Source organism: Schistocerca nitens, chromosome 7 (genome assembly GCF_023898315.1).
Source record: "Schistocerca nitens isolate TAMUIC-IGC-003100 chromosome 7, iqSchNite1.1, whole genome shotgun sequence".
Classification (NCBI taxonomy): domain Eukaryota; kingdom Metazoa; phylum Arthropoda; class Insecta; order Orthoptera; family Acrididae; genus Schistocerca; species Schistocerca nitens.
The window spans coordinates 183,220,336-183,292,424 of NC_064620.1; positions in this window are offsets into that span (position 1 = coordinate 183,220,336).

Sequence of the window (72,089 nt, forward strand, 5' to 3'; positions counted from 1 at the left end):
GGAAGTGAATAATGGTATATTGCTTTTTCTTCTTAATACGTATTTCTCAATTCTTAATAATGGTAATTATATATTTCTGATACTATTGTACGGCGAATGTCTTATGATTAAGCTTCAACATATTGTGCAGCTCTTATGATGTAATTTTAAAAAATACGCTTTAATTTATTCATGAAGTCTCACATTGTTATGGTCATAATGACCGGAATGTAAAGTGATATCCACTAATTATCATAAAACATACGTAAAATTTCCGTCATAGTTAATCAAATTATCTAACTCCTTGACTGTTCCCTGCATATTTCACTTGCGTCACTGCCACAGGAAGCGGACCCAAACTCTCACGTCTGTCAGTTGCGTGTTACTGCATAACTATTTGCACTGTAGGTGTTCAATGGCGTGTGCACATCTGAATTACTAGAAAGGTTTCTTATCTTGTGATACGTAGAAATTGTTACGGCATACCCCTTTTTAACGTCTTTTGAACAGGAGCTTCAACTAACTACTTTACGTATTCTTACTAGATTAGTTCGAAATCGTATTGAAGTGACGGCATTGGAGATTCAGGAACGATTCGTACCCTATTGTAAATTTTTGAGTGTCTGGAAGTTCCACTCACCGTATCGGTCCTCATAAATGAGTGATGCAAACATACATCGTCTAACCAAAAGTTCAGTGTTACATATTCTTCACAAGTTACGGATATTACAAAAGTATTCATAAGGTTCCAGCTCTATCACTCCATAACTGTTAAGGAACTGATCTAAGTTAACACTGAAGTAAGCGAAAACGACATTTTGTAGTCATCGAATGACGAAAGAAAGGTGGTAGGTAGACATATTACACAATTTCTTGAGGGACCTGCACATATCTGCTTTCAGTCATAACAACTTACATAAGCACGTCAGCATTCCGAGATTTCACAAAGACGAATAATATCAATTAATAGACAACAGTAGCTAGAAGTGTGAACATTTAAAATAGAAATTAGTTTGTTCATTGCTGGAAGTTAACAATTTCTTTGTTAATTGTACTTGAATTTTTGTGATCAATTATTCTGGACAATTTCGAGCGATACAGGCCAGTAACGTATTACGTATGGTTGGTAAGGCCCTGTGATATAGTCAGGAGTGCTCGTCGCTCTTTACCTTTGGTCCCAGGCAAATGTGTCAACAATGATACATCGCACATATTGTCTGTGCTTATGTGATTTTTCTTGAGCAGTTCTTTGTGATTTAGTGGTGATACTTGTGCGAGGCAAGCTCATTAACTGAATATGTGACCCGCTTGTCGAGAACAGTCTTCAAGTAGAAGAACGCTCAAGGCCATTGTTGGGTGGAACGCTATACGGAACCGTAAGTGACCAGTGAACATCTTCTCTCAGTCTTCTCGTACCCACACTATCATCCTATGCTGTTGATGTGCTCTGTAAAGTACTTCTGGTAAATACTCTGGCCTCACATGTCAGTCAGACTAATTCAGATTTACTTATTATGTAAGTCTTACCAGCTACATTCTACAGAGCACAAAAACGATCCACTCCAGTGATCCGAGTTTTGGATCATACTACGAAAACATTTTAACAAAATAGGCGAACCCGGTTCTGGATCATAATGTATCATGCCGTATTCTGAGAGTTCAAAAAATGCTGCTGGGGTTATCGTTTGCATTATCGTGCTGATTTATTGGCTGTGTTTTGAAGTTATTCAGCATGTTATTAGCACACTGTGCGACCTGACGTCCTGCATATAGTTTGGACTATCAAGGTTTTTAATTTCGTGCTTAGCCCAAGCAACGAAGACGAAAACAGTTTGCATTGGGGTAAAAATTCGTATAGTTGCATATGTTTGTACATTTAGGAGCGAGGGCAAAGAACATTAGATTTAAAATCCAGACATGTGGGATATCTCACTTGCTGTAAATATGCGAATACAAATTGATTTTGCTGCCATTGCTTTCCTTCCTCGAAAGATATAATCTTCACAGTCCTAATTCTGTCTTGTCTATCAGACATACAAGAACTGCATTTTATGTCTGAGGTCAACTGCAGAATTTTGTGGGCACGGACAAGTGATATGTGTCGTGATATCTCTGTGCCGTCTCACCCTTCACTGCTAAACAACATGAACTGCCTATCTCCCCTCCCCTACTGTTCACTTTTCTACCACACGTCCATGTATCCACTTCTTGAGTAGCGTCAGTACTTTGTTTTAACACGTAGTGTTTGTCTCCTATATATACATCGACACTTCGCAACCCATCTGATGGCGTGTGGAAGAGACACTTTTGGTACCGCAAACGTGATTTTGCTGTCCCTGATACATTCGCAAAAGGTGTGTATAAAGAATGACTGTCGATAAAACTCTACACGAGATCTAATTTCTTGAACTGTTCCGTTTGTGGTCATTTCGTGAGAGGTATGTGGGAGAAATTCAGTACATTTTCGAGCTCTTCTGGGAAAGCACTCTCTCGGAATTAAAGGAGTAAACATGTTTAGGCCACTAAAAAGTGTACTTATACTCAGACTCCACAAGATGATGATATACCGACCTGATCATACTCATAAGTATTCATCACCACCATCACCATAAAACTCATTAAAAAAACGATCGAATGTACCGTTCTGCCCACAGAGACATGTTCTAGTCATCTAACAAATATGGGTATGGATGTAGGTCCACTACTTACTTCTAAAACAGACTTATTATACAACCTTGCGGGCACCTGCCTACAGCTGCTCTCACATATATCCACTTGCATCTTCTTGTATCTTCATTTCGAGACATGTGCTGCTACACACTATTCTTTATGATACTTAAAAAGCGATATTAAATCTGAGAGTGAGATTATAAATTCAGTGCTAACGCTTAGTGGTGAAAGTTGCAAATTTCCTTGTTTATATGTCTTTTACTTTTGTACTGCAGTAATCCTGGGATATTATGTTCGTGGCAGACCAGCCACATATTATGTATCATTGGTAAAGTGCTGTGGTACAATCGGAAGTGATCGTCGGTCTTTAGCTAATGTCCCAGGAGATTTTGTCAACAATGAAATATCGCATAGACAGCTCCCTAGCCTCGTCCACATTGGGTATCGTGTTTCATGAACGTAGCGTCTGTACTTGCCTGATTTTACTTGAGCAGTTCATTGTGCTATAGTGCTTATTCTTGTGCGTGACAAGCTCATTAGCTGAATGTCTGAACTGCTTGTCGAAGCCACTTTTCTGAGAAAAGAACGCACAAAGCCAGCGTTAGGTGGGACGCTGTACGGAACCCTAAGTGACCTGACAGCATCTTCTGTTGGTCTTGTTCTGAGTCTTATTAGCATACTGTAACGTATTACATAAGGCATAAAGTCTACCTTATAAAGGTACTTTATTTTGTTATACGCGACTCACCAGATGTAGATATACGAAATCATTTTGTTTTTGCTAGTTCTGGGCCCTGTGCGTACCCAACTGGAAGAAGAGGGTAGGGGCAGGGAGCTTTCCTCCTTGGAAAGATTTAGCCTCCTATCTCGAAAACCAGAGGAACGTAATAGTTGGTTGCTGACTAGCAGCATGTGTGGTAAACTCCTTACACCATTCCAGACTTCACAGAAAAGCTAATACGAGTTGCCCGCACCCACTGCCCCCATCAACGTATTCTTATCACACATTTGAGGTACTTACTTGTGTGTAGTGTACGTACATGCTGTTTATCACGTTGCGTATGTGTTTTGTAATTGGAATAATTGGAGCATTCAAAATAATAATTATACAGTCGAGGCTTCCACGACCGATTGTCTACACTATCGATGAATTTTACAAGTTGATTGATCGTCGCCATAAAACAGTGAGTTTTGATCCATACGTATTTTGGTTCATTAACGGTGGATCCAGTGATTATAATATATTTTAGTATATGCCAACTAGAAGAGAAATGGAAAGAATTTAACGTAGAGACACAGTAACTATTGTAGATTATGCAAAAGTTGTAGACAAAATGCTTTGTAAGATTATGGATAAAAGAAGCTTCCCAGAGCTTGTAATCATCACTGTTGAAGCTCTTTACAATGATGAAGATTTATAAACGAAGTAGGGGACGACTTGTCTAAATAAATAACAACAAGTCAGGAATGTGGCAGGCCTCCCGATCTTAGGAACCTCTGTATAGATGGCCTAGTTAGGGCTTGCTAAACAACTGACTGGTAAGGTGAAGATTGTGTGGAAATATGTGGGTAGGGCACAAATGTGGCGAGCAACACGACCTCATGAGCACAATAGGTTGCCCTTGCGTTATTATTTGACTTGAAGAACGGAGAAAGAAAGCGAAGAAAAAAGGGAAAGCCTGCATCTTGGGTAACCTATAACGTTGCCTTTTGTTCCATGACTTCAAGTGTACTGTTCATACTACATTTGGAAGTACACAGTGGAATCCTTCACTCCTCACTGTGATGTGTGTAGCATAACGCTAATACGAAAACAGTACGTGTGGCTCTTTTATTCGCCAATATACGACCCGCCACGCCACTGAGCCTTACAAATTCGTTTATTTCTTTAAATAGATTCACCCTGTGTGTATGATTATAAGACCAGAATCATTAGTCTGGTCACAGTTCATAAATTATTTGAGAACTAATATACGTAATCATCGTTTATGGCGTTTCTATTATTTTCATCTGCATACTGTATACAATAAGAAGACTTCGTACGACCCTGGCATATTACCATTCCAAATTTTCAGGAGTGAGCAGCAGTCCACAATGGACACACTGTAATGCTATCAGATTAATCTGAACGTTTAGCTCAACATTTGACGTGACTTTGAATTTTTCTTCGCAGATGTTCCGGAGGCTCTTTGGCGTGTTCTGCCTCCGCCCCGGGAGGGAGTCAGTTGATGACTTCTACGAAGATCTGATAGACGCCGATTTAGTTGGAAAATCAGAGGTGAGAAACACCGAGAAATATTGAAAAAACAACAATCAGTGTTACGAGCAGTCACTCTCTACATAGTAAGACAATTAACCAAATATCACAGATTTCTTAAACGCTTCTTGAATTAGCAAATCAAAGCTAAGTTACTCGTACTTTTAAACAGTACATCGAGGAAAAGCACCTTCTATTGTAAAACTTGCTAGCAGCATCAAACAAAGGAAGAGTCGATTGATTGCCTACACAATAGTTTACTGAAAAATCTTCATACAGGAAGAAATTACTCTTTTAAAGAAAAGGTTACAGCCACAAGTCCATAAGAATCTACAGCAAGTAGGGAAGTGTCCTTAAACAAGTCTCTGATGGTACCAAAGTCGGCAACTGTGTAGCTTACAGCAAGTACAACGCATGCTGTTATAGCGTCTCATCACTGCGGAGGTCCCCTCTAAATTCTAACATACTAGTTGTGGACAAAAAAAATAATGTATACCGTAAATCTATTGAATCGGTACACAAATTGCATCATATTTTTCATCCAGACAGAAGGGAAATTACTTTCTGTATTGTTACCTTATGACCGTCTGGATAATAATCCAACGATGTGCTGCCAAAGCTGAGATCCTTTTCTCCATTTGCTGTATGATCCAAGACTATCGCATTTGCTTACAGAAGAATTTCATCTATTTTTCTTTTATTGCTTGAGTAAATACCTTAAAGATGTTACATTTCAGAATTTGGATAGAAAAAAAGGAACACAAAAATCTATGAATTTTGACGGTGGAAACATATCTCCCACAGAGGATGAGCGCCGCGCGTTGGCGGCTGCGCTCAGACGTGGACGAGTTGGTTCTGCTGGCAGCGCACGCGAAGTCCCGGGCACCGCCTGCTGCTGTTAATGTAGCCTGTAGGAAAGTCATCGGGAAGGTAAGGCTGCTCTGAAGAGACAGCATCAATGATTACTCGCTATTACTGAATGAGTAAGACTGCATGCAACATACCCATTTTTGAGAACGTTATATAGAGGTACAAGTTCAGTTACTGCTGAAAGTTAATATATGTGATCCTTGTCAAAGTGAATGTTTATGTTCGAAGCTTCTTCTCTTTCTTTCTATCAAACAGGAAAGTAGAAAGGTGTTCTTCTTTATGTACGGTCCATGACCATCACACGAGAGAACTTTTGCATCTGCTGTTTCATAATGAAAGTTTAATGTATTTTAAAGTGAAGAACTACTCTTCTGTGCAGGTGAACGATGGCTGGATGATTGTGACGACTACCGAGATCCATGAGCCGGCTGTGGTGGAGTGTGACGAGGACATCCCGCCGATCCCTCGCCGCCGAAGAGGGTGTAGGAGGTGCTGGGCGGAGAGAGTCGGGGCGATGGCCGTTGGGAGCCCTCAGGGTGGCCTGGCACACCGCCTCACTACCCACTAAACGTATTCATGACGAGGACACCCCGCCAGTTTCTCGTCGTCGAAGATGGTGCTGGAGGTGCTGGGTGAAGAAAATCAGCGCTAAGACAGCAGTGAGTGTGTGAAGTGTACGGGGACAAAGACTCACTGACCAATAAATATGTTTGTGAAGAAATGAGAACAGTGGATACGAAGAACATCCCATGAAAACCTGAACGTAGGACTAGGGTACGAATGTGCTGTCCAGAGAAAGTCATCGCTTAGAATCTTGCGTGCCTGCATAGTGGTTGGGCACCCCGCTTACTAACCAGTAAATATATTCGCGTAAATCGAGAACAGTGGACGAGGACAACATCCAATGTCTCGTCGTAAGAGAAGGTGCTGCAGTGGCTGAATTGGGAATTTCAGTGCTAAGACTGTTGTGTTTGTGTCCAAATTGGACATGGTCACAAACTCACTACCCAGTGACAAAATTTATGAGGAACAGAATACTGTGTATAACAAGGACATCATACTATTGATTACTAATTGGAGAGCGTGTTGGAGGTGCTGGACAGACTCTCTAGCGTCTGCGAAGTTGATGGAGACACTGGCATACTAGACGTTACACTTATCCATGAGAAACTGACGCAGTGGATGAGGAGGATATACGATGGTTGTGCAAACGTTGGAGAGGGTGTTGGAGGTTCCACGGTAGCATGGAGAAAGTCTAAGCTGTGACTGTCAAATATAAGCAAAGTGTATGGGGATTGCGGTTCACTAGCCAATGAACAATCCACATGGAAGCAAGTAGAGTGGATGAGAAGAACATACCAATGATTCGTAATCGTCAGAGACGATGCTGGAGATTTTGGCAAAGGAAATTTAGACTAAATCTGTTGTTTCTCTGCAAAGTGAATGGGAACAGCGGCTAACAAGTACTTAATGTGAATAATGACGATACGATGCTGGAGAAGTTATCAGAGAGAATGAAGACTAAATCTGTTGTTTGTGTGCTAAGTAAATAGGAACAGCGGCTACAAATATTTAAACTGAATAATTTACCAAATGAATTAATAAAATATCTTCGAACTTCGGACTTCTTGTCCCCTTGTAAAACAATGTCAATTAAGCTTTAATATCACTCAACCCCAGTTAAAAAAATATTGAAATAAAATGTTTTACTTTTATCAACGGTGTACGATTCTTTCTTTCTCACTCTCTTTGCAAATGTGACTGCATAGAAACAAATCTTTGAAACTGTTATATTTTTAGATATCAGTCTCCATGAGCAAAATTATATATGGATTACCACAATTACCAGAACACTGCATAGCCATTTTCGACACAAAGAAGAAATAATCATTAGTTAGTTTGGTTCACAACTAACAACCATATTGGTTTAAGATATTTTCTCATTTGCCTTAGCATTTTAATGACTTCTTTCCGTTGGTGCTCCGTGCGGTGGCATGTTTTCGTAAACGCCTATGTTTCTGTCATAGCAAAAAAGTAAATAGCCTCATAACATTAAGACACAGCTTTTCCGGAAGATCGAATTTCTAGACCAGAAGTCAAGATGGAGGACGAACAATCTGCAAATCGATTGGAACCTGCAAGGAACTAAATCCTAGCAAATATAAGCCACGAAGTGTCTTGCTCTCCTCTGAACATCAGAGACATGATTCTTGACGTAAATAAAATTAGCAGTCCTCAAAAAATAATTAATAGCCACAAGAATCACTTTTCTCATTCGTGTAGAATATCATTTATGACACAAAATATGGAGATACCTATACACTGTTAAACACTCTTGACTAAACGTTGATGAGTGTAGTTTCTGGTTTAAAAGTGTGGAGTCAGACTGCCAATGCTACTCACGGTTAATCACACTCACTCTGCATTATAGTGTTCATTTACACCCGAATATGGTATATGAAAAATCTAAATCGCTACACGTAGTAATTAGCAATGTAGCATGTGGTGTGTTTGTAGTGTCCCTATTTAGACATTGGTAAAACAGTCACGCTCCTTACTTGACACTATGTGTTGACGTACAAAATAATGGTGCTACAGACAAAATGAAGGCGTTACGTATAAGTAGCAATGCTATAGTAAGTACTTCAATGTACTTAATGCATCTAACTGTATTACTGAACACAGAAAGTGAACCATCCCCAACTCTCTTGTGGTTCCCTTTTTAGGTACTTCACGTCGACGTCAGCTCATAGATACGTATCGTCGGTAGGTTTTCCGACTTCACTTCCCGACGTGACAGCGGCGACTCGCCGATGAGGTGCGGGCCTTGTGTTTTGCTATTAATGCGAGTCTTGTAAATATCGCTTTTATTTAGTAATTTTCCCAACTAAAACTCTCCCCTTTTGTGATTAAGACAGCCTGCGCCACCTTTCGGAGGGAGTGGGGACGTCGAAGAGTCACAAAAGTTCATATTAAGCAGTCCGTAAAACACGTAAACGTTCACTTCAGTTAGCGTGTTAGTTAATGCCTACGCTTTCCGCTAGATGGTGCTGACTTACTGCTGAATAGCTTTGGTTCCGTACAACCTTCACTGATTAGTACTAGGTAAATGAAATAAGTACAACACTCTTGTATTTCACTTTCACTCTATATTCAAGGATTAAGATGGCGATGGATGATGGTCTATTTAACAGGTTCCTAGCCTGGAGGAATTTTAATAGTCGGCCGGCCGCGGTGGTCTAGCAGTTCTAGGCGCTCAGTTCGGAACCGCGCGACTGCTACAGTCGCAGGTTCGAATCCTGCCTCGGGCATGGATGTGTGTGATGTCTTTAGGTTAGTTAGGTTTAAGTAGTTCTAAGTTCTAGGTTACTGATGACCACAGATGTTAAGTCCCCTAGTGCTCAGAGCCATTTGAACCATTTCTTAATAGTCCGCAAATGCCGATATGGACGCGCTCTACGTCCAGATTCGCAACTAACGGCATGCGACGCTTTCAAAAGTCCACACGTTAATATCTGAATACCGGTACCTCTGAATCCACTCGTATCAGCAGATAATTTGAGTTTCTGTCGTCTATATGTCCGTAAAGTTCCAATGTAGCACAAAAGTATTAAAATCTCCTTAATACTCCGTTGCTACCAACAGTCAGAGATCGTACTCTACATCACTTTTCACCTCCGTAATATTCTAACAGTTTATCGTGAATCATAACACGATGATGTCCAATCTAATTATTGTCTCACTGACTGGCACGGGTTGCCCGCCCTTTAACGAAACAATCAAGGAAAAAAGGCGGCAATAATGACGAACAGGCATTTTTACAGGTTTTTCATCATAAGAGTTTACCGTCACTACCTTCTCCATGACGGAGCTTCCGTGCCTTTCTGTACTTAGACGTTAAACTACTTGCTGATATACTATAATTTTGATCTGCAATTACCGAACTCTGATTCTACACTATTTTCCCCTCTAAAAATTCTATTACTAATTTTAAATTATTCTTTCTATAGCTTTTATCACTGTAAACTGAACCGAGGTGTTACAAAAAGCATAAGATAAGTGTATACACACAAAAAAATTTACTTTTATGACAAACTTTTAAACAGTGCGCTACCATCATAAATAAGTACGTAAAGCCGGTAACACAATTAGAGAGAACCATGGCTTGGTCAATATGATCACCTGTATAGATTCACTGTCTCTTCCACAGCACTGATTTGATTACCATTAAGGAGTACTAAGAGACCCTTTACTTGCTCCTTACTAGGCACTATTTCTTCAGTCCCTACCTATCGGATTATTCTGTGTCTATTGCCCTTCGGAACTTCCCATTGGAAGATTAGATATGGAGCGATTTCATCGTTCTCACAGCTTTGTCTACACTTTGGGGCCTGCCTTTCTACACCAATCGTTTGTAGGTGTTTCTTAATGTTCTCACTGACAGCCATGAGTTCTACCACGAATTTAATCTGTTACCTATTAAAGTTTAGTATTACAGAACTTCTCTTGAAGAGTAGCATTGGCATCATTAGCTTTCCATGATTTTGGTTTTGGATCGTAGTTCAATATTCTAAATTCAGCCTTCATATCCTTAGGACAGGTTTTGGCCTAATATATAGATCCGTCGTGTCTGTCCTGGCTAGTCTATGAGCTTCTTCATTTTTACTAATACATAGCCTTGTTGTGCTCATAAGAGTCCTTTTTGCCTCCAAATACATTTCTTTTGTGTGAGAGGCCCATGAAAGTTTCGCCTGAGGTTCCTGTATATCTGCTGGATTGACTTTCTCATCAATGGTATTCCATTACTGTTCTTGTTATTGAACTTTAGATCTTGTTTTCTGCACCAGTATTCTGAAAGTGTGGTACACATTGCCCCGTAGTTCTAAAAATACTAGTAATTTTGCCAAGTATGACTGCGACTAAATCGTCTGTATATTCTTGGAAAAAGTAAGCTCTCGTATTTAGCTCTTATGTGATGAGTTCATTCACCAATAGGTTCCACGGTAACACGGAGAAAACACCTCCTTGTGAGCTCCATCCTGTTGCTGTAGATCGCTATTTTCTCATTCATCATAGTGAATTTTAGATATCTCCGTCTTTGCTTGGTCTTAATCATCAGCTTGTGGCGTTCTCAGTGCTGTGCTCTTCTGCAGCTCTAACCATGGATTCCAGGGGCGTATCCCGAAAAGCCAGTTCGATATCCACGAGGATCAGAGCGCTGATTGTTGAAAGTGTAGAGCTTTCTCCACCTTCCAAAAAAAGTTGGTGAAGTGTCGTATCACTTTGTGTACTTGTTTGTTACGTCTGTTGGTTTGCATGTAGAGGAACGTCAGTTATCCTCTTCGCCCTAGTTTTTCTAATGGCTTTAGAAGAAGAATGGTTCAAATAGCTCTGAGTACTATGGGACTTAACATCTGTGGTCATCAGTCCCCTAGATCTTAGAACTACTTAAACCTAACTAACCTAAGGACAACACACACGTCCATGCACGAGGCAGGATTCGAACCAGCGACCGTAGCAGTCACGCGGTTCAGGATTGAGCGCCTAGAACCGCTAGACCACCGCGGCCGGCCTTTAGAAGAAGAAAAGACAGACTGACCGTTTTCATAACCTTATGCGTGTACGACATTTCTCCCTGACTTCGGAATGAAAACTACCCTCACTATCCTCCAAGCATTAGGAATGATCCCTATTGTGAGGCTGGACATAAACACTCTACATAGGGCTCTATGATAACCCCGAAAACAAGTGCCTCTCAGTTAGGGCGCACTGGAGAAAATGAATCTTGAGGAGCACATCCGGCGTTTTAAATGCTGCGCTTGTATACACCACCCCCCTCCCCCCTCTTTTCACCTTTTCTCCTTCCATAGTATACTTCCTCTGTTATCTGGTATTCCAGTGAGGATTTTTGAAGTCTAGCGAAAGCAGCTGTATCTTTCACATCCTCATACAATAACTTCGAGGATTATAGTGCCGCTTGTTTCATAGTAAGGCAGTATTTGACAGGGGTGGTCCCGATATTTTGACCAATGTGCTTTCCTCTTTGCAAGCGTGAAGTGTCTTCGTATCTGCTTCTTTGCTCTATCTAATTGTTCTCCCACCAGTTTATATTTCTGTCTGTGCACTTTTTAGTGATTTGGCAGTTTTGCCACTATGAGGCTGTAATGGCAGATGTCACAGCATCAGCCATTTCCTCGAAGTCTACTGGCTTCCTCATAGAGGTGCTGATATCAGATAAGCGTGGGTTTGGATCTTCGCTATCTCAGCTCCATTCTATTTTTCCGGGAGTCCTGCGTGTCGTGGTCTACTTAAAAAATATTCTAAACTGAACCCGCCGCGAGGGATTAGCCGAGCGCTCTAACGAGCTGCCGTCATGCACTGTGCGGCTGGTCCCCCCGGAGGTTCGAGTCCTACCTCGGGCATGATTGTGTATGTATGTCCTTAGGGTAATTTAGGTTAAGCAGTGTGTGAGCTTAGGGACTGATGACCTTAGCAGTTAAGTCCCATAAGATTTCACACACATTTGAACATTTCTTCTAAACTGAACTCATTTTTCGTAGTCCGCATTATCAAGGAACTGGGGGGATGGGTACCTTTCGCCCACCATATAAAAAATAGAAAAAGCCAAATTCCTTAACTGTTGATAACTTAATCCAAATTTTGCTTTTTGAATAGGTCGTGCGCGGTAAGTAGGATCCAGAAATTGAAGATGTTTTTTACCATACACTTAGTAATCCTAACACACTTTCTATAAAGTGTACTGTTGACAAAGTGTGTACTTTAGGACCACTTAATATTGAGCTTTTACCACAACAAACTTTTTATAACATTGTTTATGCATAAATAACATTCTTAACGTGAAAATATTGAGTGCAACGTTCAATGGGGAAGTGATATCTAAGTTTATCTGCTGTTTAGCTGAAAAATTTAAAACGATAATGAATTGTGGTAGAAGAATTCACCAAAAATAATAAATAGCTATTTCAGAATTTTAAAATACAAAGTAAATGACTACATCATAATATTTTAAAAGAGTGAGCACAAAAATTATTCAGGGATATCACCTGGTTTACCCATCGTACCCTTGATGACACGTCTTCACATGTGTCGAACGCGCATCTGCACAGGTCTCCTCGCAACTTGCGTTGGGTATCTACGGAATAGGGGTAGGACTGCGGGATTGGATATGAGTGAGGCTAGGGGCTTTGGAACACTCTGCTTGTGGTTCGTCCGCTGAACCTGTACGGCGTGCGACACACTGCCAGTAATGTTGCCGTAGCTGTCATAGCTCTAAGCTTCATGAAAACACGTCGGCTGCTCCCACCGTCTGAGCGGTAATAAGTTCGACAAAGTGTTGTCCCCACGAGATATTCCAGAGACTAAAGACATGAAGTGCCAGTAACAGGCGTGAAGTCAAGAAGTTAAGCAAGGATTGTCGGACTGTTTAGATAACGCGGAGGATTAAATCTCTCTTCATTAATTTATGTCTTATGTTTATCAGCTATCTTCAGTAAACTAACAAAATGAAACTCTATTTAGTATGCACTGTACTAACTCAAATGAATTACACCTTATCATGATGACTCATCGCAATAAGTCGTATTTAAGGAAACAAAGTAGCCCATATTGTGAGGAATTACACCTTCAAAACGGTCTGTGTCTATATTCTGCCCACTGTCATACAGAAAGAGCCTTACAGTAAGGACTTCCACGAAAGGACGCAACTACAGTACTTTGGAGGAGAATTTGTCTTAAGATCCCTTTACATACACTCGATCTGACTACTAATGGTTCTTTCACAGTTGAGGTACAAATAATATCTCCATCCAGATTAGTACCGAAAGATAAGGAGGCCTTCCCCTTGCAGGGCGAACACTTTATAAGAAGGTAGAACACAGCTGAAACAGTCAGAGCTCTCTGGTTCTCCTGATCATGGTTAAGAGGGAGCCCTCACAAGATATGTATGGCGATGAATGCTGAAGGTTCTGTTGGAACGAGCCTTCTGGCCTCAAAAAATAAGTTCGTTACTATCGCATCATCCGAGTGAGAATCGTTCGGAATATTCCATTTAGGATGCAGAACATCTATCACATAGAAACACAAATTGTAGGTCAATGTACCACTCATTTGAAACGCGATCATCCTCAAAGGAGTTTCATAAGCTGCGAAGGCCGTATAGTTCGAAATCGTAGATAAACAGCGGAAGAAAATCTTTCACATAGACTGAAAAATAGAACTGAAGAGCAACGAAGACAATCAAAAAGTGAATAATGCAACGCAGGTGAGCATATAACAATATGATATGGGAAGCAGTTGTGATGAAACTGAGAAACAAGGAAAAAGGTGCCGACAGCGCCCTACATATTTCATTATTAAGCAAAACTGTCGTTCATTCTGTTTAAGGTAAAGCGACAAAATTATCGGTAGTTGTAGCAACATTTTCTAGAAAAAGTGAAACCACTTGTTTAATCATCTTTTTAACTTTCAGACAATACAGAGAGGAAACAAAACAACAAGAAGAGGTTACACCAGGAGTGCATGGGACGGAATTTCTATCAGTACCACGCAGTTTGCTTAATTGGCTAATAGTATATTCCCAGTAGTTTCAGTAGTAGTCACATAAACAGAGAAAATGCAGAAGGACATGTAGACATGTATACCAGTCACCTTACTGCATCGCCGTGTAATACCACGAAAAAGCCGGCCGGAGTGGCCGTGCGGTTCTAGGCGCTACAGTCTGGAGCCGAATGACCGCTACGGTCGCAGGTTCCAATCCTGCCTCGGGGATGAATGTGTGTGATGTCCTTAGGTTAGTTAGGTTTAATTAGTTCTGAGTTCTAGGCGACTGATGACCTCAGAAGTTAAGTCGCATAGTGCTCAGAACCATTTAAACCATTTGAACCACGAAAAAGTCAAACATTCTTAAGCAGCGAATTAAGTGTAGCATGGTGATAGAGAATGACTAGAGATGAAATGTAAGTTCTACTACAGATTGAAAATAGCTGAATGTGTTGTTGGTAAACAAAAGTTGAACGACGCCAAATGGGAGATAGCAAGAGAATGAGAAACGCGTTGAAAGAATTCAAAAGTAAAATTTCAGTCACTGATTTGTTCTGATGGTAAGTAGATCGATCAAAAATTTTTATTCATTTTGTCATAACGCAAATGGCAGCGGAACGGAATACTGAATCTGGTGTACCGAAGTAATTTCCCGTCAAAATATCGTAATACGTTCCCTCCTTCGATCTAGGCACGAATTCCATAGAGACAGACATTTAAAAAAGTGAACAGGGAACAGAAAATCATCTTAACTCGTTCATCAGAGGTAGGTATCTGCAGAATATGGGGCACATTTCAACTCTATAGTGATTACCCAAAGAACAATGTTTCCCTGCCAGCAGTTGTAATCGTAGGTTGCTTAAGCTTTAAAGCAGAATCGTTTGAAAGATGCAGCAAACAAAATTACTATATCATCAGTGTAATTAAGTTGCAGAACTAATGGAATGTCTTTCCCGACACACACTCGTATATTCCAGGTGCCAACCGGAAAGGAAGTTACCACGCACTAGGAGGACAACGGGTAAACGAAACCTGGAAAAAGTTGGCATTTGCGGGGGCCCTTGAGACAGAAGAGGTGTTTGGTTTGATGCTTGCAGTATAACGCAACACAGATAAATGAGTCGCACGATAAGCAAACTTTTGTCAACGGTTCGGCGGAGGCAATACCGAACTTCAATAAATTTCATAGGTGGCAAAATACACCGTTATATGTATTACGTGTCTGCGGAATATTTTGATTTGGTAGTACCGGAAGATGCCTGTGTATTTGACAGTTTCATGCTGAAACTAAGTGTAACTAAATTACTCCCCAAAAATTCCGAATACAAATTGACATCTAGACTCTGCTTAGCTACCCTACTTACGAACGTGAACTAATTTACGCGAATTACTTTTCTAGAACAATGTTTTGAATTTATATGATATGCATCGGATTGTGTGTAATTTAGAAGGCATAAAGCAATGATTCACAAGAATACTCAGAATGACTGCCCTACTTCAAAAACACATCTGCTGAATTTACGTGGAAGTTCACTAATTGGAAATTGAGCCTAATATTCTCCGAAAACTGTTTAATTAGGCCCTACAACAAATCCTTCCCTTGCGACGGGTAACATGACTCTGATCTGGCCTCATTGAAAATACAATCTGCATTAATCTAGAGAGCTTTAGTGTGCTCTTCATTCTAATTTTATTTAACAAATTGCTTTAGTAAATTAGTTTTGGTTTCCTTCTGAAATTTATTCATTATTGCAACGCAAACGTGCAAGGTGTGACAATGCAAAATTTAACGAATATTTTTCTTTGAATAATGGTTATTCGCTTCGTGAAATATGATATGCTCAGTCGTTTTAATGACAAAATACTAAATTACAACTAATATAAATATTCCCATCCTTTCTCTCCGCATTGTCATACTACAAAAAAATTCTATTAAAAATGTGTTTCCTTGTCTCACTAAAACAATGTCATCTAACAAGTGTTAATGCTCTTTACATGACTGATAGTTCTCCCTGATTACCACATATTGTTGGACACACTGAAATCCCTGCACTGCAATAATTTTTGCATTCGTGATTTCTGGTAACAAAAACAAAATAAGTTACCTATTTCTCAGATCCTGTATCTTTATACATTCGTCTTAAAAATCATTCTTCATATTAAAGTCAAACATCATCCGACATCTCAAACAGAAATCAACGTGCGGCACCTCCGCCATAAAAATTGCTCATTCCGCAAAGCTACAAAACACGACACCACTACTGCTACTGGCTAAGTCTGCGACACTACTTAACTGTTTGTTTGGTCGCGCATCCATCAATAAGGCGACCTCTGTAAACCAGAGACTGTGTTCCGCTCGATCAGAACACAAGGGTATTTTAAAGTGGCAATATTACGTTAAACAGGTATTTTTCGTGATATTTGCATTCAATGATGCACCAAGTGGTAATATACCGAACTAAATATTATTTACTAGTATTTCACTTACTATATAAATCTTTCAGTGCCAGTAGTGCAGCTGGCGAGGGGCAGCGGGTATAAAATAGACCTTTACCCTACAGGTCCCCGGTTCGTTCTGACAGAAGGGCGATAATTTTCATCGTTCGTCTCTCCAGCACGGCACAGAATGCAATCAGCCTGCTGTCACATCGGTAGTCGAACCTTCAGACTGAGGTCAACTGACTCTTCCACGCATCGTCAACTTCAGCTGTGGTACTGCCTGAAGATGGCATAAGCCTAGGCCGAAACTAGTCATTTTAATAAAATAGCCATCGTCATCAAGACTGTTTTTTCACTGATTTTATATAGGTTACTAGATCGCTGCGATGGGCTCACCTGTTTCCTCTCCTACTGCTTCAAGAAGCGTTGCACTTCACTGGCAGCTAGGTCAATAACCGGGTGTCAGACTCGTGCCACAGACTTTAGCTTACTTTACGTGTGGTAGGAGCAGCGCTCTAGTTGTAGTTGCTCCGACTAGTACAGAAAATCGTCTTGGTTCTGTCGCAGCCACTGCTGTCATTTGAATAAAAATCAGAAAAGGTGAACAAGCACTTTCGGCGTAAGGAGTCATCCTCGGTCTTTCAACGGACTTGTCAAATGGTATAGAGATGTCGAATGTGACTCAGGGCACCTTCTTGCCCTAGGAGTGTTAAAGTGCATCTAAGGGGTGCGAGGATGCAGTAGGCAATGGCAAGCACAGCATTATAAACACCTTATGTGGCCCGTAGTTTAAGCCGTGCCGTAATGATGTATCAATTAACAAAAGATTCTAGATTGGCCCTCCAACCGGATGCTTGAACTTAGTAGGAAAGGTAGAAAATCGGAAAAGATAAATGCAAAAGGCTCAATCTAGGTACAGTCGTGGACAAAACGAGCGAGACCCCTCGCCTTTTCGTTATGCTGATCCGCACGGCTTTAAAGTCTGCTACACAGCATAACAGGCAAGGCGACGAAGTGCTACCAACATACTATGCGCAGGCGTGAAATTGAAAAACTATCTGAACTTTTTTAGACTGTATTCCATAATTTGTAAGACTATATTAATGCTGATTAGTGTGTTAAATACAACACGTAAATATAAGACAGAACTGAAAGAACAAACGCTAATTGGTATGAACTGGACAAATAAAAATGAATTTCAACTTATCGAGATGACTTAACTGTTTCAGTAAGACAAAGAACCCCAGATCGTTACGAAGTAGCAAAATATTATCCGCATTCGGCCGCGAAACGGTCTGTGTCAACGTTCAGACCAGTCATACTGGATTACCGTTGCTGACCTACCATGAAAGTGTGCAAATTTAGCAATGCGTGAAGATTCATAACGAAATTCAGTTAAAAATCATTCAGTGCCACGCTTAAGTCAATTCCATTATTGACAGAAGCGGAAAAAGTAGGCAGTAACATGTATGAAATTCGACAAGAGTGTCATATTGACATGCACAGGGCGCCAGTACAGAATAAAGGTAGCGATAAAACGTATTGGGTGCGCGAGAATTTCTTAAAATTGCTTTACTGATATTCTACCTGCCTCCATAGAGATTAGAACCGAAAACAAACCAGACCTTCCTTTCACTATGCTAGCAGACAACCTAGGCAAACAGCCCTCTATTATTACCCCAGACATGAACAAGCAGGCAATTTCGAAATGAAAATCTTCAGTTTCTGTTGCATAGAGCTTTCTGGACTCAAAAACATGAATTTTCTTCCTTTATGTCACCACTTATGTGACAATCATTCGGGATGATTATCGAAATAACAAATTACTGTTATTAGAGAGTAAATTTTGTAGGATAATTCTGCACCACCCCAGGAAATAAACGGCTACATAGCTGCCAAACGTATTCTGCATTGTTTCGAATTCTCCACTAGACTCGCCACAGCCAGAAAACGTTCATTAGCAGAAGTGTTTCTTAAGCTAGCTAGCAATGAGAATGTTCGTACTTCTAAAACGCGGTGGCATTAATACTGGGATGTGAATTACCACGTGTATAGGCAAATACATTCTATTTGCATTCCTGTAAACGTGATTTGGATCGAAAACATAGCTACGACTAATATGCTTATGTATCGACAGCAACTAGAACATTTCGAATAAAGAGTAGCGGGTGTTATTTATGCGGCCCTCATCTTCAGTGTTTTCGTTGTTAGGATTTCGTCACCTAAACCGGTAAAAACGGAACCCTACTAGTCTCACTTTCTTGACCGTCTATCGGTCTACCCAACCCTTAAAACCCGTTTACCTCCAGAACGGGTGGACATAATAAGCGGAAATGTATCGCACTTCTTGCTGTAACCGGTCCCATGCTGGTGTAAAAAAGTGAGCTTCTATGTCAACGCAATCAAAAGATACGACAGTTTATGTAAAGAAAATTTACGCGAAAGGTCAAAAAATGGCTTCAAGAACTATGCGACCTAACTGCTTAGGTCATCAGCCCCTAGACCTAGAACTACTTAAACCTAGCTAGCCTAAGGGCATCACAGACATCTATGCCCGAGGTAGAATTCCAACCTGCGACTGAAGCAGCCGTGCGGTTCGTCACTGAAGCGCCTGGACTCGCAGTCGAGCAGCCGACCCGAGCGGAACGCTGCTCTCTGCACCTGGCGTAGCTGCCCGCTGATAGCTCCTCGGAGTGGTCTCAAATAAGCTGCTACTGGCGTAGCTGCCAGTGACGCTCTACTGAGCGGCACGAACCCGCGCAAGCCGCTTAACGCTTTCGGGCGCTAAGTGGCAAGAGTTTCGGCTCAACTCCCTGCAACTTCGGTTGCAAACCTCCCCAGCGGGACTCTCCCGTTCTTTGGTAGGGTAATCTCAGTGTCAGGGGCCCGTTCACGTCGGATAACCCCGCGCACTGTAGGCCGCTCTCTTCATCCCGCGCTCTCTTGCGCCGCGCATTGCACTCCGCGCAGATAGGACGTAGGGATACCCCTCTTCTGTAGGAACACGATACACAGCGCTTTCGCTAAAAAGCAAATTTTGTCTTCTCGTGAAAAGAGCAAATTGTCGTGCATCCATCCCTCCCTATCCAATAAAAACTCCTGTAACAGCAAAGATGTCCGATCTTTCCTGTTCTTCCCCACCACTTACCCGCAGCAAAGCTGCAGCACAAGAGGCGGAAATGCCGGCTACTCCCGCCGCCATTTCCGTCCCACTGTCCACCTTCCAAGAGCAGGTAGCCTTGAAGGACAGACAGATCGCGGAACAGCAGGAGCTGATCGCAGAGCTGTTGGGCAGTGTAAACACACAAACAGAAACACCCACACCACACACACAGGCACCTGCTGAACAACAGAAGGATATGCCCCCTACTTCACCTCTGGCGGCCCAGGCACCGACGGAACCGGAGCCAGAGCCGACAGAGGACACAACAAATACAGATGAAGACGGGCCGTGGCAGCAGGTCGGCCCAAGGCGCAAACAGCAGCCAAATACGCAGACAAGTGAGCCCACAAACTCACGAGGCAACGGCCGAGCGCTGCTGCCAACACCATCTACACCGAGAACAGACAACAATAACGCAGGGACCAACACAAACAACCCTGCGACTGCAGCAACCACAAATATACAAGCAGCTACGCAGAACACTAACAACACCGCGACCGGCTTCCCACCGGTCATCATTCACAACTACGGAGACCTAAGTCTCCTAAACAAAGAATTTAACAACAAGCACAGCCCCACAACATACTACTCTAAGCTCACCGGGGAACACGCCGCACTGTACGTGGCGAACAAGGCAGACTACACGAATCTACTGGACTTTCTCAAAGAAAGGAAGGTAGAACACTTCACGTACAGGACAGTCTTGGAAAAGACACAGCAGTACGTGATAAAGGGGATAGACTCACGAACCCCAACCGAAACGGTACACAATGAACTCTCTGCTCTCGGGTGGGAGTGCATTCGGGTAAACCGAATGTCAGAGTTCGGCACAGCGAGACCGTCTCACAACTACATGGCGGAGTTGGCCGACACGGCCAAATCCCGCGACCTGCTGAAGATAAAGCTATTTCTTCACATGGTCGTCAATGTGGAGGTGTACAACACGCCGCGCACCCCCCAACAATGCCACAACTGCCAGCGCTATGCGCACGCGGGTATCAGATGCGGTCTCGCACCCCGCTGCCGCATTTGCGCTGGCGGTCACACAACCCAACGCTGCAAACTCCCCCATACAGCACCTCGCAAGTGCGCCAACTGTGGTGCTGCCCATCCGGCAAACTACAGAGGGTGCATTGCTTACAAAGCAGCTCTGAGGCGCAAAATCGCGAAACATGCGAAACCTACCGCCATAACAGTCCCAAAGCCGCCCCCGCGCCCAGTAAGAAGTGGAATATCCTTCGCTGGAGTGGTCGCTGGCAGCCCCAGCAGCGCGGGACGGTCAGAGGAGCCCCAGAGCTCAGAACACGCTCACCAAACACCCCCAGCAACAGACACACAACAGACAGGCACAACACCTGACACCACACCCGCACCGGGCACACCACACGAAACAAGCAACAACAACACACTACCCCCTGAGATCGCGAACTGCAGCCCACCACAGGCTACAGAAAACGCACCTACACAGGGACAACCCCAGCGCCAGAGGAGGAGGAGAAGGAGAAACAGCCGTAGCACGAGGAACACGACCGCACCACAACAAGTAAACAGGCAACAGAACACCAACACCCACGAACACATCCCGGACACCAACTCAACAACCCACATAACACACCCACTCACCACAGAAAGCACACAGGCGCCAACAACTGCCACACGAACAACCGACTCGCAGGCCAGCCCTCACCAAACGCCAACACTGGAACAAGCGGCCGCTAACACGACCAATAACTCGCAGGCCGACATGACCAACATCACTACAACATTCCAGAGAATAATGGAAACATTATTCCCCGGACGCACGACCACCGAAATAGTCACGAAGATTATGGGGTGTGTCTCACAACTCTTCATGCAGTTCATGTCGGGTACGCTCAACTGGACTAGCGCCAAAGCCACTATCACACCGCTTTTTACACTACTACATGGATAATACACCACACCAGCCCCGAAACGCAGACTTAAACACTATCACACAGATCCTGTTTTGGAATGCCAACGGGATCGCAAGCAAAAAAGCCGAGATGGCCGCGTTCATGGAGCGAAAGGGTATCCGAATCGCTCTTGTGAACGAAACACTGCTTACGCCTCGCAAACAACTAAACTTCCCAGGTTATTGCGTCTATCGTACCGACCGAGCGGATGGCAGGAGGGGGGGCGGCACGGCAATCATCATACACAGAGACATCGACCACACGAACATCGAGCTCCCAGCACTTGAAAGACTAGAGGCTACGGCCGTCAGGGTCAAGTTCAACGGAGCCAACACCACACTGGTATCGCTATACAATCCTCCTAAAAACATAGTAACACGCGATATCAGCACAGTACTCAACATAGCACCGCGGGTAATAGCCGCTGGAGACCTCAACGCAAAACACCCCGATTGGAACTCACGAATACGAACCTCCAACGGCAAGAAACTGTACGAACACGCACTAGGCCGAAACTACATTATACTTGGACCGGACGTTCCCACGTTCGTGCCCACACAGGCCCGACATAGGCCAGACGTGTTAGACATAGCCCTCATAAAGGGCATCACATGCACACTCAACCTAACGGTTGAAAACGATCTGGACTCAGACCACATGCCTGTAATACTGCACATGGAAGAGACACTGCAGGACATCGTACCGCGCAGGATGCTTAACTACAAGCGTGCGAATTGGACACTGTTCAAGGAAACGCTTGATAGTCGCATTCCTAACACCCACGAAATTAATAACACACAGCAAATCGATGAGGCTGTGGAGGCTCTCACAACTGCCGTCCTAGACGCAATGACTGACGCCATTCCATTTACAACACCAAGACAACACTCGACGGCCCTGCCCCAGGAAATCCTGGGCCTTATCTCAATGAGGAACCGCCTCAGGAGATACTGGCAGCGTACCAGGCGCCCGTTCTATAAACTGCACGTCAACAGACTCCAGGGCATAATACGAAATAAAATTCAAACATTCAGAAACGAACAATGGGGACAGAAACTCGCAGGGCTGGATACCACACGTCCTGGCGTGTGGCAGCTGGCCAGACACTTCACCAGGGAGAAACATTACATTCCCACGTTACAAGGACCAGACGGCCCAGCCTACTCCGCGACGGAGAAGGCAGAGCTTATGGCCTCAACACTTGCAGCGTCTTTCATGCCGAATCTGGTTCCTTCAGACCCAGCATTCACACTTGAAACGGACCAGGAGGTTACACGACTTGTAGCCCAGCCCTCGCGCAACGAAATAAGACGTACTAGCACAAATGAAGTTACATGGGCTATCAAGCACACCACCGCTAGAAAAGCCCCTGGGCCTGATGGCATTCAAAACCGTGTCCTCCAGGAGTTCACGGATAAAGCCGTAGAATACCTCGCACACATAACGAATGCCATCCTGACACACCAACACTTCCCTGACTTTTGGAAGGCGGCCAAGGTCCTGATGTTCAGGAAGCCAGGGAAAGACCACTCCCTCCCACAAAATTACCGACCCATCAGTCTGCTGTGCTCGCTCAGCAAGATTGTTGAGAAGGTAATACTAAAACGTATCACTAGGCATTGCATCGCCAACGACACCCTAAGACCGGAGCAATTCGGCTTTAGGAAACACCACTCGTCAACACAACAACTCCTCCGCGTAGTCGAACATATAACACACGGCTACAACATGAACAAAGCCACAGGGGCCGTGTTCCTAGACATCGAAAAGGCTTTCGATCGTCTCTGGCACAACGGACTCATACGCAAACTAAGCGAAGATGGTTTCCTGGACGGACTCGTACGTCTCATACACTCATATCTCACGAACAGATGTTTCAACACTAACGTGCAGGATAAACAATCAACACAACACGGTATCCAAGCTGGAGTACCCCAAGGAAGCATCCTAGGGCCCATCTTGTTTAACCTGTACATTAATGACTTCCCAGCGACACGAAACACGACGTTAGCCGTCTACGCGGATGACACAGCCATCCTCGCGCAAGACTGGAAACCGTCGAACATCAACTCACGAATACAGACAGCACTCAGAACAGCTGAGCCTTGGCTGGAGCGATGGCGTATTAAAGTAAACGTCGACAAGTGCGAAGCAGTTCTGTTCACACGCAGACCGAAACTACTGCGCAAACACCAACACTGTAGACCGATAACACTACATACACGCCCAATACGTTTCCGAGAGAAAGTCAGATACCTTGGTGTCTGGCTGGACCGGAAACTTACATGGGGGGACCACATTGAATACGTTGCCAACCGAGCGCACGCGAGGCTCAAACACCTCTACCCAATGCTCAACAGGGAAAGCACACTGAATAGGAGGGTGTCGAGGTCCTTATACACGACACTGATTAGACCTCTGATGACGTACGCAGCTCCCGTCTGGGGATATGCAGCTCCCACACGACTGCGCCGCCTGCAGATCATACAGAACAAGGTGCTACGAATCATTAGCAATGCTCCACGCTACACACGCACCGTGGATCTTCACCGTGAATACCGCCTTGATACCCTCAAGGAAGTATTCAAGAAACACGCCACACGACTATACAGGAACTCGAGACACTCGAACAATCCGTTCATCCTCACTCTGGGAAACTACGATCACAACCACAGGTGGAAACACAAGCGGCCAAAGACACTGCTTGCTAGGGCATAACCACCTATGGTAAACTAACATACGCAAACAGCGACAAACGTCGGTAAGCCCCTGCATATCAGCAACACTGACTGGCAACTACCAGCTGCTATTAGAGCCGACCAACAGGCCACAGCAGGGACACCGACGAGCTCGCCCACAGACGCACGAACAATCTCCCAACACTCCCTCACACTGTGCCTCCGGTATATGACCATCGGACACGAGACCGATAACAAAACTAACTGTTGCAGGTTGCAGGACGCTGAACGAGGACTCTGTACCAGCACCAGCCGCCGAGCAGCACAAACGCACGACATCAAGGTATCGACATGCATGATACCCACTACTAACAAAGCCTATCCTTGTACAACCTATCGCAGGCAGCAAGACAACCGCTACTGCTCTTGCCGCCCGACCTAACTTTCGCAGAGGTTTTTTTCCCTTGGCTCTTGCCTTGGCACTTTTTTTCCTCTGCCCTTCAAACCGCTACCCTTCGTCAGACTTCGACCAATCTATCTCCAGATGAGCGCGTATTAATGGTTAATCCTAACCAGACGTACGCAAACATCGCAGTACCCACATCCTGCGACACCTCACTTTAGTGAATACTAACCCTTATGCAGAGATGGCCGTAGACCTTTTGTGTTGGCCATCATGCCGGTGTGGGCGTGGAGGGGCTCCACCTCTAAAAAAAAAAAAAAAAAAAAAAAAAAAAAAGCGCCTGGAACCGCTCGGCCACCGCAACGCGGCGAAACCCTACTCACCTCATGTATAATGATAATATATACTGTCTAGTGAGGATAAACTGTATTCGCCAGCAACTCAGATCGTTTGCTCACGGAACTTTTACGAAGCTACATTCAAACTTTGTCGAAGTCGTCTGCAATATCCATTACAAACACCCTAGGAACTTCGTATGCGATATCCACTTCTGAAGACGCTGGCAGATACTGCAGTACTATAACAAGTAGGTGGGAATTTATTGTTATTGGTCCACGCATGACACTTTATTTCAATATCAATTTAACGCGCCTAGGTGTTTGTATATGCCTGAAACTATTGAACAAAATGTAAATAAACAACAAACGAGCCGGCCGCGGTGGTCTCGCGGTTCTAGGCGCGCAGTCCGGAACCGTGCGACTGCTACGGTCGCTGGTTCGAATCCTGCCTGGGGCATGGATGTGTGTGATGTCCTTAGGTTAGTTAGGTTTAAGTAGTTCTAAGTTCTAGGGGACTTATGACCACAGCAGTTGAGTCCCATAGTGCTCAGAGGCATTTGAACCATTTTGAAACAGCAAACAACTTCGATGTTTAAATCAAATGAAAGTCACATGTCGTAATTAAAACATAATTTCGTCGTTACATCTACATGACTACATCAACAGGATTTCTTGGCAATCCGGACTTACGTGCCTGGCAGAAGGTTAGGGTTATTTCTCTACCGTCCCACTCATTAACAGTGTGCGGGAAAAAGGACCACTTAAATCTTTTCTTGCGAGCCTTGAATTACATTATTACTATGGTTTCTTCCTGTGTTCCCGAGGAAATACCCCGATCTTGCTGAAACTTCGCTCAGTGAAAGCGGGGACAAAATAAGCGAACACTTGTCTCGGCTTATCTGCTTACACTCTACCGCTTCTGAGAAAACGACGGTCAAAGTTTTCAATGCGCTGTTACTATAGTGTAGACACCTCTTAGCGGGTAAGCATTCAACTGGAGCGGTGGCTCTGCGGCTACCATAGCGATTTCTGAACTTTGCGCTGCGAGTTCGAAACCCGGTTTTTCCTTTTTTTTCCCCTCACTCTCTGAATTATCTACGAATGTTTATTCCAATTTATGTTGAAACACTGTTGTCGTTATTCGTCAGTTAATTTACTGTGTAAAGAAATAAGTTAAAAAGGGAACACACAGTGCGTAGTGGGGCGATCACTCTGTTGTAGAAATAATTCAGAAGCCAAGATCGCTTAAATATTGTTTACTGGATAACCGGTTTCAACACACTAAAGGTGCCATCATCGGATCTGAATGTAGATTAACATTTATAAAATATTTGGTTATAACGATACATGAGGCAGCCCAGATGATGTTAGATCAGCTTGTCTCATTCGTTTATTACTTTTTAATTCATTAATTACACATAAAGTTAATTGGCGAATAATGACAACATTATTTCAACATAACTTAGAAAAAAACATTCGTAGATAATTCTGATAGAGAGGCAGGAAAATAAAATAATTAAAAAACCCAATGTGGTATCGAACACGGGAATCAGTGTTAAGAAGGAACGACGGTAGCCACCGCTTCAATTGCGTTCTCGGCTGCAGAAGGTATCTACACTAGAGCAACAGCGCGTTGATAACTTTGACCGTCGTTTTCTCGGAAACGGTCGAGTGTCTGCAGATAAGCCGAAACACATGTTCGCTTATTTTGTCCTCTCCTTCACTGAGCAAAGTTTCGGGACAATCAGCCTATGACATTTGGCGAGTTCCCCTCGCTCGTCGAGTCGCTTCTTACGCCCGGCGAGAATTATGTATGCCTCCGAGTAAACTGCGCCACCTGGAAACACGGCGAGCGGGGATAAACACGTTTTCCTTCTTATAAGGCAACCTTCTACAGATAATATTCACGAAGTGTTCTTCAGGTTGCCTCAGATATTTCAGAAATGTTTCTTGCCTCAGGCCTGCCGCATATGCAAAACGTAAACATTTCATTTCATGTAATATTTATCAGGATAAGACATGACAAGAGTGGACCAGTCACTTCTGAGAAAAATTAGAGATTCTAAGTTGCTCCACTATGTAATGACACGGGCACGGGCTTGCGATCTGTCTTTTATGCCATCGATTTCCGTGTTACACATACTTGGCCACTGCGTTGCGGCTGCCATCTTGGAGGAGGCAGTCTGTTTCCTGCCAGCGCTGTTTCCGCAGCCAATATTAACCGCGACGAATCATTCAGTCAACGCTAAATGGCCCATCTGGCTGAGGCAGACAAGGGCGCTATAATACTCCATGCAGAGGGATCTTCAAATGCCGACATAGCGAGAACTATGGGTCTTCACAAGTCGACGGTAGCCAGGTGGATCAGACGAAAGGAAGAGAGTGGTAACTTGAATGGGAGGCCTCATGGCCGTCGCCGCAAAACAACGCAAGCTCAGGATCAGTAGATACGCCGTTTCAGTGAGAACCACCCATTTGTCAACGCACGACAAATCAGCAAATTCATGAAGCTTGGAATGAGTTACTTGAATCTCCTAGTTCTGTGGCTCGAGTTGTGGGCTCAATGCCCAACAGACTTCCAGCTGTTGTGGAAGCCAAAGGAGGCTATACGCGATTTTTTTTTACAGACTTATGTTTTATATAATTTCAAGGAAACGCAATAATTGGAATGGGGACAAACAAATTAATTCACAGCAAGATATGTAATATTTAATTTGATAAGAGAAGAAATACTCACCTTATATATTCATTCAGTCTCTATAAAATACGTGACACACATGTGTATGCAAGAAGGGTACAAAACAGTTCAGCACAAAATAAAAATGTTGAGGAGAAGCTCCCCGATGAAGACGTAATTGCAGAACAAAGGTTGGGCTAGAAGGAGAGGTAAGGAGGCCCGAAAAAGCAGAACAAAATCAAATACCCAATAGACTTTGAGTAGTTGTCGCAGCAAAGGGCGGTTGGTATATGCGATTCGGAGCAACTGTACAAGAATAGTTTTATTTACTGATTTTTGAGGCTTTATTTTGTGACGGCTAAACAGTGCTGCATCATGAGACCCGCTATTTTTCCACATGTGGCTAAACATCAGAGCTGAAAAAATTTTGAGAGGTACCGAAGTTCTCTGGAAGAGTAAAGTGTTTTAGACAAGAAGATGATTTTTAGTTCATTTCATTTTAACCATTCACACTATGCTTCGACATTCTAATCTTTGATTTCATTTTATTATTACGTATCTTTCCTTCAGTGAAAGTCAACGGTAGTAAGTTTCAAGATATGAAGAATAACTGGAAGTTTTTAATTTGTGGAATAGCGTATTTAACAGTTCATATTTTCAACAAATCTTTAGTTATAGGACATATTAAGAAGCAAGTAAAAATGGCACTGTGGAAAGATCAGGTTGGCCTCTAAAGGGTAACGACGGTAAAATAGCAAATACTAAACAATGGGTAACAACTATTGTTGATGGTGAGTAGCCGTAATCGATATGTCACTTTTCCGTAATTGTATTTCTGACGTTTATCGTCAATCCTAGGACTGACATCGATACTCTGTTTTACGTAAAGAATACAACCTTCAAAATTTATTTAGCAGCGCAGAATATTAAATCACAGTTTATAGATCAGGAACCTAATCCAACTGCCTTTAATTTTATTCTCACGGATGACTTTGGGACAGTAAATAACAAGAGAAATAACAAAACTCTCAGAATCAATATATAGAATTCAAATGTCCAGTGGATTCAAAAGTTTGCTATAATAGCGATTAATTGCTTTTACAGACTCCTTCATGCCTACATTTTCTATCAGACAATGTTTGAAACTAGGACTAAGAAGGTAAACAATTTTTCCACAAATTGTCAAATTGGAAGTCGGAGAGACAGTTACACAAATTACGATGACAACAAACGTTTTTCAAGTAAACTGATCACAGGAGGCATCCAACGCATTTATTGTGAGTTACATGCACAGTATGTAAACTGGCAACGCCACCAACACACAATACCACTAACAAGGGAACATCCCCATCGCACCGCCCTCAGATTTAGTTATAAGTTGATACAGGGGATAGGCCTTGAAAAACTGAACACAGATCAATCGAGAAAACAGGAAGAAGTTGTGTGGAAGTATGAAAAAAATAAGCAAAATATACAAACTGAGTAGTCCTTGCGCAAGATAGGCAACATCAAGGATAGGGTGAGCTCAGGAGCGCCGTGATCCCGTGGTTAGCGCACGCAGCTGCGGAACGAGAGGTCCTTCCGTCAAATTTTCCCAGGAGTGAAAAGTTTAATTTTTATTTTCAGACAATTATTATCTGTCCGTCCGTCTGTCCGATGCGAGGTAACCGCGCCGTAGTATGATGACGCTACACCTAAAAAACATCGAAAGACATGACGTCAGTCGACTATAGCGCACGGAAGAGAGAGTATTCCTGCTAATGAGGCTCCCTGGCTGGCAGTTAACTGTTCGCTACTTTGGACGAGAGTGCATTAAATACGTGCGATGCATTGCGTGGGCAATATGAATCCAGCAAATATAGCTCGTGACTCCAATAACAATGTCAATGAATATTTTCCGAACTGTAAGGCATCGGAAAGTTCCTTAAGGGATCGAACGATTGTCGAACATTTGTATGATTATTTCCTACATTTGTTGAATAACAGTACGTGTGGTGATGATTGTCTGAAAATTAAAAAAATCAAACAACTAACCCGAGGGAAGACTTAAACCAACGACCTCTCGTTCTGCAGCTCCTCACGCTAACCACGCGACCACTGCGCTCCCGTGCTCAAGCTATCCTTGATGTTGCTTATCATGCACACGGACTACTCAGTTTGTTTGGTTTGAATATTTTTTTCATAGGTCCACACAACTTCTTCCTGTTTTTCGAATGATCTGTGTTCAGTTTTCAAGGCCTATCCACTGTGTCAACTTATAACTAAATCTGAGGAGGGTGCGATGGGAAGGTTCCCTTGTTAGCTATGAAACAACTGTAGCAAAACGGAGCATCCTCGTTATCCATGTGATGGATAAGACGACTAATTCGCAACATAAATGTCAGTGTAAGCATCAGTTTCTGTTGGAACGTGCTTCCCGGACCAAATAACATACATTTCCTACGTCTTCAATGCGAATCATGTAGCAAATGTAATTTAAAGGACATAAAAATATCGAGTGAATTTACTAAAATAATTATGAACCACTTGAATTTGCATTCAACAGGCAATGTTCAGAAGTCTGGTGTAGGAGTACTGCATGCTCTAATTCGAAACAACAAAAATCAACAGAGTAACTATTATTGAACGTCATCAGGTCACTCATCGAGCATTCCTATGCAGTACTGTTACTGGTGACGTGTTATGATGCCTTTATCGTTAACTTCCTAAGAAGAAATGAAAGGCTGAGCCCCACCAAAAGACGTAAACTCGAGGAGAGAGTTGCGTGAACATATTATTTTACATCTGATAAATCCAAAAGTGTGTTTTGGGCTACGAATTCTGCCCCCAGGGTGTGTGCAACACAGCTGGAATTTGTTGCCAACAACTGAGTCACCTTTCGGTCACAGTGTAAGAAAATCGAGCAACAAAAATACATCACCTGTGCTACTGCATGATAACGCACTATGTTGATTTGAGAAACAAAACTATCCAGGAGATTGATAGGAAAGTCGTCTCTCAGGCACATTTGTATTGATAGGGAAGTCCTCTCTCAAGCACTTGTCCCTCTCGTCATATATTTGTAAAATTTTACCTTTCCCACTCTAGATCGATCAACCGTCAAGGCAATTCATTTCTAGACGAAAATACTTTTAAAACTACTCTGGTTTATTGACATCGTTAGAACAAGTAGGTTTCTACAGGCGTAGAATTTGTAAACAACTTTACCATTGTCATATCGTTTTAGATATCGTGAAAGAAAATTCTGCTGCTAATTAATTTCTCTTTGATAATTACTGTTGCGTTTAGTAAACTAATGGAAAATGCAATTAAAATATTCACTGTACTAATACAAACTAAAGTCAGCTTAATACAGAAACATCACGACGGCAGTCTATCTTAATAAAGCATTAAGTTTCTGTGAGACAATTGGGCTTATTTTAACACGAATTAGTAGGATATTACAGACTTTACACTTAGAAAAGATCTGTATTTATTTCATTTCCTGTACCATTCGTAAGTGTTATGAAAATGGGGCTTTTCATAGATAAAATTATGTATTCACAACAACAAAAAAATGTCGGCAGAAAACAAAAGTGGCATTATGAATCTGGCAGTACCGTAAGGTTTTCACTCTGACACTAAGAGTTACTGAAAGTAGCAAGAAGAATTTTGCTCGAGCGTTGTCTTACGATTCCCTTATTAAGTTTTTATCTGCCTGCTTGTAGCTGTGCTACAAAAGAATTAAAAATCTGGCTTTCAGCAAGTCTCGAAAGGCGAACAAAAGCAGCTTGCACCTGGTTACTAAGCATGTTACCTGGGGACTGGTTTTTTCTTAAAGCGGGAAGACATCCTTTTGTGGTTCAATTGGCAAATGTCAGTCAGACGTGTGACGTTAGTCTAAGCGTTTCGGTGTGTTGAATTTGTACCAATGATTTTTCTACACGTTTTTTCTGTCCCAAATAGAGTTGAAGTCTCCCATTAGTATTTTCACGTCATCTTGGTGAATTTTGCTCATGGTATTTTCGAGTGTGTTCCAGAATTTTTCAACATTGTCGGTGTTTTTCTTATTTTCGATGTTGGTGGGTTCAAATGGTTCAAATGGCTCTGAGCACTATGGGACTTAACTGCTGTGGTCATCAGTCCCCTAGAACTTAGAACTAGTTAAACCTAACTAACCTAAGGACATCGCACACATCCATGCCCGAGGCAGGATGCGAACCTGCGACCGTAGCGGTCGCGCGGTTCCAGACTGTAGCGCCTAGAACCTCTCGAACACTCCGGCCGTCGATGTTGGTGGGGACACGTGCATTGATGAGTGTATATGTTTTACTGGGGCTCTGAATGACCATAGTCATAAGTCGCTTGTTGACGGGCCAGCCGCGGCGGCCGAGCGGTTCTTGGCTCTTCAGTCTGGAACCGCGCGACTGCTACGGTCGCAGGTTCGAATCCAGCCTTGGGCATGAATTTGTGTGATGTCCTTAGATTAGCTAGGTATAAGTAGTTCTAAGTTCTAGGAGACTGATGACCTCCACTGTTAAGTTCCATAGTGCTCAGAGCCATTGGAACCTTTTGATTGTCGATCGGTGTGAATTCTTTGGCAGAGTTGATAGATCGGTGTTCAAGAAATGCAATGCCGAAGATTGGTACGCCTTTCGTTACCTTTTGTTGTATTCTGCTCTTGAAGATGCAATGGTTTCCCTAATACACGGTTTCATTGTCAGTTAGTCGTGGTTCTTGAAGTGCAAGGATGAGAATTTTTTGTCGGTCCATTTCTTTTGTGAAATTATTTAGTTTTCGTGTTTGGATCAAGGTATCGATGTTTACTTTTAAATGCATGTTTTTTGCTTGTAGGGAAATTTACCAGAGATCTTCGATATTCTCTGTCGTGCTAACCTGGACTCCCCAGAATCCGAAAATCCAACTGCCGCCTGTCGACAGCCGGGTTGTGTACCACCTGGGATAAAGTTGACTTTGCTTGCATAGTTTACGTTTGCTTGTGTTTCATTGGTTGTGCTTGGGTGATACCAGGACCGGACAGGACCAGAGGGTGTTGAAGCCTTTGAAAGCAAATATTTTCAGCCAAGCTCATTGAGCTAACACGGTGACCAGAGTAACGGTGATTTTCACTCAGACGTGTCTGGATTTTGCGTTCAACGGATTGAGTAGCCGTTCAGGATTGTGTTAGTATTTGGTTCACCCCTAGTATTTGATTTCCTCGGTACCACCCATATGGGGGAGGGTTTCCACTATCCGCCACACGCGATTATTATTATTATTATTATTATTATTATTATTATTATTATTATTGTCATTATGTCTCAGCAAATCCCATATGGTGTATCTTCCCACCACTGAAATAGATGTGTATTGTTCGATTCAGTATTTCCATCACATAAATGTGGTTTATAATTACGTTACATTGCTACTAGTAGACATATTTCTCACTTTTTCTTAGACAGTTGCTACCTGTTACTCCATCATAGGAATTTATGTGCGAAGCATTGTTGAAATACAGACGTTCAAATTATCCGATTTCTGTAATTTCATTTCGATACCAGATCGTTCTAATCGGATTCAGCCAGGTAGTCTTAATGTGGATATCCGACCACGACTGTCATCATATGATAGACTGTGTAAACCACATTCTTTATCGGACTGTTGAATATAGATCACTTATCTATGACAGGACCTGAATTCTTAAACACTGTGGAAAATAATTATCCGATGTGCTTATTACAAATACGTTATTCCAATATAAATATGTGAACTAACGAGATAACAGTTTATTTACAGGAGCAGAACTAATGTTCAAATGTTCAAATGTGTGTGAAATCGTATGGGACTTAACTGCTAAGGTCATCAGTACCTAAGCTTACACACTACTTAACCTAAATCATCCTAAGGACAAACACACACACCCATGCCCGAGGGAGGACTCGAACCTCCGCCGGGATCAGCCACGCAGCTCATGACTGCAGCGCCCCTGACCGCTCGGCTAATCCCGCGCGGCTACTAAAAGTATACTCGTCCACAAAACCCATGTGGACAATTATCTGATAATCGGTCAAGCTTTGCTTTGTCGCAGCTCTTTAGGATACAAGTCCATTTACTTTCAGGCTCTTACATACAATTCTTGCAATGCAAGGTAATTGAAAAAACTCATCCACTCGACGCCAACTGAGGAACTGACTGGTGCATGTGTTGTTCAACACACAGTAGTTGTCACCCTCACTGGAATCAATGAGTGTGTGCGTGTGTGTGTGTGTGTGTGTGTGTGTGTGTGTGTGTGTGTGTGTGTGAGTGAGTTTTCGTGTTAATGCACAATCTGAATCAATACTATTAACATCAGACAGACATCCGGGCATCAAATATGACTGTAAAGTATGTTAATGCGATGGGAAGTTACAAACTGAATTTTCACCTAACCCACGTCCTGCATATTACGTTAAGTAAGATGTATTAACTCCATAGTATCGTTAGCAGAGAGTGCGCTCTTGTTGTCGAGGCCTGCGACAAGCGCAGCGATCAGCACTGCCCAATGCCGCCGCGATTTGTTTATGTTGGCTGAGCGTGGACACTGCAGCAGACGCTTCGCCATAAACAGAAAGAAATCACCTTGGCTCTGACTGCAGTGAGCGGATATCACTGCCTGCGTGTTCTTATAGTAACCAACGTGAGACTCTACTCACAGGTGCCATGGAGCAATTGCAACGGGTATCATGTCATTAGACATGAGAATATTAACCAGTGATGAAATGTCCACTCTATTTGAATCCTAGGGAAATAGGAACCTTCTCACAAAGGAATGTGAGGTGATATCAAAATTTATCCAACATACAAAAATTAACTGCAGGGCTTTCATGTATGCAGTAGTAGCACACAAGGAAATAATATGTCTTGGAAGCGTATATTTCATTTCCTCTTCTCATATTAACGTCCTTGTTTTAGAATGAAGTGAGAAAATTAACGCGAAAAACTTAAGTTCCTGAGAAGCATATAAGTCATTTCCTCGTCTCATATCATAGCTTTTGTTTTAGTATGAGGTGAAAAAGTAAACAGTTTACGGCTCTGAAACATAATATGACACCAGATTCTTATCGTAGGCGCTATCGGAAACGCAAAAAGCAGGGAGCTGTCCATTCTTTTGTCCTAAAGAGCTGCGACAAAGCAAAGCTTGACCGATTATCAGATAATTGTCCACATGGGTTTTGTGGACGAGTATACTTTTAGTAGCCGCGCGGGATTAGCCGAGCGGTCAGGGGCGCTGCAGTCATGAGCTGCGTGGCTGATCCCGGCGGAGGTTCGAGTCCTCCCTCGGGCATGGGTGTGTGTGTTTGTCCTTAGGATGATTTAGGTTAAGTAGTGTGTAAGCTTAGGTACTGATGACCTTAGCAGTTAAGTCCCATACGATTTCACACACATTTGAACATTTGAACATTAGTTCTGCTCCTGTAAATAAACTGTTATCTCGTTAGTTCACATATTTATATTGGAATAACGTATTTGTAATAAGCACATCGGATAATTATTTTCCACAGTGTTTAAGAATTCAGGTCCTGTCATAGATAAGTGATCTATATTCAACAGTCCGATAAAGAATGTGGTTTACACAGTCTATCATATGATGACAGTCGTGGTCGGATATCCACATTAAGACTACCTGGCTGAATCCGATTAGAACGATCTGGTATCGAAATGAAATTACAGAAATCGGATAATTTGAACGTCTGTATTTCAACAATGCTTCGCACATAAATTCCTATGATGGAGTAACAGGTAGCAACTGTCTAAGAAAAAGTGAGAAATATGTCTACTAGTAGCAATGTAACGTAATTATAAACCACATTTATGTGATGGAAATACTGAATCGAACAATACACATCTATTTCAGTGGTGGGAAGATACACCATATGGGATTTGCTGAGACATAATGACAATAATAATAATAATAATAATAATAATAATAATAATAATAATAATCGCGTGTGGCGGATAGTGGAAACCCTCCCCCATATGGGTCGTACCGAGGAAATCAAATACTAGGGGTGAACCAAATACTAACACAATCCTGAACGGCTACTCAATCCGTTGAACGCAAAATCCAGACACGTCTGAGTGAAAATCACCGTTACTCTGGTCACCGTGTTAGCTCAATGAGCTTGGCTGAAAATATTTGCTTTCAAAGGCTTCAACACCCTCTGGTCCTGTCCGGTCCTGGTATCACCCAAGCACAACCAATGAAACACAAGCAAACGTAAACTATGCAAGCAAAGTCAACTTTATCCCAGGTGGTACACAACCCGGCTGTCGACAGGCGGCAGTTGGATTTTCGGATTCTGGGGAGTCCAGGTTAGCACGACAGAGAATATCGAAGATCTCTGGTAAATTTCCCTACAAGCAAAAAACATGCATTTAAAAGTAAACATCGATACCTTGATCCAAACACGAAAACTAAATAATCTCACAAAAGAAATGGACCGACAAAAAATTCTCATCCTTGCACTTCAAGAACCACGACTAACTGACAATGAAACCGTGCATTAGGGAAACCATTGCATCTTCAAGAGCAGAATACAACAAAAGGTAACGAAAGGCGTACCAATCTTCGGCATTGCATTTCTCGAACACCGATCTATCAACTCTGTCAAAGAAATCACACCGATCGACAATCAAAAGGTTCCAATGGCTCTGAGCACTATGGAACTTAACAGTGGAGGTCATCAGTCTCCTAGAACTTAGAACTACTTATACCTAGCTAATCTAAGGACATCACACAAATTCATGCCCAAGGCTGGATTCGAACCTGCGACCGTAGCAGTCGCGCGGTTCCGGACTGAAGAGCCAAGAACCGCTCGGCCACCGCGGCTGGTCCGTCAACAAGCGACTTATGACTATGGTCATTCAGAGCCCCAGTAAAACATATACACTCATCAATGCACGTGTCCCCACCAACATCGACGGCCGGAGTGTTCGAGAGGTTCTAGGCGCTACAGTCTGGAACCGCGCGACCGCTACGGTCGCAGGTTCGCATCCTGCCTCGGGCATGGATGTGTGCGATGTCCTTAGGTTAGTTAGGTTTAACTAGGTCTAAGTTCTAGGGGACTGATGACCACAGCAGTTAAGTCCCATAGTGCTCAGAGCCATTTGAACCATTTGAACCCACCAACATCGAAAATAAGAAAAACACCGACAATGTTGAAAAATTCTGGAACACACTCGAAAATACCATGAGCAAAATTCACCAAGATGACGTGAAAATACTAATGGGAGACTTCAACTCTATTTGGGACAGAAAAAACGTGTAGAAAAATCATTGGTACAAATTCAACACACCGAAACGCTTAGACTAACGTCACACGTCTGACTGACATTTGCCAATTGAACCACAAAAGGATGTCTTCCCGCTTTAAGAAAAAACCAGTCCCCAGGTAACATGCTTAGTAACCAGGTGCAAGCTGCTTTTGTTCGCCTTTCGAGACTTGCTGAAAGCCAGATTTTTAATTCTTTTGTAGCACAGCTACAAGCAGGCAGATAAAAACTTAATAAGGGAATCGTAAGACAACGCTCGAGCAAAATTCTTCTTGCTACTTTCAGTAACTCTTAGTGTCAGAGTGAAAACCTTACGGTACTGCCAGATTCATAATGCCACTTTTGTTTTCTGCCGACATTTTTTTGTTGTTGTGAATACATAATTTTATCTATGAAAAGCCCCATTTTCATAACACTTACGAATGGTACAGGAAATGAAATAAATACAGATCTTTTCTAAGTGTAAAGTCTGTAATATCCTACTAATTCGTGTTAAAATAAGCCCAATTGTCTCACAGAAACTTAATGCTTTATTAAGATAGACTGCCGTCGTGATGTTTCTGTATTAAGCTGACTTTAGTTTGTATTAGTACAGTGAATATTTTAATTGCATTTTCCATTAGTTTACTAAACGCAACAGTAATTATCAAAGAGAAATTAATTAGCAGCAGAATTTTCTTTCACGATATCTAAAACGATATGACAATGGTAAAGTTGTTTACAAATTCTACGCCTGTAGAAACCTACTTGTTCTAACGATGTCAATAAACCGGAGTAGTTTTAAAAGTATTTTCGTCTAGAAATGAATTGCCTTGACGGTTGATCGATCTAGAGTGGGAAAGGTAAAATTTTACAAATATATGACGAGAGGGACAAGTGCTTGAGAGAGGACTTCCCTATCAATACAAATGTGCCTGAGAGACGACTTTCCTATCAATCTCCTGGATAGTTTTGTTTCTCAAATCAACATAGTGCGTTATCATGCAGTAGCACAGGTGATGTATTTTTGTTGCTCGATTTTCTTACACTGTGACCGAAAGGTGTCTCAGTTGTTGGCAACAAATTCCAGCTGTGTTGCACACACCCTGGGGGCAGAATTCGTAGCCCAAAACACACTTTTGGATTTATCAGATGTAAAATAATATGTTCACGCAACTCTTTCCTCGAGTTTACGTCTTTTGGTGGGGCTCAGCCTTTCATTTCTTCTTAGGAAGTTAACGATAAAGGCATCATAACACGTCACCAGTAACAGTACTGCATAGGAATGCTCGATGAGTGACCTGATGACGTTCAATAATAGTTACTCTGTTGATTTTTGTTGTTTCGAATTAGAGCATGCAGTACTCCTACACCAGACTTCTGAACATTGCCTGTTGAATGCAAATTCAAGTGGTTCATAATTATTTTAGTAAATTCACTCGATATTTTTATGTCCTTTAAATTACATTTGCTACATGATTCGCATTGAAGACGTAGGAAATGTATGTTATTTGGTCCGGGAAGCACGTTCCAACAGAAACTGATGCTTACACTGACATTTATGTTGCGAATTAGTCGTCTTATCCATCACATGGATAACGAGGATGCTCCGTTTTGCTACAGTTGTTTCATAGCTAACAAGGGAACCTTCCCATCGCACCCTCCTCAGATTTAGTTATAAGTTGACACAGTGGATAGGCCTTGAAAACTGAACACAGATCATTCGAAAAACAGGAAGAAGTTGTGTGGACCTATGAAAAAAATATTCAAACCAAACAAACTGAGTAGTCCGTGTGCATGATAAGCAACATCAAGGATAGCTTGAGCACGGGAGCGCAGTGGTCGCGTGGTTAGCGTGAGGAGCTGCAGAACGAGAGGTCGTTGGTTTAAGGCTTCCCTCGGGTTAGTTGTTTGATTTTTTTAATTTTCAGACAATCATCACCACACGTACTGTTATTCAACAAATGTAGGAAATAATCATACAAATGTTCGACAATCGTTCGATCCCTTAAGGAACTTTCCGATGCCTTACAGTTCGGAAAATATTCATTGACATTGTTATTGGAGTCACGAGCTATATTTGCTGGATTCATATTGCCCACGCAATGCATCGCACGTATTTAATGCACTCTCGTCCAAAGTAGCGAACAGTTAACTGCCAGCCAGGGAGCCTCATTAGCAGGAATACTCTCTCTTCCGTGCGCTATAGTCGACTGACGTCATGTCTTTCGATGTTTTTTTAGGTGTAGCGTCATCATACTACGGCGCGGTTACCTCGCATCGGACGGACGGACGGACAGATAATAATTGTCTGAAAATAAAAATTAAACTTTTCACTCCTGGGAAAATTTGACGGAAGGACCTCTCGTTCCGCAGCTGCGTGCGCTAACCACGGGATCACGGCGCTCCTGAGCTCACCCTATCCTTGATGTTGCCTATCTTGCTCATGGACTACTCAGTTTGTATATTTTGCTTATTTTTTTCATACTTCCACACAACTTCTTCCTGTTTTCTCGATTGATCTGTGTTCAGTTTTTCAAGGCCTATCCCCTGTATCAACTTATAACTAAATCTGAGGGCGGTGCGATGGGGATGTTCCCTTGTTAGTGGTATTGTGTGTTGGTGGCGTTGCCAGTTTACATACTGTGCATGTAACTCACAATAAATGCGTTGGATGCCTCCTGTGATCAGTTTACTTGAAAAACGTTTGTTGTCATCGTAATTTATGTAACTGGCTCTCCGACTTCCAATTTGACAATTTGTGGAAAAATTGTTTACCTCGTTAGTCCTAGTTTCAAACATTGTCTGTCTGACGGAAAACGTAGGCATGAAGGGGTCTGTAAAAAGCAATTAATCGCTATTATAGCAAACTTTTGAATTCACATGATACTTGAATTCTCTATATTGATTCTGAGAGTTTTCCTATTTCTCTTGTTATTTACTGTCTCAATGTCATCCGTGAAAATAAAATTAAAGGCAGTTGGATTAGGTTCCTGATCTATAAACTGTGATTTAATATTCTGCGCTGCTAAATAAATTTTGAAGGTTGTATTCTTTACGTAAAACAGAGTATCGGTGTCAGTCCTAGGATTGACGATAAACTTCAGAAATACAATTACGGAAAAGTGACATATCGATTATGGCTCCTCACCATCAACAATAGTTGTTACCCATAGTTTCATATTTGCTATTTTATCGTCGTTACCCTTTAGAGACCAACCTGATCATTCCACAATGCCATTTTTGACTCGCTTCTTAATATGTCCTATAACTACAGATTTGTCGAAAATATTAACTGTTAAATACGCTTTCCACAAATTAGAAACTTCCAGTTATTCTTCATATCTTGAAACTTACTACCGTTGACTTTCACTGGAGAAAAGATACATAATAATAAAATGAAATCAAAGATTAGAATGTCAAATCATAGTGTGAATGGTTAAAATGAAATGAACTAAAAATCATCTCCTTGTCTAAAAGACGTTATTCTTCCAGAGAACTTCGGCACCTCAAAATTTTTTACACCTCTGATGTTCAGCCACATGTGGACAAATAGCGGGTCCCATGATGCAGCACTGTTTAGCCGTCACAAAATGAAGCCTCAAAAATCAGTCCACATTCCATTTACTGCGTTTCCTTGAAATTATATAAAATATACGTCTGTAAGTAAAAAAAAAAAAAAAAGACGAAGAAGAAAGAAACAAAGCTTGAAACAGCTGATTGGTGAAGCCTCCTTTGGCTTCCACAACAGCTCGAAGTCTGTTGGGCATTGAGCCCACAACTCGAGCCACATAACTAGGAGATTCAAGTAACTCATTCCAAGCGTCATGAATCACATCAGAAAGCTGTCGGCGAGTCGACGGTGACTGCCCTTTTCTCGTATTACTCTGACCATTTCTGCCCAGATATTCTCAATGGGATTCGTGTCAGCTCCTTTAGGTGGCCATTCCGTTACAGTAATGTTACTATGGTCGTCGACCCGCCTCTTAACCACACGTGCCATATGAATAGACGAGCGATCTTGTTGGAACATGGTCTGATCATCGCCAAATCTTGCTGCCACAGCAGGCAACATCACGTTCTCCAGAATTGATATGTAATTGCGCGCATCGAATCTTCCTTCCACTTCCCACAGGAGCCCACACCCTTCGGCCGATATCCACGCCCATACCGTTACCGACTACAAATGGCTCTGAGCACTGTGGGACTTAACATCTGTGGTCATCAGTCCCCTAGAACGTAGAACTACTTAAACCTAACTAACCTAAGGACATCACACACATCCATGCGCGAGGCAGGATTCGAACCTGCGACCGTAGCGGTCACGCGGTTCCAGACTGAAGCGCCTCGAACCGCACGGCCACACCGGCCGGCACCGACAACCTGCCACTCCTTCGGCAACTGTAAACATATTTTCGATTATACCTAGCACATTTAGGCCGGTAAACTAGTACTTTTCCGGATGATGCCGTAGAGAAAACTTTTTGGTGCGTGAAAATCACTCGCCTCCAAAACTGGAGAGGTTTGTCGCCATTTTCAGTAGCAAAAGCAAGGCAAGCTTCTCTTTGGGAAACAGTCAATGTCTCTTTCACAGCAGCGCTTCTTGCTCTCAGTCCACCTTCCCTTACACGAGGAGTGACGGTCTTACTGCTAACATTGAGACCCAAAGTTTGCTGAATTTGTCGTGCGTTGACAAATGGGTGGTTCTCACTGAAACGGCGTATCTGCTGATCCTGAGCTGCTGTTGTTTTGCGGCGACGGCCATGAGGCCTCCCATTCAAGTTACCACTCTCTTCCTTTCGTCTGATCCACCTGGCTACCGTCGACTTGTGAAGACCCATAGTTCTTGCTATGTCGGCATTTGAAGATCCCTCTGCATGGAGTTCTATTATAGCGCCCTTGTCTGCCTCAGCCAGATGGGCCATTTAGCGTTGACTGAATGATTCGTCGCGGTTAATATTGGCTGCGGAAACAGCGCTGGCAGGAAACAGACTGCCTCCTCCACGATGGCAGCCACAACGCAGTGGCCAAGTATGTGTAACACGGAAATCGATGGCATAAAAGAGAGATCGCAAGCCCATACCCGTGTCATTACATAGTGGAGCAACTTAAAATCTCTAATTTTTCTCCTTAAAATCTCTAATTTTTCTCAGAAGGGACTGGTCCACTCTTGTCATGTCTTATCCTGATAAATATTACATGAAATGAAATGTTTACGTTTTGCATATGCGGCAGGCCTGACGCAAGAAACATTTCTGAAATATCTGAGGCAACCTGAAGAACACTTCATGAATTTTATCTGTAGAGGGTTGCCTTATAAGAAGGAAAACGTGTTTATCCCCGCTCGCCGTGTTTCCAGGTGGCGCAGTTTACTCGGAGGCATACATAATTCTCGCCGGGCGTAAGAAGCGACTCGACGAGCGAGGGGAACTCGCCAAGTGTCATAGGCTGATTGTCCCGAAACTTTGCTCACAAGGGGAGGCCGCCAAATGTGAAATTCAGATTCGATTCATACTGCGCATAATAAAAGCTCATGGCCAGAGGTGTAATGTGGCAAAGCACCAAGATGCACTTCTCAGCTGTTGTCGAGAAAATCGACAGTTAGAAGAAACCGTTGCGGTGAAATACTCTCTACGATTAATAATTTTCTACAGCGTCGTGGCGCAGCGGTAAGCGCTCGAGTTCGTAATCCGAAGGTCGCCGGATCGAATCTCACGCCATGCAACATTTTTTTATTATTATTATTTTTTTGTAATTCAAATATATATATATATATATATATATATATATATATATATATATATATATATATATAAACTATTAATGAATTGCTTATGCATGTTGGTGAAGGCGGATCGCTCTCCAATTGTACTGCCTCCATTTTACCGTTTGTTTAACAGGGTGTACCAAAGCTCTCACGCCCGCACTGATTTTCGACGGTGTTATAAGTTGTGCTAGGGACCGCATCTACCTTCTTTCGAAGTTAGCAGGCAACTACGATGTTATGCGGCGGCTCGTTTCGGCCCATTCAACATCTGTCCTTCAAGTGTAACGAGCGATTAACGGAGTTTATATTTCATACCTGCCACAGCAAATTTGTGTTCGTGGGGTTTCTATTCTAATTCGAACGTTTGACTTACGCTATACGTATTCGTTTCGGAATATCGTTTCTACGTCTTCCGCTAACTATACGTGGTTAACATTATGAAGACAATTAATAACATTTGTGAAATACAAATTTGTTTGCGGAAAACATAATGATGTTCGAAGTCGCCAGTTTTTCCACGACAAACGACTTTCAACAACTTATTATATGCATAATTGTTGCAACCTGTTGCCGGGAATTATATATATATATATATATATATATATATATATATATATATATATATATATATATATGTGTGTGTGTGTGTGTGTGTGTGTGTTTATACACACATTTGAATTACAAAAAACAAATACTAAAAAAAAAAAAAGTTGCATGGAGCGAGATTCGATCCGCCGACCTTCGGATTACGAACTCGAGCGCTTACCGCTGCGCCACGACGCTGTAGAAAAGTATGAATCGTAGAGAGTATTTCACCGCAGCGGTTTCTTCTAACTCGATTTTCTCGACAACGGCTGAGAAGTGCATCTTGGTGCTTTGCCACATTACACCTCTGGCCATGAGCTTTTATTATGCGCAGTATGAATCGAATCTGAATTTCACAATTGGCGGCCTCCCCTTGTCAGTGAAGGAGAGGACAAAATAAGCGAACTTGTGTTTCGGCTTATCTGCAGACACTCGACCGTTTCCGAGAAAACGACGGCCAAAGTTATCAACGCGCTGTTGCTCTAGTGTAGATACCTTCTGCAGCCGAGAACGCAATTGAAGCGGTGGCTCAGTGGCTACCGTCGTTCCTTCTTAGCATTGATTCCCGTGTTCGAGACCATATTGGGTTTTTTAATTATTTTATTTTCCTGCCTCTCTATCATAATTATCTTCGAATGTTTTTTTTCTAATTTATGTTGAAATAATGTTGTCATTACTCGACAATTAACTTTATGTGTAATTAATGAATTAAAAAAATAATAAACGAATGAGACAAGCTGATATAAAATCATCTCGTCTGCCTCATGTATCGTTATATCCAAATGGTTTATCAATGTTAATCTACATTTAGATCCGATAATGGCACCTTTAGTGTGTTGAAACCGGTTATCCAGTAGACAGTATTTAAGCGATCTTGGCTTCTGAATTATTTCTACAACAGAGTGATCGCCCCACTACGCACTGTGTGTTCCCTTTTTAACTTATTTCTTTACACAGTAAATTAACTGACGAATAACGACAACAGTGTTTCATCATAAATTGGAATAAACATTCGTAGATAATTCAGAGAGTGAGGGGGGAAAAAAGGAAAAACCGGGTTTCGAACTCGCAGCGCAAAGTTCCGAAGTCGCTATGGTAGCCGCAGAGCCACCGCTTCAGTTGAATCCTTAACCGCTAAGCGGTATCTACACTATAGCAACAACGCATTGAACACTTTGACCGTCGTTTTCTCAGAAGCGGTAGAGTTTAAGCTTATTTTGTCCCCTCTTTCAATGAGCGTAGTTAAAAGCAAGATCGGGGTCTGACACTTGGCGTGCCCCCTCGTAAATTGCGTGCGTTGGGATTCAGTAGACAGAATGCGTCCACTTTCCTCGACTACTCATTGACATGTTTGGAAACTTTCTTTGTTGTAGTTGCACTTTGCATTATGAGGGCTGGTTTTCCTGATGAGGATCTACTTATGGACTTTGCTCCTAATTTACGTTACTGTGTAGTAGACCTACTGCAACTACTTAAACCGGAAACGTTTGTTTGTTTGGATACTCCGCTTCTTAGTTGCTACATTTCGCTAAAATATTTTCCTTTTTTTCAAAACGGCAAGTTAAGATGACCACTGCAACATGGTAAGATCAGTAACAATTTAATACTTTGAAACAGTTATGTGTGGTGTACGAGGAGTCTACTGTTGTTGACTGAGGAATACATTAAACACGAAAGCTGCGTCCAATAACAATAATTAACTTTCGGTTACATGACAAAACACAAGTCGAAGCACTGTCAGTTCATCTCAGTACCCAGTAAAACTTAAACTGGAAAGATCGAAAACATACTTTTGTGGGGAAGGCAAACGAATGACTGCGTTTTATTGGCCGCACACTAAGAACACGCAACAGGCCAACTGAAAACACTGCCTACACTACGTTTGTCCGTCCACTGCTATAATATCCTTGACAGACGTGATTGACTGTGCACGCAAAAACGCCCAAGGAACGGTAGCACGCTTTGTAATGTCACGAAATAGGGGAGAGAGGATCCCAGATTTGATAATCGAGTTGGGGTAACATTCATGAAAACATATGCGTTTTTCGTTGCCACGAGATCTTTTCACGAAATTTCAATCACCACCATATGTTCTGAATGCCAAAACATTATTTCCTAGGGTACTTACACAAGAAGAAACCATAGTAATAATGTAATTCAAGGCTCGCAAGAAAAGATTTAAGTAGTCCCTTTTCCCGCACACTGTTAATGAGTGGGACGGTAGAGAAATAATCCGAACCTTCTGCCAGGCACGTAAGTCCGGATTGCAAAGAAATCCTGTTGATGTAGTCATGTAGATGTAACAACGAAATTATGTTGTAATTACGACATGTGACTTTCACTTGATCTGAACATCGAAGTTGTTTACTGTTTATTTACTTTTTGTTCATTAATTTCAGCCATATACGAACACCTAGGCGCGTTAAAGTGATATTGAAATAAAGTGTCATGCATGGACCAATAACAATAAGTTCCCACCTACTTGTTATAGTACTGCATTATCTGCCAGCGTATTCAGAAGTGGATATCGCATACGAAGTTCCTAGGGTGTTTGTAATGGATATTGCAGACGACTTCGACAAAGTTTGAATGTAGCTTCGTAAAAGTTCCGTGATCAAACGATCTGAGTTGCTGGAGAATACAGTTTATCCTCACTAGACAGTATATATTATCATTATACAAGAGGTGAGTAGGGTTTCGCCGCGTTGCGGTGGCCGAGCGGTTCCAGGCGCTTCAGTGACGAACCGCACGGCTGCTTCAGTCGCAGGTTGGAATTCTACCTCGGGCATAGATGTCTGTGATGCCCTTAGGCTAGCTAGGTTTAAGTAGTTCTAGGTCTAGGGGCTGATGACCTAAGCAGTTAGGTCGCATAGTTCTTGAAGCCATTTTTTGACCTTTCGCGTAAATTTTCTTTACATAAACCGTCGTATCTTTTGATTGCATTGACATAGAAGCTCACTTTTTTACACCAGCAAGGGACCGGTTACAGCAAGAAGTGCGATACATTTCCGCTTATTATGTCCACCCGTTCTGGAGGTAAACGGGTTTTAAGGGTTGGGTAGACCGATAGACGGTCAAGAAAGTGAGACTAGTAGGGTTCCGTTTTTACCGGTTTAGGTGACGAAATACTAACAACGAAAACACTGAAGATGAGGGCCGCATAAATAACACCCGCTACTCTTTATTCGAAATGTTCTAGTTGCTGTCGATACATAAGCATATTAGTCGTAGCTACGTTTTCGATCCAAATCACGTTTACAGGAATGCAAATAGAATGTATTTGCCTATACACGTGGTAATTCACATCCCAGTATTAATGCCACCGCGTTTTAGAAGTACGAACATTCTCATTGCTAGCTAGCTTAAGAAACACTTCTGCTAATGAACGTTTTCTGGCTGTGGCGAGTCTAGTGGAGAATTCGAAACAATGCAGAATACGTTTGGCAGCTATGTAGCCGTTTATTTCCTGGGGTGGTGCAGAATTATCCTACAAAATTTACTCTCTAATAACAGTAATTTGTTATTTCGATAATCATCCCGAATGATTGTCGCATAAGTGGTGACATAAAGGAAGAAAATTCATGTTTTTGAGTCCAGAAAGCTCTATGCAACAGAAACTGCAGATTTTTATTGCGAAATTGCCGGCTTGTTCATGTCTGGGGTAATAATAGAGGGCTGTTTGCCTAGGTTGTCTGCTAGCATAGTGAAAGGAAGGTCTGGTTTGTTTTCGGTTCTAATCTCTATGGAAGCAGGTAGAATATCAGTAAAGCAATTTTAAGAAATTCTCGCGCACCCAATACGATTTATCGCTACCTTTATTCTGTACTGGCGCTCTGTGGATGTCAATATGACACTCTTGTAGAATTTCATACATGATACTGCCTCCTTTTTCCGCTTCTGTCAATAATGGAATTGACTTAAGTGTGGCACTGAATGATGTTTAAGTGAATTTCGTTATGAATCTTCACGCATTGCTAAATTTGCACACTTTCATGGTAGGTCAGCAATGGTAATCCAGTTTGACTGGTCTGAACGTTGACACAGACCGTTTCGCGGCCGAATGCGGATAATATTTTGCTAATTCGTAACGGTCTGGGGTTCTTTGTCTGTTATCTGGATAAGCTGAAATTCATTTTTATTCGTCCGTTTCATACAAATTAGCGTTTCTTCTTTCAGTTCTGTCCTATGTTTACGTGTTGTATTTAACACACTAATCAGCATTAATATAGTCTTAGAAATTATGGAATACAGTCTAAAAAAGTTCAGATAGTTTGTCAATTTCACGCCTGCGCATAGTATGTTGGTAGCACTTCGTCGCCTTGCCTGTTATGCTGTGTAGCAGACTTTAAAGCCGTGCGGATCAGCATAACGAAAAGGCGAGGGGTCTCGCTCGTTTTGTCCACGACTGTACAGTGCGGATCCGTGAAGTGAAATGCTAAGAAAGTGACTTCTGGTCAGACGAATATTGGAGAGCAGAAAATGGTATTCATTATTCGTAGGAAGGTGGGACAGAGAGTGATTACTTTGAACAATTCTTAGGATCAACTGCAAACCGTTGCTAACAACAATAGTTCAGGTATATGTGCCAACCTCACTTGCAGAACACGAAGGGGTGGAGATACTGAATGTGTAATTCAGTACGTAAAGAGAAATGATAATCTAATTACTATGGGCGTCTGGGACGCGCTAATTGTGGAAGCAGTATATGACAGTTTTGCTGGAGAACATGGGAAGGTAGTAGGATAATTTTCTGTATGAATTCCAGTTTCCGTCTTTCTCTACAGCTCCCTCTAGTACTATGGAACTTCGTTTTTTTTTCCTCACACTTCTACTGCTAATACTTCCACATTTGTTTTTATCATTTCATACTGACCTTCGATGTGGAGGTCGTCTTCCATTGCTTCAACCTTAAATCCATTTTGAAGCATAGTGACAAACTCATCTGCCTTGTCATTCTTCTTCACTCTCTCTACGCCAATATTTTTACTGCCATGCTCTCTCGGCCGTTTAGGTTTGTTATTAATGTTCGTTGCTGTACCTCTATCATGACTTAATTGTCTTCTACGCCAGCTTCGGAACCACTTACGATTTTTACATTCAAACACTGTTTTAATACCTTGGTTTACCACGATATGCTCTAACTGATTCATTGTTCTAAAATCTGACGATATTCAAGTTGCCTTCCTAGTTAAACAATTGCTCATAACCCATATGTTGGCAGTATTTGCACAACTGTGTGTTCTCACTCCAGTATCCTTATATTCGGCTTTTAGTCCATGATGTTCCCTGCCAAATGCTCTCCCTGCCGATTTTAGCAATGGAGTCTATAATAATGGTTTTATTTCATATCCTGGTGTCTTAATAATTACTTCTATAAATACTTTACCTCAGTAACATAGCTACCATCGGTGTGGTGAAGCAACTTGCATCACTTCATATAGGAAAGTCTTCCGGCCCGCATTGCCTCCGAGTTTGCTTTGCTTCCATACTTGGTCGACTAAATATGTGTATTTAAACATTCTAAAATCGCACAGTTCACATCAATACTCAAGAACAGAGATAGAATCAGTCCTCTAAATTACAGAACAACGTAATTGACAATGATTTGCACCAGAATTTTGGAACATATTCTGTGTTCAAACTTGATGGATTACCACGAATGCAACGATTAATTGACAGGCATCTAGCAGGATTTTACAAAATTTTGTTATTGTGGAACACGACAACCTCAGTAATCAGAAGCGGTAATGAGTGCCTGTTGACACCGTATCGCAAATTAGTTTCATATTTCTAGACTTCAATAAGTTTTTTAACACTATTAATCACAAACAACTTCCAGTCACATTGCATGACTAAGACTATCGTATCAGTTCTGCGACTAAATCCGTGATTTTCTTTCAGAATGGTTACATGTCGTAGTAACTGACGGATAATTATCGAGTAAAACGGAATTGATTTCAGTCGTTTCCCCCGTAAGCAATACTGACTCTCTGCATATCCTAATTTATACAAACGATTTGGGAGACTGGACAGCCCTGTAAAATTGTTTGCAAATGACACTTTCGCTTATGCCTAATCAGTTCATCATAAGACCAATATGAACTGATAAATGAGTTACATAAAAAACCCATATAGTTCGAAAAGTGGTATTTCAGTCTATATTCCGAAAAGATTATGAACATACATATGATTACTAAAAGGAATTCGTTAAATTTCGATGGCACCACACAAATCTAAAGGCTGTAAAACCATTCAATACATAAGGATTAAAATTACAAACAACTTATACTGAAGTGGTCACATGGATAATAAAGTGGGGAATGAGAGGCAAAGACTGTCTTATTCGCAGAACACTTAGAAGATGAAACGGGTCTACTAAAGTTTGCCCACACTATGCTTGTCCGTCCGTTTCTGGCGAACTGCTGTGAAGTGAAGTTTGAACTGACGGAAGATGTCGAAAAATTACACAGAATGGCAGTTTATTTCGTATATTCGCCAAACAGGGGAGACAGTATCACGGATATGAGATGCGAGTTGCTGTGGCTGCCATTAAAACAAGGGCGCTTTTTTTAGCGGCGTGATTTTTTCACGGAAATTCAATCTTCAGTTATCTCCTCCGAATCCGAAAATATTTCACTGACGCTATCGTATACAAGGAGAAATGTTCATCGCGATAAAATAAGAGCAATCAGATTTCACCCGGAAAGATTAAAGCGTTAGTATTATCTGCAGAGGTAGAGAAATAATCTGAACGCTCTTCCAGGAACTTAGTCGTTAATTGCAGTGAACACATGTAGATACAAGTTTAGACGAGTCAGGACGTGTAGTGAGCGCTCGCCATATTCCAGTAAATCGTAAACGATGGAACAAATTGAGCAGCGGTATTGCATCAAATTTTGCAAAAGACTTCACGATACCAGACTGAAGGCAGTTCCCAAGATTCAACAGGCATTCGAGGGCGATGCCATGAGCACATAGAGGATAAAGATGTTGCTCAACTGCTTCCAAGAAGGCCACATATCAGTGGACAGCGAACTGCTGTCGGGAAGACCCTCAATGAATAAATTCCGCATTTCGTGATGGAAGACCATCGTATAACAGTACGATCGCTTGGGACAGCGATAGCGGTACGAATTTTATCGGTATATTAAATTCTAATCCATAGTGTACGCATAGCGAGAGTGTACAAGAAATGTGTAACGAAGCTGCTGACAACAGAGCACACGCAACGCCGTCTGGAAATTCTACAGAAAGTCGGTTTCTACGTACGAATTACCAGGCAAGATGTAGTCGTCAGAGTGGAAATATACGAAATGCCAGAGTGAGAAAGAATTTTAAAAAACTGCCATGAGGTCCTCAGTTGTCTTGGGGAGGCTGCGCGGTGCGAACGATCGCAGTAGTTGTGGGCAATAAAAACTTGGCATCACCATCATGATATCGCATGCCTCTACTTTGAGCATCTGATTCATATTTCTCTTATTACGAAATTTTCCTGTGGTTAGTCATGGCAACGAATGGCTTACGTCTACATACAAGGGACCCATGGCCTAGCAGCTTGGGCCTTAACCCCCACCCCTCTTGAAACATACCAACCAACCATCTACTTTCAAAGCTGAAAATACCCGTGTAAAGACAACTATTTGAGTGAGAAAAAGCCATCATGGGGACAGTCACTCCAAAGGACACCAGAAGCATTCCCAACAATAGCAACTGAAGTGTGTGGGTTATGAAGGAGACTGCGTTGAAGCGGATTATAGTTCTGTAGCTCCAAATCAACAAAAGTAATCCTGCCAAATAAATTTACGAAACTTTTTTAGAACTTCTCATAACTTTCTTAGTGAAATTTACAGACTGAAACGTGATAGCATTTGTCCGTTAATCTAAATTAAATTTCTCTTACAATAAAATGTAGGAGATGAAAAGCATGCCAATGTTGAACGAAAATAATCGAAGTCTATCACTTATCCCACTGGATAGATATTTTGCAGACTTCCAGGCTGGAACATAATGACTGCTGAGTGGAGAAAAGCTTCACCTTTCAGAAGATTACCTGCAGCTAAGGGCTAGTCTGGTAACTAATGGTGTTAACTATTGTGCCGCAGCCCAAGTGAATAATAGTATACTGCGTTTCCTCTGAATAACTATTTCTGGATTCTGAATTTTGATAATTAAAAGTTCGGATACTGTTGTACGGCTAATGTCTTATGATTAAGCTTAAACAAATTCTGTAGCTCTTATGACGTCATTTTCATAAATAAGCTTTCATATATCCGTGGCGTCTCACTTTGTAACGGGCATAGAGACAGGAACGTAACGTACATTTCCACTAACTTTCATGAAACTTATATAAAATTTTCCGTCACAGTTAATGAAATTATCTAGCTCTTTGACTATTACTTGAATAATTCACTTGCGACAATGACCTAGGAAGTGGACACAAACTCTCACGCTTGTCAGTTGCGTATTACCACATAGTGTTATGCATTGTAAGTGTTCGATTGCGTGTGCTCATATGGTTTACTAGGAGGGTAAATTATCTAGTTGTACATAATATTTATTACCGCATATACATTTTGAACCTCTTATGAACCGGGGTTTCAACAACTCTATGAGTTCCTACTAAATTAACTCTCGATCGTATTGGAAGTGTCGACATTGGGGACTCCCGAACGATTCCTACTCTATTGTAATTTTTTCAGCATGTGGAAGATCGGCTCATCGCATCGCTGCACAAATCTAAAGAAATTCGTAGAAAATAAGTGAAGCAAACATATATCGTCTAACTAAAACCTCAGCGGTATCTAATCCTTACAAGATATGGATATTACAAATTTATTCACATTGATAAGTTGTCAGCAATATCACTCCATAAATCTTTACAAAATGATTTGAGTTAACAGTGCGATAAGTCAAAGCGACGTGTTTTAGTAATCGAAACATAAAAGAAAGGCGGTAAGTCGATTTGTTACACGATTCTACAGGGACCTGCACATATCTGCCTTCAATTATAACAATTTACACAAGGAGGCCAACCGACACTTTACAAGGATAATTTATTTATACAATACTACTTAAGAGAAAACTAGTAAATGTGAGTGTTAATTTTTAAAATCGATACTAGCTAGATCTCTACAGGAAGTTAAAAGTTTCTTTGTTAATTGTACTTGTACTTTTGTAATCAATTATTCTGGACAATTACGAACGATATAGGCTAGTATCGTATTACGTATGGTTGGTAAGGCCTTGTGGTACAGACAGAAGTGATCGTCGCTCTTTGCCTTTGGTCCCAGGCGAATTTGTCAACAATGATTTATTGCACATCAAGAAGCGGGCAGTTGCGTGGCAACATTGCGATTGCAAATCGTATTGCGTAAACATATTGTCTGTGCTTACGTGATTTTTCTTGAGCAGTTCTTGGTGCTTTAGTGGTGATACTTGTGCGAGACAACCTCGTTAACTAAATATCTGACCTGCTTGTCGTGAATAGTCTTCGAGTAGAAGACCGCGCAAGGCCATTTGGGTGGAACGCTGTACGGAACCGTAAGTGACCATTGAACATCTTCTTTCAGTCTTTTCTTATCCACACTAACATCCTTTGCTGTTGATGTGCTCTGTAAAGTACATGAGCTAAGTACTCTGGCCACACATGTCAGTCAGACGTATTTAGATTTATTTATTATGTGAGTTGTACCAAATACATTCTACCGAACAGAAAAACGATCCTTTCCAGTGATCCGAGTTTTGGATCAAACTACGAAAACTTTTTTACAATTTCGTTGGACACAGTTTTGAATTTTGACCTACCATGCTGTGTTCTTAGAGTTAGATAAATGCTGTTGGAGTTTTCGTTTGCATTATCGTGCTGATTTATTGGCTGTGCTTTTACGTTATCCAGCATGGCATTAGAAAACTATAACCTTACGTTCTACATACTGTGATTTAGGATCGAGGGCTAAGAACATTAGATTTAAAATCCAGACACCTGGGATGTCAACTAGACAGTGTGGGGGGTTTTCCTAGATAATTAAAAATCGGAGGCTTCAGAGAAAGATGTCTCCTGCAATCAAAATTTATTAAATTTCCTACAAAAAGTGTCCCATTCGTTTTTCTGGAAGACAAATATTCTTATGTGGGAGGAAGCAAGTATGTTTTTCAACTCTTTTTGGAAAGTACTCTCCTAATTCGAGTAGTAAACCCACATGTGTTTCACAACCCCTCACTCGTACAGTGTGTTATTAGTCTTTGTTGAGCGTCTACGTAACGCTCTCGCACCAACAAAACGATCGTGTGAAAAAGCATACAACTCTGCTATTATTCCTGAGTGTTAAGTTTCCCAGCATGAAGATCAGCAATCCATAATCTATCGCAAAATGTTTTGTAAGCCTCTTCTTTCGTCGGCGAGCTAAATTTGATTAAGAATCGCCCTAAGAATCTTAGTCGGAAGTTCCTTACTATTTGTTTCACGTGGTCATTCCAATCAGGGTTAACGGTTACCTATTAAGCAAAGTAAGGCGATCGAGTGCTGGTAGAAATCGTTACACATGAGAGCAACAACAACGAGGTGCCCGCAAAAGTGTCTAATAACTTTAAAGGCAAGAAGTCGCCGTGTATCCTTATCCACAATTTGTTGACGACTGTAAAACGCGTATTAGGTCAGAGCGGTATCTTATATCATTTTTAATGAGCAGTGAACTGAAAAATAATGATGAATATGTACACACTAGAATCATCCACATCTTGTGAAGTTTGATAACACAGAGCGTTTAATTGGAACAAACACGTAATTTTAGCGTCCGCAGTGTAGTTGTAAAATAATGTATTTCATCTTGCAGTTGTATTATGGTCAACTGCTAGGCCCTGTACCATTTATTAATCCTCTGCAGGTTCTTTCGCCATTCGATACAGCCTTCTTGAAGATAGCAGCATCATCTGCGGAATATATTAATGTAATTACAATAAACGGAACATTCAGTTTTATGATCATATAATGAAACCTGCCACGACGAAACGTCTTTGCTGGTGGTGAATATTCCTGGTAGTATTGCCGTGGTTTATAAAACTCTCTTGTTCCCAGCGACTCATCCAGTGATGTTTGGACAACGTCAGTGTTGCTCCTGATTCTGCTGAGTCAAGGCGACACAAGAGGTCAGTCGGCAAGCCTTGGCGGAACAAGGAACATCTTTGAATATTTGTGATGCATCACCAGAAAAACCGTACTTTTTACCACCTTTTTATTAGATCGCTTTCTAGCTCTCCCTCTCTCTCTCTCTTATTCGCACTTCCTCTCTCTCTCTCTCTCTCTCTCTCTCTCTCTCTCTCTGTCTGTCCGCTGTGTCTTTCAGACAGGTAAACACGTACAGTTGGAGAATGCCAACTTCATGGTGGATCTTGTACATTCTTCAGACATCTGCTAATACAGCAAGATATTTATTTAACCAATAAGAGCCTTGTCGACAAAGACATACATCGGGGTTTCATAAGACTGCAGATTACAGCTTTAACATGTTAGCAATTTCAGGTTCGTAAACTTGGTTTTACACATACATAGTGCTTGTAGCTCTATCATGAGGCGGAGGTCCGATGAACTAGACGAGGTTCTGCCCTACGTTAAAGCGTCTCTGTATGTGCCGATGTAAATTATCGGCGCAAACGAGAACAGCAACACAAGAGATGGATTCGACAAAGTTTCCTAATTGTGGCTGAATATTTCCAAGAAAACATGAAACTTTCAGGGTCCAATCGTTCACATCACGTAGCTCCAGTAGAATTCGCACATAAAACCGTGTCACTGAAATTTTTTCATGTTTTCAGAATATTGTGGAAAACATTGTAGATGATTTAATTCAGAATATTTTTAAGTAGGACTGTGCTGACCTACATATGTCTCTATTGAGCTTTTTATTGCCGTACAAAAGGGAAGGGACAGGCGTGGAAGAAAATAAATCATTGTGTCTTCTACAGTATTTATCTGCTGAGTGTCAGTGGATACGATATACATTTTATTGGTTCTTTCCTCTAAATAAGTATTTTTAGATCACAAATGTTGATAATTACATCTTTGGATACTGCTGAATGGCTACTGTCTTGTGATCTGGCTTCCATAAATTGTGAAGCTCTTCTGACGTTATGTTCGGTACTATGATCTATTCGTTATGTCTCACTTTAGGGTGCATGAATAGTATCGGAAATTTTCCATCAATTGTGATAGAAAATATCCTCGTTGGATACAATAAATTTGTAACACAGAATTTTTCGAATATTTCACGTACGACACTAAACTAGGAACTGTGTGCGCAGTATCACTTCTGTAACGCTTTCGTAAGGTAACAAAATGTTTCACGTTCATACACGTGTGTACACCGTCATTAGTAATGAAATAAAAATGCCTGGGGATTCTAGTATTTACTAGCGCTTACCCTGTTCGATAGTGTCCTACAATACAGGTTCACCTCCTGAAATTATGTCGCCATCGTACTGGATGTATGGTCGACGTGAACTAAGAGGCCCTTTGAACCATTTCTCGATTTCTTTGCCCCTTTCGACGCTCACTTTGTTGGAACCCCATTTTAATTTTGTTCGAGATGTGAGAAGGCACATTTTCACGTCCCAACGAACCACAGACCCCCTCAGTGCATGAACTCACGAATTTCAAAAAGTCTTTTTAAATGTATGGTGCACACATATTTAGTCCAACCAAAAGTTTATTTTTAATCAAAATTCGCCAGATGCTGATGTTTTGAATCCATTCATATTCATAATTAGTCATCTACACCACCACACGGCTCGTTAAAAATCAATTATTATGGAAAATTACGAGCGATACAGGCCAGTAACGTATTACGTATGATCGATAAAGCCCGTGTGATACAGTCAGAAGTGATCGTCGTCTCTACCTTTGTTCCCAGGCGAATTTGTCAACAATGATACATCGCACATCAAGATGCGGGCAGTTGCGCGGCAACATTGCGATTGCGAATCGTGTTGCATAAACATATTGTCTGTGCTTACGTGATTTTTCTTGAGCAGTTCTTTGTGCTGTAGTGGTGATACTTGTGTGAGGCAAGCTCATTAACTGAATATCTGACCTGCTTGTTGAGAACAGTCTACAAGTAGAAGAACGCACAAGGCCTGCGTTGGGTGGAACGCTATACGGAACCGTAAGTGACCAGCGAATATCTCCCCTCAGTCTTCTCTTAGACATACTAACATCCTTTGCTGTTGATGGGCTCTGTAAAGTACTTGAGCTAAATACCCTGGCCTCACATGTCAGTCAGACGTATTTAGATTTTTTTATTACGTAAGTCGTACCACCTACATTTTACCTAACAGAAAAACGATCCTATCCAGTGATCCGAGTTTTGGATCTAACTACGAAAGCATTTAATAGTCGCACCCGAGTTTGAATTTTGATGTATCATGCCATGTTCTTAGAGTTCAATAAATGCTGTTGGGGTTTTCGTCTAGGAGGGAGAGTAAAGAACATTAGATTTAAAGTCCATACAAATGAGTTTTAACTAGACGGCGTTGGTGTTTGAAGTTGAATTCTTTGTTTTTCCTAGATAACTAAAATTCCTAGACTTCAAGCAAAAATATGTCCCCGTAATTAAAATAAATTGAATTTCATACAAAAAGTGTCCTATTCATTTTCGTCGAGGGAAATATAGTAGTTTGTCCAACATAATGATTTGCAGTAAGAAATTAATGTTTATTATTATATAAAGTTTATTAGGTTCAAACAGTAAATGGATATGGGAAATACAAGTGCGGTAGAACTATTGTAAGGGATTATTAGCTTTCTGGGACTGTGACAGGGTGATGTGACAGATGGTTCACAGGTCTGGAAACTGAAGAGCGACCACACAGTTTCCTGCTCTCTCTCTTTCTCTGCCCTTCTACGTCACAGGAAGAAACTTCAGGAAGATTCAGGAAGTTTTACCGAAACCTCCGCTTCTTCCGTTATGAATCACCCAAAGCAGTGTTTGTTTTTCACAGAGTGTGTTGACTCCATATGGAATAGATATTTCAGTAACTAAGAACACCGACACAGTAAGATCGTTGTGGAGGGCTTCTATGCAGACAAACTATACATCTGCGTCACTGACTGTCCGATTCTCTTACGTCGGTGTACAAAATAACTTTACTGTTCTCGTGGTTACGCAGTGAAACTGCTTTTTGTTTGTTTAGTGAGAACTAATTTGCAGATATTTAGAGGGGTCTTTCTGTGAAATACGTTCCTATAAACAGTGGCTTATTAATGTTTAAGTTGTCAGTGAGACGTTATCAGTAGCCTACATAGTGTTGGTGCGGAAATAATTGGATCGGATAACTTGGCACCTTGCTGTTATTACTAATCAACCGTTTACTGTAAAGCCTTGTAACCAAGTTGTAGTCGAAGGTGAATTAATGAATGAACAGGAAGTTATTAATATTCTCCCGCTATTAATTGTGTTACTGATAGACTGCATAAATCTCTTTCATTCCTAGCGCTTGTAGAGAAGGCTGCACTGAACGAAGCCACTTACTACACATGCACAGTATATCTTGCTTGGTGGGAGTGAACATGTCTAATGGAATGGTAGCATGTAACAGCAGGCAAAGACTGGCGTCCATCAGTCCACATATATTTCCTGTGTTAGATTTCCTAGGAAACTGTATTTGTATGACACGAAACGTTAACGCAGTTTTTTGGAAATAGACACCAGCCGTTCTATGTCTGTACTATGGAAAGGTCAGTATAACATACTGAAACACACTGTAGCCACTTTTTGTGACGCTGTAGAGTAGGGAGAGAGCATGAAATCAGCTGCTTGTTATTTATTTTGCCGACATATGAAGGAGTGAAATATGACTTAAGAGGTGTGATTGGAAAGTTTTAATAGTGGTCTTGTAATTTCCACTTTTGGAAACATTCATGGAAACTTCTTACCTGAAGTATGTTAAGGACGCTCTCTGTATTAGTCTGGCTGTCTTCAATCAAGTCAAATCGCTTCACTTTCGGTGAAAATTTCAGTTTCGGAAACAGGTAGAAGTCGGCAGGGGCCAAATCGGGATAATATGGTGGTAGTGGAGGCACAGCAATTTTGAATTTGGTCAAAAATTCAACGTTGGAAAAGGCACGATGAGCCGGAGCATTGCCACGGTTTAGCACGCAAATAATGTCTTTCCAAAGTGCTGGATTTTCTTCCGCACGTTTTCGCACAAACGCTAAAGGACACATTTGTAATAGTTCTAGCTAATTGTCTGTCCAGTTATGGTATGAGAAGTTACTATTGTTACACTGCATGCTACTACACCTCCAAGCGAAATGATCAGTGACTTTTGGTAGCTTCATGAATGAATGAAAGTCAAATGACTCAGTTACACATGGCATAGAACGGTTACTAATTCGAACCTAACTTATAGAGGCTCTTGGGACTCTCGCCTATGAGAGTATCATCAGAAAACAAAATGGGAATCAGACAACTATGTGGTAAAAACCCACCATTTCCTTTTCAGGTTCGACATTCCATCTTCCTCGTGTGGAAGCTAAGGCAAATACAAAATTCAGTTAATAATGTTGAACAATAATCCGAACTTATCTAAGGCCGTATAAAGCACAAGTAATATACTCCTGCCTCACTCAGCTATTCCTCCTCGTTCTTATTACAAATTTTGAGGCATGCTGCATATCGTGATTCATTAAGAAGAGGGTGGCATGGGGCTGGCTATTTGGTACTTTTCCCCCGGGTGCCCATCTTTCTTTGCCTGTGGTTTTCCAGTCAGATTATCAGTAGGCTGTCTGTAGGACGAAGTGGGTTTAAACTGGTAAGGCAAAGGGTGTGGGGAAATACGTGGGGAGAGCACAAAGTGTCGAGCAATACGCCCTCGTGTTAACAATACATTGTCCTTGCGTTTTCTTTTAACTTAAAGATGAGAGAAAGATAGCGAAGAGAAAAGGGAAAGCCTACATCTTGGGTAACTTTTAACGCTGTATTTTGTTCCATGACCTCAAGTGTATTGGTAGCACAACATTTGGAAATGCCCAGCGGAATCCCCACTCTTCACAGTGATGTTTGCAGCTTAACACTAATACTAAAACAGTTTGTGTGGCTCTTTTATTCGCCGTATACGGCCCCACTACGCCACTGAGCCGCAGTAATTGATTTATTTCTTACAATGGGTTGACAGTGTGTATGTGATTATACCACCTACAATCGTTAGTCTGGTCACAGTTCATAAATTATTTGTGAAATAATATTTACATTTTGGATAAGGTCCTACATAATGAAATTTGTGACGTTTCTATAGGATTCATCTGTATACTGTGTGCAATAACAAGACTTCGTACGACCCTCGTCATATTCTCATTCCAAACTTTTAAGCCTGATCACCAGTCCACTATAAACCCAGTATAAATCTATCTCAGTAATGTGAACGCTCAGCTCAACATTTGACGTGTTTTACGTTTTTCTTCACAGATGTTCCGGAGGCTCTTTGGCGTGTTCTGCCTCCGCTCTCGGAGGGAGTCTGTTGATGACCTTTACGGAGAGCTGATAGACGCCGATTTAGTTGGAAAACCAGAGGTGAGGAACACCGAGAAGTATTGAAATAAATTGATTAGTGTTAGGAGCAGTCACTTTCTCCTTAGTAAAACGTTTAACCATACATCACAGACTACATAAAATCTTCTTGAATTAGCAAATCGTGCTAAGCTACTCCTAGTTTCAAACAGTACATTGAAGAAAACAGTACATTGATGGTTCCAAAGTCTGCAGCTGTGTACTTTACACCAAGTACAACGCATGCTGGTACAGCTTCTCATCACTGTGGAGGTCCTGTCTAAATTCCAGCACAATTGTTGCAGCAATATATCAGGCTACAATGACGCTTGCAAAACTAATGTATACTGCATATCTGTTTAATAGCTACACCAATTGCAACATATTTTCCATCCAGACAGAAGGGAAATCAATCTCTGTATTGTTGCCTTATAACCGACTGGATAATAATCCAACGGTGTTCTGCCAAAACTCGGATCATTTTTACCATTTTCTGTATGTTCCAAGACTGTCGCATTTGATAACCCAAGTATTACAATATTTTTCATTTTATTGCTTTAATAAACACCTGAAAAATGATATATTATAGATTTTGGGTAGGAAAAAACAGACAAAAAATTTCTTGATTTTTGACCGTGGAACCAAATCTCCAACAGAGGATGAGCGCCGCGCGTTGGCGGCTGCGCTCAGACGTGGACGAGTTGGTTCTGCTGGCAGCGCAGGAGGAGAAGTCCCGGCCACCGCCTGCTGCTGTTGATGTAGCCTGCGGGAAAGTCATCGGGAAGGTAAGGCGGCTCTGAAGAGACAGCATCAATGATTACACGCAATTACTGAATGAGTTAGATCGCATACAACAAACCCTTTTTTAAGAGCGTTATATAGAGGTACAAGTTTAGTCAGTGCTGAAAGTTAATATATGTGATCCTTGTCAAAGTTAATGTTTATGTTCAAAGCTTCTTCTCTTTCTTTCTATCAAACAGTAAAGTAGAAAGATGTTCTCTCTTAATGTACGCTCCATGACCATTACACGAGAGAACTTTTGCAACTACTGTTACATAATGAAAGTTTAATGTATTTTAAAGTGAAGAACTGTTCTCCCGTGCAGGTGAACGATGGCTGGATGATTGTGACGACTGCCGAGATCCATGAGCCGCCAGTGACGGAGTGTGACGAGGACATCCCGCCGATGCCTCGCCGCCGGAGAGGGTATCGGAGATGCTGGGCGGAGAGAGTCGGGGCGAAGACCGTTGTGAGCCCTCAGGGTGGCCGGGCACACCGCCTCACTACCCACTAAACGTATTCATGACGAGGACACCCCGCCGTTCCTCGTCGTCGAAGAGGGTGTTGGAGGTGTTGGGTGAAGAAAATCAGTGCTAAGACTGCAGTGAGTGTATAAAGTGGACAGGGACAAACACTCACTGACCAATAAATTTGTTTGTGAAGAACTGATGGCAGTAGATAAGAATGACATCCCATGAAAACCGGAACGTTGATTGGGGAATGGAGGTGCTGACCAGAGGGGTGTTGAACTGGGAATCTCAGGGCTAAGACTTTTGTGTTTGTGTGCAAAGTGGACATGGACACAAACTCACTACCCAGTGAAGTAATTCATGCGGAACTGTGTATAACAAGGACATCATTCCATTGCCTCCTCATTGGAAAGCGTGTGGGATGTGCTGGACAGAGAATGTCAGGGCTAAGACTCTGGTGTGTCTGCGAAGTTGATGGGGACACTGGCATACTAGACATTACATTTATCCATGGGAAACTAAGGCAGTGGATGATTAGGACATACCATCGTTGTGCTAACGTTGGAGAGCGTGTTGGAGGTGCTGCATGGTGAAATTCTAAGCTGTGACTGTCGTCTGTATGCAAAGTGTATGGGGATTACGGGTCACTAGCCGAGGATCAAATTCACATGGAAAGAAGTACAGTGGATGAGAAGGCATCCCAATGATGCATAATCGTCAGAGTCAATATTGGAGATGTTGGCAAAGAAAATCAAGACTAAATCTGTTTTTTGTCTACAAAGTAAATGGGAATAACGGCTAAAAATATTTAAACTGAATAATTTATTAACTGAATTAATAAAATATCTTCGAACTTCTAACTTTATGCCCCCTTGTAAAACAACGTCAGTTCAGCTTTAATATCACTCAATTAAACAAATATTGAAATAAAATTTGTTACTTTTATCAACGTTGTACGATTCTTTCTTTCCCTCTCTCTTTACTTACGTAACTGCATTGAGACAAATACTTGAAAATGTTATATTTTTAGATATCCGTCTCCATGAGCAAAATTATACATGGACTACCACCATTACCAGAACACTGCATACCCATCTTCAACACAAAGAAGAAATAGTCATTTGTTACTTTGGTTCACAACTAACAACCATATAGATTTAAGATATTGTCTCATTTACCATAGCTCTTTAATGACTCCATTCCGTTGGTGCTTTGTGAAATAGCATGTCTATGTAAATTCCTATGTATCTGTCATAGCAAAAAAATAAATAGCTACATAACATTAAGACACAGCAATTCCGAAAGCGAGTCAATTGCTCGAAAGCCTAGACCAGAAGTCACGATGGAGGACGAACAATCTGCAAATCGATTGGAGCGTACAGGGAACTAAATCCTAGCAAATAGAAGCCACGAAGTGTCTTGCACTCCTCTGAAGATCAGCGATATGATTCTTGACGTAAATAAGATTAACATTCCACAAAATATAATTAACAGCCACAAGAGTCACATTTCTTAGTGTAGAATAACAATTATGACACAACATACGGAGATACCCACACACTGTTAAACACTCTTGATTAAACATTGATGAGTGTAGTTTTTGGTTTTAAAGTGTGGTGTGAGGCTGCCAATGTTACTCACGGTTAATCACACTCACTCTGAATTATAGTGTTCATTTACACCCGAATATGGTATATGTTAAAACAAAATCGCTACACGTAGTAATTAGCAATGTAGCATGTGGTGTATTTGTACTGTGCCTATATGGGCAGTGGTAAAGTAGTCACGCACCATACTGGACGCTATAAGTGTTGACGTACAAAAAAATAATCCTACAGACAAAGTGAAGGCGTTATGCATAAGTAACAATGCTATATTAAGTGCTTCAATGTACTTAATGTAGTGTTGCTAGAGGAGGCCGAAATGCACGTGTTTAAATACACGCAGATTGTCGTGAGGTCTGGAACAGGACAATGTCTTGAGATCTGCAATAAAGTAAGAAAATCTTGTAATACTTAACTTTAATCCATAATCGGTATACATCGCTCTTGTACAGATATAATCTCCATTTCACTATACACTGGTAATGGCGCCTTGCTAGGTCGTAGCCAATGACTTAGCTGAAGGCTATGCTAACTATCGTCTCACAAATGAGAGCGTATTTGTAAGTTAACCGTCGCTAGCAAAGTCGGCTGTACAACTGGGGCGAGTGCCAGGACGTCTCTTAGACCTGCCGTGTGGTGGCGCTCGGTCTGCTATCACTGACAGTGGCGACACGCGGGTTCGACGTATACTACCGGACCGCGGCCGATTTAAAAGCTACCACCTAGCAAGTGTGGTGTCTGGCGGTGACACCACACTTAATGTATGTAACTGCATTACTAGCCACAGAAGGGCGTAAGGAAGGGTGTACAGACAACAATATTTACTTTGTGTGACAAAACATTTAAACAGTGCGTTACCATCATAAATAAGTACGTACAGATATGCTCAAAAGTATCCGAACAACCTGAATTGCAAATACGCCTGATTCGCATGCAGCCCCCATAACGCAGCTGTCTAGTGGCTCCTCTAATCGCTCCTTGGTACATTCGTTTGACAATTGAAAATGGTTCCAACACGTCACCACTAGAAAACACTGTTCTCTATGGCAATGACTCAAGATGTAAAGTAATACAACGATACTACATACATCAGGGAACGCCTTATCACAGATAAGACTGTCCTTAAGGCTTGTAAGCTCACATTTATTACAATAAATAGCATACATGACATGTTACCACTCTCATTATTACGTCAGATAAGTAATGCACGTAGTAAGTTCGTCGTATTCATGAGTTCCGCTTCAAAGTAACATACCGTACTTATTATTTAACACAAAAGACATTAAAAATTTAAGTTATTCACGAGCAGCTAGTTGAGAATAAGTATGAACTTCAAATGAGACGACGAACCGTCTCGTTCTGCATATGGATTCAAACCCAGGCCATGCAGACTAAGCAAAGATTTCGTGATTGCCAGAAACTAACAGTCATTCCTGACTAGGCATACAGAGAGTGATATACTTCGATTTTAGACAGTATCAGTTAGCAAATATCAGCTTTGAGTTACACAACGCAAACATTTTTAACGCACGCGATGTCCTACTCAGCATCTATTGTCCCTGTTAACGAACAACGAGAGATGTTAATTATTGCTTCTTCACAAGTAACGTACTTCAAATGCCGTGAGGTAAAGCTTTGTGTTGGACAGGGATTTGAACCCAGGACCTAATCGGATTGATATCGAAGCACAATCAACTGTGATACATAGGATTTTCTCGGCAGTAGCTACATGCTTTATCTGAAATGACGAGATGAAACATAAATTTTTTACTTCCCAGGACTACAACCCGGCACTTATCGCTGTTATATTCTAAATAATACGAACGTTAAATATGGGTTTGCTGCACCAGCAATGACATGTGAGCATGTTTGAACAACAAATATTATAACGAAGAGTTCAGTGCGGACTGGGAATAGAGCCCCACACATAACGTTGTTGGCTACACTCAATGAGACGTCAGCCACCGAATTTTTCTCCACCAGCATCTCGGAATAACATCTTGAACTTACAGTGATCTCGCAAATAGTTCTGTGTCTCACTGGGAGTCAAAAACGTCAGATATCGTCAGTGTTGACAACTAATGAAAATACATTAAAAATGAAAATTATAATCCTCCAGCAGATAGGTGTTGTAATGCTAGAGCGTGATAATACATAATGAAATCTTTAGTGAAAGGTCAGGATTCGAACCCATTCACGCGTAATATGTGGAGATTTCAGCAGTTTTGAACAAACAACAAATTGTAGCCGAGCTGTATTACCACGAGGGGATCAAATTCCGCGTTGAGGACGGTCTGAGTTGCATTCCTAGTTGGAACCAATTTTATCGACATACAGAAGCTTACATGAAAGATGGAATAAGTGTCCTGTTACCCCACATAACGTTTGTTTCGTCACTAGAAATAAATAACTAGTATAAGAAAGGTTACTTGTGATAGAGTTTCTACATGTCGCCACTACAGACTTTATTGTGGTTCAACACAACGTCTACTTGGTAGAGAAGGAATATCATCTTTAATGTGAATTTCAGACCACAGTGCGATTATATCTTCTTAACTTGTCGTAGCCAGGAGAGAAGAGAATCTGTCTCTCCCTACTTAAAATCATTCACACAAGTTAGAATCGAACCCAGACCATAGGTATATGAACCTATGATCCGTCCAACAGACCGCCAAATAAATTTCTCTGTGATTCATTTTTCTATCGTAACGCCGTTGCGCCACAGTGGATGAGAATTCTTACACACAGGCTACCTGTAGAATTTTGCAGCATATTCAGTAAATTCATTTACTTAGTTAACCGAATCAGCATGAATTAGCTGCCTCGTCTACCAAGTGCATACATTGGACTCTACTTTGTGATCACCGAAATAAAGTCACGTAACTGCCACCTACACAGACCTGCCAACAGTGTAGGATGCAGAAAATTAAATAGGAAGTGTTCCTTTCCACTTGGGCTACTCTACTGCGCTAGATGTTTGTTGAAAACGTCGTGCAGTGCAAAAGAAAAAGAGTAACTGTTTGTCTCTCACAGTCTGGCCACATGCATTATCTCACAGCACTGTGGAGTGCAGAAGTTCTGGAGGAATTGTTGTTGAGTTCTGGTGCTGTTGCAGCTACGTGTCAGCTAGTAGTGTAGCGGTAAGTGTCCCGCACCATCGATAAGATGTCGCAAGGTCGGGTACATTCACTGCCACATTTTTTAAAACACAATTCTGCTGTCTGCTGAAGTTATCAATGTAATGGAACTTCGAACATTATTCCCTTCAATTCTGAACACAAAATAGTCGCATGTGGAAAAAGGGCTAACTTCTGCGACATTTTGTTCATTTCAGGTTTAATAGACAGCCAGGCAGCAGACGCATCTCGCCACTTTTGTATTATGCGTAGAGAGCGCATCGTGCCAAAATACGTCAGAAAAGTATATTCTACATTAGCTGCCGTGTTGTAGTGGCATGTTATTCTTCTTCAAACCTTGTTTCACAGCTTTCACTCAGAACAAGCTTTTTTCAATCATGTTATCAATAATCTGCACGTGCATTGTCAGACTGTTATAGATAACATCACAGAATTCGCATATATCGTTGATGATTAATTTCTCTCTCATGTTTACTAGTGTTTTATCCACTACTGTGTTAACAACACTAGAGGAAACCTTACGAAAATTGTACACTGTATTATAACAAATGAAATAAAACTACCCACACTAACCTTACTGTTTTAATAAAACTGAGTATCTGTACACAAGCTTGCCTCTATCGACACGAATTAGTAAAATACTACTCAATTTGATTTGGATTGGGTCTGTGTTTATTTGGTATGCTGTGTCATACTCAAGAGGTATGAAAATGAGTTATGTCATAAATAAAGTTACGTATTCCTAGAAACCCAAAATTTGCTTGTCAGCAGCGGAAAGAGGCGTTACCCGTTGTGCAGCATTGTAAGTTTTTCACCATTGCACTATGAGTCGAAACTATTTTCTTGCGATTTCCTTATCGATGTTTGATCTGACTGCTTGTAGCTCTTTCACACAAGGGATAAAAAAGTTACAGTCAGTTACACTGGAACTGCGAACCCTAATAAACACTTCTCTAGAGGTCAGCGCGTTACCACACAGCTGGCAAAGATGTACGTGTCTTTGTTTCCTCTTACGAGGCCAATGGTGGCTAGAACTCATAAACCGCTATTTAAAGGACGAGATTAGTTGCGATTTCCATGTGCAACGACTTTCCTGGGCTGAAGACCGTAAATTTACAATCTTTCGTTACACCTCAAGCGATAATAACTCAGATTCTTCAATGGAAGTGACAGGTAAAATCAAGTGATCTTAGAGGCTTATTTCCGTGCACACCGGGAAGTAACTCGTCCATCACAGAGTTGCCAAACATACCAGGCCTTGTTGCCAAATCTCAGTTACAGTCCCAGCAGGAAGAAGACGAACCGATGTCATCCTACAGCGGGCTGGGAGGTGACCATAGCTGGTGTCTCCAAGTCGCGGCTGCTATGCCCTGCAATACGTAATGCGTCTGATTCGCATTTCTGTAACTAGGTTTAGGGACTGGATCGTAGTTGCCAGCAATACTCAGAACTGACTACAATCTAAGCATCATAAATCAGTAGTTCTTTTTGTATTCGTTTCGTAAGTGTACTCAGAACTAAGAAACTCATTAACAGACGTTTTCGTTCCTCGCCGAAGACGAGCACAACAAATAAATAAAAATAAAAAACGAATGTTTGTGTGTGCGTGTGTGTGTGTGTGTGTGTGTGTGTGTGTGTGTGTGTGTTTGTGACAGAGAGAGAGAGAAAGAGAGAGAGAGAGAAATGAAAAGGAATGAGAGAGACAGATAGTAAAAATTGTTGTAATTAAATTGGATCATGGTATGTAAAGAAACCAAGAAACCTTTCATTAATACACTCCTGGAAATGGAAAAAAGAACACATTGACACCGGTGTGTCAGACCCACCATACTTGCTCCGGACACTGCGAGAGGGCTGTACAAGCAATGATCACACGCACGGCACAGCGGACACACCAGGAACCGCGGTGTTGGCCGTCGAATGGCGCTAGCTGCGCAGCATTTGTGCACCGCCGCCGTCAGTGTCAGCCAGTTTGCCGTGGCATACGGAGCTCCATCGCAGTCTTTAACACTGGTAGCATGCCGCGACAGCGTGGACGTGAACCGTATGTGCAGTTGACGGACTTTGGGCGAGGGCGTATAGTGGGCATGCGGGAGGCCGGGTGGACGTACCGCCGAATTGCTCAACACGTGGGGCGTGAGGTCTCCACAGTACATCGATGTTGTCGCCAGTGGTCGGCGGAAGGTGCACGTGCCCGTCGACCAGGGACCGGACCGCAGCGACGCACGGATGCACGCCAAGACCGTAGGATCCTACGCAGTGCTGTAGGGGACCGCACCGCCACTTCCCAGCAAATTAGGGACACTGTTGCTCCTGGGGTATAGGCGAGGACCATTCGCAACCGTCTCCATGAAGCTGGGCTACGGTCCCGCACACCGTTAGGCCGTCTTCCGCTCACGCCCCAACATCGTGCAGCCCGCCTCCAGTGGTGTCGCGACAGGCGTGAATGGAGGGACGAATGGAGACGTGTCGTCTTCAGCGATGAGAGTCGCTTCTGCCTTGGTGCCAATGATGGTCGTATGCGTGTTTGGCGCCGTGCAGGTGAGCGCCACAATCAGGACTGCATACGACCGAGGCACACAGGGCCAACACCCGGCATCATGGTGTGGGGAGCGATCTCCTACACTGGCCGTACACCACTGGTGATCGTCGAGGGGCGATGAATAGTGCACGGTACATCCAAACCGTCATCGAACCCATCGTTCTACCATTCCTAGACCGGCAAGGGAACTTGCTGTTCCAACAGGACAATGCACGTCCGCATGTATCCCGTGCCACCCAACGTGCTCTAGAAGGTGTAAGTCAACTACCCTGGCCAGCAAGATCTCCGGATCTGTCCCCCATTGAGCATGTTTGGGACTGGATGAAGCGTCGTCTCACGCGGTTTGCACGTCCAGCACGAACGCTGGTCCAACTGAGGCGCCAGGTGGAAATGGCATGGCAAGCCGTTCCACGGGACTACATCCAGCATCTCTACGATCGTCTCCATGGGAGAATAGCAGCCTGCATTGCTGCGAAAGGTGGATATACACTGTACTACTGCCGACATTGTGCATGCTCTGTTGCCTGTGTCTATGTGCCTGTGGTTCTGGAAGTGTGATCATGTGATGTATCTGACCTCAGGAATGTGTCAATAAAGTTTCCCCTTCCTGGGACAATGAATTCACGGTGTTCTTATTTCAATTTCCAGGAGTGTATGACCTGTTCCACATCATTACGAAATGTTGTATTCATGATCTATGGAACAAGAATTAATCTAATGTAATCTGATGTAATCTGATAATATCATACTGATGACTAGCCATGAAGATTCATGAATTACCGATATTTTTACCAATACCAGTATCCAAATCTAAACTTTAAAATAAATGACTACAATTTTTGTAATAAACGGGGACTCCTATCAAGACCCTTTCGTCCCTGTTAACTAACCACGGAAGTTGTCTGATATACCTCCATTCTGGAGTAACAAAGAGCGCATGCATTTAAAGATGAAGTGCATGATTTGAAGTTCTGTGACGGAGATACGAACCCAACACGTTATCGGATTGTTAACTAATTAAAATCAAATGTTACGTATCTGTTTTTCGCACCAGCTGCTAGGAATTTGAATCTAAAATAAGGATACAAACTTTTGTGGCTAAGCGAAAATCGAACTGAACACATACCGTGCATCCACGAATATAGCTTAAGTGTCAGTTGCTTACTCACGAACAGTAAGATTTGTGCGTCTTTGACCAGAAATTACGACACCTATTGCGATTGTTGGAAACACATGAAGAGACATTAAAAATGCACGTTAATTTTCAGTAGCAGGCCGGTGTGCACGTGATAGGGCTTGAAATGAAAGTATGAATATTTTGTACTGGATGAGGATTCGGAACATCATACTTACCTTTGCGGTAGACCTAGAGAAGATTACAGTCTTGGGAAAAGGGACGAAATGATTGTACTATTCTGTTCGGAGAGATTCAGATACGAATTCGAATCACAGTCCAATGCCAAATTTTTCAACGTCTCTAGTTCAATCAAGTACAATAAGAGCCCTGTTCCTCTAAATGGCTGTAGGTTCATCAAATAAAATAACTCTTTCTAATGTAAGTAAGTTTACTGGCGACTTATTTCTGTTTACCATGACTTCCACTATGTTATTTGCCAACGTAAACCGGCTCTGCCAAGTTGGTGATGAAGGAACGTGATGTTTAATGCAGGTTCTGGATTATAACGTCTCTCTCTTGAGGTTAACAGAGGTAAAGGAAAACTGTTTGTGCCTCTTAAAAGTAAATGCCTGAACCCATGCATTGCACATATGATATTTCGCTCCCCCAGACCTTTGTGGCCACATTTCCCAGCCCCAGGAGTGTGCTGTAACGGGTGATGTCCTTAGCTTACAAAATTAGTCACAGTGGAAAAAATGCGAGTCTGTTAAATGGTTAAGTAGAAGCAAGATTCTGACGCGGAGATTATGCTACTCTCATGGCAGCAGGATTTAAAGACTCTTCTAGGCTTCATAGGCTCGATGTGAAGCCATTTTGAAATCCTCACAAATTCAGAAAATTTCTTAGTTCGAGAAAATCCACTGTGAAGTGCGAAGTTTGGACAATTCGATTATTACCGTCATTATTACTATCATTCTCTTCATACCGCTGCTGGAACACATGTGCTTGAAGATAATTTAACGCCTTTTGGTCATTATAGAAGTAGTTTCCCAAGAATGGGTTCTTTCCCCGTCTACGGAATCCTTTTCATGTTAATATAAAACATCAGCAATTACTCGTGGATTACATTAAAACTAAAGTAATTGATGAAGGCGTTACTTGATAACAAAAACGCGCTGCCTTTCTTCACTTACTTACGCCTAGAAATAGCTATCGAGTGCTGGCAAACCAAAAGGCAACAGATCTTATTGCCTTGCGATATACGTCCGTTCTTCCTTACGTTTTGATCGACATGACCTGTGTCAAGTTGTGTATAACAGACAATGTTCTAGAAAATCAATTGTTTTCCTTTGCAATAATTAGAAAGATTTTCATTCTAAGCTATCCAAGTACAAAGTTTTCGCAATATTAGTTCAAATTTAATATTCGCTTCTATAATGTAGAAAAGTATTTCACAGTTGCAAAACTTGCATCCGACTCATTGACCTTACACTTGATCGCTTACCATAAATTCTAGCTCAGAGTGACACCAGTTTAAGAAACATAATATAGCGAAGACTGTTTGCCAGTGCTCTTTCTCACCGAAAATACGCAGTTCACTCATTTGGTCTCATAAGTACACTGTAACAGTAATTTCTGTGTGTATGCAATGCATACGGATTGTAGAATTTAGTGGTGCTCTCTCTTCCACTTCTGTATACAATATGCCTGACCTAAACTGGCCCTTTATCAGTACAGGCCCTGGGCGGTACAACATCATACTGACAACAGTAATGTGCTTATACTGACAACCTGACTGTTCGTTTTACCTGATTTTGTAATCATTTGAATAAAACAACATGACCTTCCAGTGGGAGACATTTCGTCCCCCTTTTCCTTCTGTGAAATTTGTCAGTAAGATTTTTGCCTTCCAACCAGCGAAATGTTGCAGAGTACGGCCGGTAAACGATTCACAAACCACGATTTAGTGCCGTTAAGACGATTTCTTTGAACATTGTCGTAGCTGAAGGAATTTAGTTTCTTCTTAAATCGTCATAAGCAACAACGTTCACAGATATCTCAAACAAGAAAAAGCTCATTATCCAGGTACGAAGGTTCTAAAACAAACTTCCCACAGTTTGTGTCAGGTTGATCTTTTCGTCTGATAGCACTGTGTAAGTATTTTGTCCAAGAGGTATCACAAGTAGTGTTCCTGTAGCTGTGGGAATCATTGGATGAAAACGAGTTTAACACCAATGGGTACAGTACTGCTAAATATACAAAATTATTATCAGCCTAAGTCAGAGTTCATCCACAAACTGAGGCGCATTTAT